The sequence below is a fragment of the Dermacentor variabilis genome, chromosome 6, assembly GCF_050947875.1.
Source record: "Dermacentor variabilis isolate Ectoservices chromosome 6, ASM5094787v1, whole genome shotgun sequence".
NCBI classification, from domain to species: Eukaryota; Metazoa; Arthropoda; class Arachnida; order Ixodida; family Ixodidae; genus Dermacentor; species Dermacentor variabilis.
Genome location: NC_134573.1, coordinates 110,495,563 through 110,567,489, shown reverse-complemented (window position 1 = coordinate 110,567,489; position 71,927 = coordinate 110,495,563). Strand labels below are relative to the sequence as shown.

At 48.4% G+C, this 71,927-nt stretch overlaps 1 protein-coding gene across 4 annotated transcripts; it reads left to right on the top strand.

Annotated features, from left to right (window-relative positions):
• The first annotated feature begins 12,225 nt into the window (after positions 1-12,225).
• On the top strand, positions 12,226-71,275 carry LOC142585015 (uncharacterized). 4 transcript variants are annotated; one of them, XM_075695443.1, is made up of 6 exons: positions 12,226-12,565; positions 28,933-30,244; positions 48,232-48,413; positions 52,360-52,485; positions 61,272-61,566; positions 65,446-71,275. In XM_075695443.1, the coding sequence occupies exons 2-6, from the start codon at positions 28,978-28,980 to the stop codon at positions 65,760-65,762; spliced, it is 2,187 nt and encodes a 728-aa protein (XP_075551558.1). In that variant the 5' UTR covers positions 12,226-12,565; positions 28,933-28,977; the 3' UTR covers positions 65,763-71,275. The 4 variants fall into 4 exon arrangements, with proteins under 4 accessions (XP_075551558.1, XP_075551556.1, XP_075551559.1 ...); XM_075695441.1 differs by having other exon boundaries at positions 12,228-12,565; positions 48,229-48,413; XM_075695444.1 differs by having other exon boundaries at positions 12,230-12,565; positions 48,229-48,401.
• Positions 71,276-71,927: the final 652 nt, after the last annotated feature.

The window sequence follows — 71,927 nt, the reverse complement described above, 5'->3', positions numbered from 1 at the left end:
ACGGATCTCTCCCTCTTTCAGTGTCCCATCTTGCCTTCGTTCACTCCGGACGTCATCTTCGAAAGCGCCGAGTCACGCTCCCTAAAGAGTCGCCGAAAGTAGGGTCTTCTTCACACTCACTGTCTCTTTCTTTGACAGTGGCCACCTGACGAGCGGCCGGTTGCTGTGATGTGAATTCGCTCCGTCATTGTCGGTCCGCGGCGGCCCGTGTTTTGTGAGAGACGGCGAGTAGAAAGGAACAGCGGCGGCGGTGTCACCACTTTCCGAATGTTAGCTTCGCGGGTGGTCTTTGCAGCACTCGCATTTTGACGGCCGTACTGCGCCGGGTGACAGAAGGAGCGCTCGGCCGAGTCGTTCTAAGCTCGCCTGCGCGTGAAAGCCCTTTACGACGCGTGACGAGGAAATGGAGCTTTGGCGGACACCTTTTGCGGTAAGCGAACGTCGCTCTCTTGCATAGTGGTTTTTGCCGGGTATTCGTGTAGAGAGAGAGAGATGCAAATGAGAGCAAGGCAGGGAGGTTAACCAGACTTAAAACGTCCGGTTTGCTACCCTGCACTAGGGGAAGGGAAAGGGGAAGTAAAGACGGAAAGAAATATTCTTTCATCCTATAGGGTATGAAGGGTTGAATCATTTGTTCGTTCTATAGGGTATGAAGAACGCAAGGGGGATGTAAATGCTATAATGTCGCGCAGTTACTTTCCCTGTGTCTTTAATTTGTGTGTTGCGCCTTCATTTTATCGTACGAAACAATGCCCCTCACTGCTATCAGCAGCCCCTACTGATCCAAAAGATGGTAGATAAAGGCCTGGTGAAAAAAAAAAAACGAGCTTATGAACTACCTTATCTATGGAGTTCTCGGGGCTATAGCACCCCTTTGATTTCAGCGCTATCACGACTATACGTTGCAACTGTTGTAGCTGTACTGTGGGGTTGAGGATGCCTTTAGTCACATCGTGGCCACCGATATCGCGCACGCTATTTAGAAAGCCATGGTCGCATAATAGGGATTTATGAATTCCTCGCTGTGGAAGGTACGTTCTGACGATTCGGCCCCTGTTTTGTTTACAGTTAATACGAACCGCCGCAGCCTCCTGTTAAACAACCATACCGTTCCTGCCTTCGTATTCCGTTACTCTCCTTTGGTTTCACGTCAAGTAAAGTCAAGCGTAGTATCAATTCATACTCCATAGTAATGTCCAGCTACCACACAGCATTAGAGGACTATAGGGAATGCAGTACGGGATAGACTCCTCATTGCTGTATAATTGCGCATTGTACACTTTTGGTCGCATCTATTGATACTCGGGGCTCAGTATGTAGAACGTAACGACACAAGGGTAAAATAAAAGGGAGGGGTGGGGGGGCGAGGTGTTTGACGGCGAGTGTCCGCGGTCATCGAGTTAGATGTGTTCATGTTTGCCTGTGCGCGCGTGACACCGTGTTTGGTAATTTAGTTTGCAAATGTTTACAAGCTTGTACGCCCGATAAAACTACTACCCTTACTTCGTATAGCTGTCCAATAATTTGCTATCGCAACGAACTCTTCGCTGCGACATTTTTGTTTTCGATCATAGGGAAACGAAAACAATCGCCAGCCATTTATCGAATTATTCGAGCACTGTGGGACGCAGCACTCTGCGAAACGCTGTAGTCCCAACATGGCTGGCAAGGCATGCGACGGCTACTGATCACGCACGTGTACGGCGGCAGTCGAAGGTGACATGGAAAATGACTGAGAAGTGCCGAGGAAACTGGTTTAGCAGTGGTTTTGTCGGCATCGACCCCTTCAAAGAATCGCCACCTTGCACGGAGCGGCGGAGGTGTGTCGCATTGATGTACCCATTTAGTATAACCAGCGCTCACGTAAAAGGGAAGAAGGGACAAGGACGACAGCGCTGTCTTCAGGTCTCTCCAGTGCCGCCCAAAGCCGTTAAATACTTTCCCGTTAGGTGGGCACTAAGCGGCCCAAGCGGCATATACCAAATCTTTGCCTTTGTGTGGGTGGCAAGCGAAAGAAAGTCGCGATGGTTTGAAGGGGTGGGGATGCAAAGCAAAGCGAGTTGGGTGGAGGGATAAATGGTGGCCCTCCCCAGTCACCGTTTTTTTCGCCCGAGTTGGGAAAGCGGAAGCGCAGTTAAAAGCCGCTCGCTTTGCCGCTGATGCGCCGACGGGTGAAGCGTTTGCTCGCGGAAGGTGACGTGCTGTACCTTCAGCCCCTACCCCGCCCCACACACACGCACACACAACCGAGAACCCGTGGGAAGTCGCACCGGCCTCCAGTGGAGCCGAGACACGCGCGCATCCTCGACTGCGCGTAAAAGCGCGCAGTACAGCGAGACTTATGAGCGTATTGTTGTTGTCTGCAAGCGCAGAAATAGTTGTACGGGCTCATGGCTGACAGTGCTCCTCCTACAGTTCACATCCTACGTTGCCTTAGGTGACGCGGCTAGAGGTACGAGCAAACGCCTGAGACGCGCCGACTCTTGGGGCAGCGCAGCTGCGTTGTAATAATAAAACTAATAATAAAAAGCAAGACCTTTATCACGGTGTCACGAATGTGCAATTATACTGCAGCGTAGCCAACCGGGCTCAATGCCGGTTAGCCTCCCCTGCCTTTCATTTATCCTTCCTCACTACGGACATTTGAACGCATCAGGAGAAATCAATTTCATGTCAAACCTATACGTCGAGACGCAGCGTTCCCGACACCAATTTTTGAGCACGCTTAGGAAGCATTTAGCCTAGGCTATTAAAAAAAAAATTTTTAAAAATGTATGCGCCGTTTTGGCGTCGCAAGGTGTTATTGCCTGCCGCCCTGCTGCTGCCTTCGTTCGGTGTCCTGATGGACAAAACGCTTTCTGGGGTCGGCACAGACTGTGGGGTGTGCCCACCGGACAACGAGGATTAACGGCGGGGGCGTGCCAAGTGCCGGAAGGGATGAGCCCATTTTTGCTTCAGAGTTGGCGCCGGGCCGTTTTTCTGCCGCGCGTGGCAGGGAGCGGGTTCCTTTGTGTGGCTCTCGAGAGGCGTTTCGAGTGTGGGTGTGCACAGAACAGGCCCGCGGCTGGCGCGTGCCGCTCGCGCAGCCTGTGTGTACAGGAGATTGAAAAGGGAAAATAAACATATCGCGAGAGCGGAGATTAGTCAACGCCCTACACCAACACAGCTATTTACGTTGAAAGGGAAAGGAGTACTCGGACGAAAAGATTAGGAACCTCCAGGAACACGAACAGAAAGGGGGGGGGGGGGGGGGTAGAGAATTTTTCTTTGTTTTTTCCCCGACGCAGCGGACGCGTTCTTTTTGTGCTGTGGCTGACCCATGGCCATTGCGTCAACCGCTTCCGTCGATCTAACACCATACTTTAATCCCACAAAGTCGAAACGCCGTGCCACATCGAGAAAAATTATAGCGCCTTGTTCGCCTTTATTTCTGGCCATAAGGAGTGCACCGTTAAATTTTTTAAAATAATATCACGTGGGCGTCGACCGCACGCCGGGCAAAAGCGGTGGCGGTATCCGCGCCCGAAAGCGCGGAGGCGCAGCGTGATTTCAAATTCGAATGTGTTATGCTGCGACGCTCGCGCCACGAGCAGTGACTACAAAGGCTAGTATAGCCTTTGTAGGCTATATATCCGGCTATATGCGGCCTTTGTAGCCGCCTCGCCGCTACAAAGGCCGTTGACACGCCGTGCGGTTGGTTCTCGACAGATATTATTAAAACATTACGTTCGTACGGTCTTATAAAAGTAACATAAGAAAAGAACAATGATGTTTCCTGTGTGCAAATGGCTAGTATAATAATGAATAAATTGGTGATTACCTTGCTGAACTGTCCGCGATTGAATAATGGTATCAGCACGTTAAAAAACCTCACTGTGTGCTTTGCGTTAGGTTTCTCGCGCTGAAACCAGAATTTCGAGACCCCGCGTTGCCCAAACGATTCTCGACTCAAACCTCTTCCCCCATTCTACCGAGTTGAGCACAGAGTCGTCCTTCGACTCTGTGCTCAAGACCGCAGTGCCAAAAACCGCAGTGAGCGTTTCTGCCGGAAGGGAGGGAGGGGGGAGGGGCTGCCACCCTCTTCCGGCACTAATACTGAGTCCACCGTTTACAAGGGTTCGTTGAATACAATCATCATTGTAGAGTTCTTGTATATCCTCCCAAGGGGTCTATATACGGTATGGTCTCACTTGGACTTTATATATACAGTAACTCAATATACTTCCTTGTGTTGAGGTGGAAGGCTGAATAGATGAACGTTATAGAATACGGGGGTAGCAGAAGGGAAATATAGGACTTAGTGGCGTTCTTGCTATCCTCCCCCTGTAGGAATGCAGCTGCTACGAACCTATCGCTCGCGTATACTCAGTAAATACTCTCATATATAGGTACTAATCAAATTCGCAGCGCGGACAGCTAAACATTCAAGAGAAAGGCATAGCTTAATATCCTCCTCTTCTTTTCTACTTCTCGCTTTCTTTTTTTCTTCTTTCGTCATGTGGTTTCACGTGCCAAAACCACAATCATGTGTGCAAATGGCTAGTGAGGCACGCCGTAGTGGCCGACTCCGGATTAATTTTGACCATGTGCACCTGGGTTTTTTTAACGTGGACCTAAATCTGAGTACGCGGGTGTTTTTGCATTTCGCTCTCATCGAAATGAGGCCGCCGTGGTCGGGATTTGATCCCGGGACCTCGTGCTTAGCAGCGCAACATCAAAGCCACTAGTAAGCAACCCCGGTGGGCATCAACAAGTTTTATAATTATGTGCGATGCATTCTGTACACCAGACTCCCAAGCGAATGATGCAATTATGGCGCAGTAATTGGCAGTCGCCGAGCAGTGATATATGAGTCATTAATCTTTGTATGCCATGCATGGGGTTATCGTGGCGCCGTAAGTGGAGTGCAGTTATGGAGTGTAGAGGTGACACGGAAGAGATATGCCACTGAGACGTGGCCTGCGCGACAGTCAAGGGCGAAGTGTGTGTTTGTTTTCTAATTTTTATGATGTTGCGAGCTGCTCCGCGCAACAATTTCATATGCTCCCTCTCTGAGGCCGTCTGAAAACAAGTAATTGCTGTAATTGATTAATTGGACGTGCAGATGCTTGAGGAGTCTGCTCGCGGGTGAAAATGCGCTGTGACTCTAACGCTGAATAACAGTAAGCCTGACCGACTGCCTGCCAGTTCTCATAAACGCGGAACTCAAAATACCGCGGTATTCCTTTTGCGTGCTAACTTATGAATGATATGCTAAATTTTGATGTTCGTGATGCCGTATATTGGCATGTAGACAGGCGTATACACTGCGTGTGCCTGATTATAGTGTAGAGTGCTATCTATCTATCTATCTATCTATCTATCTATCTATCTATCTATCTATCTATCTATCTATCTATCTATCTATCTATCTATCTATCTATCTATCTATCTATCTATCTATCTATCTATCTATCTATCTATCTATCTATCTATCTATCTATCTATCTATCTATCTGCAATTCTGCTTTCTCGCTAAAGTTACCTGTAACAATTGGATTATTCCGAGTGTTTTCTTTCTGCAAATCTCGTATGAACCTTCGGAAATTCAACGCGCGTGTACTTTAGAGGAGGACGAATAGAATAGACGGAAAAACAGGGAGGTTAGACAGTTTTCAGACCGGCTTAGAAATCAAACATAGTGACCCTGCCAGATTGTGGTGCATTCTATACTGTCAGCGAAGTAACCCGCAAATGGATTCCACACGCATTCTCGCACCGCTGTTGCGCGTGCCTCGCACCGCCGTGGTCGATGAACGTTGTCGCCATTAACATTGACAAGGTGTGCGCTTGCGCATAAAACGTCAGTGCTTGCCGCAAGGATCGAGTTGCACAATACCCCTTCGGCAACTCAATGACGGTTTCAATGAGTTCGGTAACGGCCACGATTTCTCTATTAAACCCAAACGGGTGTATCAAACAACGGTGTCGTGCGCTTAGCTTTCACGAGTCACGTACACAGCACCGCCAACTACACGGTGTTGTATAGGTGCGTACATACACTGTATAGAGTAGCTCCACCAAACGGCGACGCAGGTATAGCCATAAATTGTGAAGAGTCATCAGCACGGCCGTTATCTTAGCCTGTTCATTGCTTCCTGGCTCTTATCGAACACGATTAGTTTTTGTATTGTGGATGGAGCGCTTGAAATTTTATTCCTAGCATGGATTGTCACACGTCGGCTAATTCGCATGTCATGACGTAATCTGCATCAGCGCAGGTCATAATTATTATTTGTTTTAGTTTTCGTGGTTTGTCACTCAGAATAATAAATGAAAGTTATAGAAACTTTGTATAGTTCCCGTTGCGCGCTTTGTATAAGGGCTAATATATATACGGCGTAATTCTGTCGTTGTTTATAAAGGTGTGTGTGTTGGCGTAATTTGGTGCAACTGGTGCAACGTTAAGCCACCACTGACGGCCGCTGTATACGGTGATATATGCGTCATCAGTCTATGTACACACACTGTGCCCACTTATCTTGAAGGCAGATAGCGCGGTACGTGTGGCGACGAAGAGGGAAGCGCGCGTTAACGCTTCGTTAAACACGGAAGTGATGCCCGCGCATGAGCCGATTGAAGCACTTGACGGCGAGAGCTTTCCAGGCGAGGAAGCTGCGAATGAAAAATGTTAATAAGCAGAATCGACGAAAGAAGTAGAGAAAGGCAAAAAAAAAACATAAAAGAAGATACAGAGGGAGTTACACCCCCGCATGGCTCAGTTACGAGCACGTTTCGTTTAGTTTCCATACCGCGGCCGCCCGATTCGGATTAGAGTCGAATGGAGCGAAATTGTTCGTGCGCCATTAGGTGCGCGTTCAAGGAACTCTAGCCAAATAAACCTTGTCACTGATCATTCGCTGGAAATGTTCCTGCATGCTGCCGGGTGTGCATATACGTCGCGTATAGACACGAGGACATGTGAGGTTCAGCCAAGCACACGTAGCCACAGCCAAGCACAGTCAAGCACAGCCAAGCATACAGCACGAAAATGTACATATATACCGGGTGCTTTTTAAAAAAAAGAATAACATTGTCACTTCATGGTGAACTTGCGATTGGTAGGCGCTTAATGATGACCTTCCTTGCGGAAGTTAGCATTACAGACAATATACCTTACCGCGCATTTTCATGCGAAGCTTGTATTCCCTCACTCGTGTCGGCGCCAGTGTAGCTTTTCCGTACGAAAAAAAAAATTGCTTGTCGGGCTGCGGATTCGAACCACCGACCTCCGGGCTTGCGAGACAACCACGCTAACCAATTCAGTCACTGTCGCTTTTTTCCTTTCTTCCTGTCGCTTTTTTTTTCTTTCTTTCATGGTTTTTATTACAGTAGCATTCATTCAACCCAAGGTTCACCAGTTGTGCATAGTCAGAGAATGGAGGGCACAAGAAAAGTTACACAGAAAAAGCAGCGTTCATACTGTGGGTGGAAACATTGGTTCCACTTTAGAAGGGTGGTAAGGATAGGCACCTCACCAAAATGAGGTGCCAGTGCAGTTGTATATCGAGTCCATCATAAACTTGTTTGGTGTAATATCATCTGGATGAAATATGTACCCTTGTAGGTACAACCATTTCGGCGTTTCGGTCCATCATTTGCGTTTTTCGCAGACTGTGCATGAGAAAAAAACACATCGAAAGGTGCATTATCATCAGAGTTCGGTAGCAGGTATATATCGCACAGTATGAGCCCTAATTTCAAAGTATCTTTTTTAAAAGTCCGTCGGAGGACATCCCAAAATATGATGGTGTCGGTGGAGCTAATAGAACAATGTTCAGTGGTATCTGGCACAACACAAAGGCGACACTTTACAGAAAAGACGAAGATACTCTTTTTTCTGTAGCCATGTTTTTACAGGTGTGGTTTCACTATGGAGTTCATCATCGGTCCATCATACGCGCCCTTTAAAGCGAAGTTTTATATGCATGAACAAGTTAGACGCAGCACAGGGCGCGAGCCAATCAGAGGCGTCCCCTCCCTCCGGAGGAGAAAAAGGGTGTGATCGCGCGTTCGCTCGCCTCCGCACCGCCGTTTCCCGCCAGTTGGGGACCGGCAGTCAGATGGGGAGTCGCGTTCGGTTCGTTCTGCCGACGAGCAGGCTGCGTTGAAGGAACGGCAGTGGGAGCGGGCCGCGCGTCGTGCATTCGGCAGAAGAACAGGCGGCGTTTGATGAACGCCGCCTGTTCCCCTTTGCACCCCTTTGCACAGCAGTGGAAGGGTGGTCAATTTTTTTTCTTTCAATATTTCCCGTGATTGAAAGGTCCTAAGAAAGTTTGATTTGGCTTCACTTGCTTCGTAAATTGACGTTTAGTACAGCAGGCAATTGTGAAACTATTAAACGATTGGGCGCGTGGAACAAAGCTTTAAGTAAAAGCATGCGATGTGTAATCTTGACAGGAGAGGGAAAGGGTGTTCCTTGGGAAGGAAAAGCTCTCACTAAGGACTAAGCAATGAAAATATATGGCGCTGACAAGCATCTCAAGATTGCATAGTGCGCGCACTAACATGTGAACCGAAAAAAAAAAGCCAGTCTATACAGTCAGCAGTTTCGGACAAAATACAAAGCAGTCACAGTAGGATCTGTGAAATGATGAACTTGAGAAAATATTACAGCAGTATAAGAACGAGTGTTATGGGGTGTTGTGATCCGGTTTAAAGTTCGTGGTTCGGACTCGGGCGTCATACAGAGGGTCGCTTGCCTTCGCCGCCATGGCGCCTGAAACATGGGAGCTGACCTGCGCTATAGCGGGGCGTGGCACTAAGTTGGCTAAGCTACGGCTGACTATATAACCTAGACGAGGGAATATGATGACGGTGTCCCGGTCAATCACAATCGTCGAACTGTTCGCTAAATCCAACCCATGACGTCGTACCGTTCCGCCGTACTCGGCCTCCGATACTGAGCGACCGGGGGCGGTCGCTCAGTATCGGAGGCATGCGACGGAACCACGAGGCGATTGGGAAACTGAAGTCGACGCAGTTCCCACGGAAGTCGTGGACGTTGGCCCCTTGCATCAATTAGTGGGCTCTCCGTGACGGTCAACTTGCAACGAATTGAGAAGCCCGACCTTGACAGTTCTTACCGCTTCCACCTAGCGGCGGTCGCTGTCGCCTCGAACTTGTTGACCCGTTGAACAGTTGGCGCCGTGCTCCGTCATATATATATATATATATATATATATATATATATATATATATATATATATATATATATATATATATATATATAGGCGGGCGCTGGTCAAGTGGTCGCTTTGTGGCAAGCATCCGCGGAATGCTCATTGCCGTTTTGAGACATAAGAGGGGACAGTAGGGGCTTCACACCTTTCGAGGCATGAGTTGTATTTCGTAAAGAGAAAGTACAGGAAGAGGAGTTTTATTAACGGGTACCAAATTAAGCATCTATATTGAAGTTGTGGGTTCGTCTCCTCTGGAGACACGTTATCTTTTCGTGCACTTTCACTTCCCTTTTCTTTATTATTTTCTATATTTCAGTTTCAACCACAGCTAATTTCGCCGATGCTTTCCTTGGCTTCGTTATCTGTTGGGTTTATATGGTCATGATTCCTAAAAAATATATATATATATATATATCGAGCACCTCGGTTTCCCTTCTTGTTTCGTTCATTCATAGCGAGGGTGCCGAATCGGGAAGCCTTGGTTTCATTAGGTAGCATACGGTGGTTCATTACGCACATGCCTGCTCTCCCAAGTTCACGTGTTCCGTAGCACCATCGTGCAAAAAAGGATGTTCCACATCCGGCCACCATGGCTTTGAGTGGCGCTGGCTAACACCCCCAGGGGCTAAGCCTAGTAAATATAAATACCAAAGTTAGTGGACGGATTGATAGCCGTCGCCGTGGCAGAATTTGTGGTGCAACGCACGCCTAATGCTAAGGTTGGTTGCGGGTTAGGCTGCCACCGGCGGCACGTTATCTTTTCGCCCACTTTCTGCATCAAGGCAGCGAGTTGGGCCAGTTGGCTAATATTCAATCTATAATGTTCGTAACAGTGCAACACAAGACACAGACAAAATAAAGGTAAAAACGACAACACAGACCCGTGTTGTCGTTTTTACCTTCCTTTTGTCCGTGTTGCGCTGTTACGAAACCTACAATTGTCTAGCTTTAGTTCCATTCTCCCCCCCGTCTCTATTATTTTCTACGTTTCAATGTCAACCACGGCTAATTTCCCCGATGCTTTATTTGGCTTCATAGTCTGTTGGCGTTATATATATACGTGTTAGCGACTTGGCGATTGGGTTTCTATATGGACAGTGCAGCCTTTATCGCTGCTGCTGGTCCTCTGTAGCGATATTTTTATCTGATAAAGAGATAGAGAGAGCGACAGTAAAGGATCCATATATATATATATATATATATATATATATATATATATATATATATATATATATATATATATATATATATATATATATATATATATCAATGTCTTTCGAATAATTAATAGTCCATTGTTGTCATATGTGTGCTTGATCAACTGAACACATTCAAGCGGTGCAGGTTGCATTCGTGGCGAAGGAATTCCCTATTCGGGCTGTATCGCGGACAGTCGCACTAAATATGCATAATAATTTCTTCATGGCCGCAGTGGTCCCAGGTTGCGGTGTCGGCCATCCCTATGCGAAACGGATAGGCTTTGGTAAAAGCAACGCCCAAGCACAGTCCATACAAAAGCGTGGCGTCTCACGGCGAAGCTTTGATGGGACTCGAAGGCTTAATGTGAGATCAAGGGAGTACAGTCGGGAATTCCTGAAATGTGGCTCATTCCATTGAGACGTGGTGTACTGGCGAGCAAGCAGGCAGAGCTTCCGTGCTGCGTCAGTTCTAGCAAGTGATATTGGTACGTAGTGGCCCTCAGTGTGGGCTGAACGGGCAGCTTGGTCGGCCCGTTTATTGCCGATAATACCGCAGTGACTTGGAAGCCATTGGAAAGATTTCATGGCCTGCATCACTTATATGGTGCATCGTCTCTGCAATCTGAAATACTAGCTGTTCTTGCGGTCCGTGTCGTAAAGGTGACAGTAGAGACTGCAGTGGCACCTTTGAATCGCAGAAGATCGTCCACTTGTGTGGCGGTTCATCACCGATGTAATGAAAGGGCGGTAAGGAGCGCTGCGAGCTCTGCTGCCGTCAGTGTTGTCGCACGAGTCGTCTTAGATTTGATGGTCGTAACTTTCGCTGGTATTATTAAAAGCGCAAATGAGGTATTATGAGCTAACAAGTAATCTCTTCGCATGCACAGGCCTCTTCAGAGAGCGAGAATGATCGCTGTACAGCCTGTCAAGTACAGGCTACCTAAGTGATGTAGCCTGCTCCACTACGTAAGTTCTGACATTTTATTTCCGTACCATGGCAGGGGGAATGGGGGCTGGGGAGAGGATTTATCGTACTTTTGCATCAATCTTATGTTTCTTTAGGCGAAGTTGACGTTGGTGAAATATTCGAAAAGTATTCGGAAAATATTCGCATTTACGAGTGGTGACTATTCGATTCGGAGACCGAATCGAATAGGACGCTGTTCACGATTCGCTACTTGTGAAGGTTGCGAATACTCGCGCACCCCTAGCTATTTCACACTCAACCAGTGTCGGCTGGATTGCTGCCAGTGCCTTCGTGCGAGGAAAGAAGACCCTACGCACGATCGCGTTGCATTTTTGTCGAGCCGTTGAGCGAGTCCAGGACGAATTCGACTCCGGTCCTGGCAACCGCGGCCGGCGGCAGACTGCGCGGTTGCGATCCGCGCGTTGCCGCGGTGGGACGGGCGATCCCGACGCGTCCCAGACCCTCCTCCCTTGACGACTCGTCTTGTTGACGTCCCTCGGAGGCGCCGCACGAGTCGCGCTGGAGCACAAGCGGGGGCTGCAGCGCGCGAAAGCTGATCCAGTGGCGGCGGCAACTTGTTTTCTTCCCAACTCTCTCTCTCTCTCTCGCTGGCTTTCTTTCTTATTTTCCGGATTTTCTCTTTTTATATTTCTGTCTCTCCACGTCGCGGGGCCCCTGCCTGCTTCCGTGGGCGGCGTATTACATCAGGTCCCACGCTGGAGGACCAGGCGCCGCCGCCGCACGATGGGAGGTGTCGGCCCGGGAAGGGACCTCCCCCGAACGGAGCAGAAAGGGCCTGCCTTCCAAACCGCCCGCTCCCGGTTTGCCGAGCCGCGAAAGCGGCGTTCGCGTAATGTACCCCCTCACGTTGCGGTCGCTCGACGCCAGGGGGCGGCCGTTTCGAGAGGGGCCTGCTTCTCCTAGGAAAGAGTTTACCGTGTCGTCTTAGAATGCGATGTCGACTGTCCCTCGCCGACGGCGGCCGTGACTTCTGAGGAACTTGAGGGTGACAGCGACGCGCGAACTTTCGACCGGGGCGCGAATGTTGGAGGCGGTCTCCACGACCAGACGAAAGAAACGTTGTCTGCTGCACGATCGAAAGAAGAGGACAATCCGTCACGTGTCTCTTCTGCGGCCCTTCCGTGCAAGACGTCAGCGTCAGAAATCGGCGAGACGCGGTAAGTCAACCGTTCTGCACCAGGACTTGGGGACGTGCAGGAAAGCCGCAGAAAGAAAGATGCACACGTCGAGTTTTTTTGGAATTGTTTGCTGGTCGGGTTCATCTATGGTACTTTGAGGAACAAATCAGCGCATAAATGGATTCAACACGCGGTGTTGGTGTAATCTGTTTCCTCTGAATAAACGTCACTTCTTAGCACATGCGTTTGTCTTGCCGGCTTCACAGCTTCTTGTGTTAAACTACGCAGGTTTACTCCTCCTAGTGAGAATTTATCAGCTTATTTTCATTCGGGTTAGATGATGCAGTAGTCGTGAAGTGCGCACCCTGATGGTCGATCGGGTTCCGTATTTCAACGACGTGAGGCTGACTTGATACGCACCATCGTTATCAGCGGGGCTCTGCGATTTTTCCTTCTTTATTTTAGTTAGCAGATGCATTCGATTAAGTTGCAACTGCAGAAACGTCGACGTCCGTTTTCATCCCTTACTCGCAAACGCCGATATTAGCCTCCGTTTACTTAATCAGCGGTCTTTTACGTCCACTAGGCATTGCTTTAGATGCAGGGCACTTGACAGGCAGTTCAGTATAGTGGACTATCATATTGTGATTTAGGGATTATTCTCGTTACGGAAAGTTCGCGGAGATCGTGTTCGACATATTCAACAGCTACACTGCAGACCACAGATGCGACGGCGATTTTGACTTCCTTCTGCTCTTTGAATGGTACACGACAATTCCGCAGGGCGTTAAGGTACTGCATTTATTTCGTTATCTCAGAGGGCGAGAGAAGAGATAGGAGCTGTTCTGAACCATGAACAGAAAGCGGACATGCAAGATCGGCGTCGGATGCGGCTTTTCGCTGTCTGAAGTGTGCTTGCGGAGGCGTTATATATATATATATATATATATATATATATATATATATATATATATATACCCATTGCTGACAGCTATGACGAATTATAACAGCCATGGAGGTTACTCACATTGGCGAGGCCTCTCTCCGTACTCTCCAGTAGAAGCGTATGTCGCTGTCTAACTTTGTTCACTATACAGGTGGCGCAGGTAAACGTTCGACATCTTAGCATATATAGATGACCAGAATAAGATACTCACTGGGCAATAGTTTTTGTGGACTATGCACTAACTCACGCTCGATGTCTGCTCACACTCATCGGCGCCCACTCGTACATATATACCCGCCAAAACTCACTCGCATTTATACTCGCTTCAGTTGGACGTGCCGGCACCCAACGCAAGCACGTGTTCACTCTAGCCTGCATTTAGTCACGGCCGTACAATCGCGTCCCACCGCACTCGATCGGCAGTCGCTCACGTTCATATCTGTGCACGCCCACTCAAACTCGCCGTCGCCAAGTTTCATCGATGCTCACATTAACCGGTAAAGTCGCTACCCTTCGTATACGCCACAACGTCGACTCGAACTCGCCTGCACTTATTCCCGTATACATACCCTTCGTCACTCATTCGCACTGGGTATACCCCACGCCTGTGAGGTCAGTGTGGACCAAGTACGATCAAGTGTGCACATGAGTGAGTTGGCTGACCTATATATCTTAGTCGTTCATAATTCTGATCTATATATCTCGGTCGCTTTTAGTTTCCCAGGCAAAGTTTCAATAAAACCCGTCGTCGTCGTTGCCGTCTAGCTTAATGTTGCGTAAGTCTATGGGTTCCACCACGATGAATGTATATATACGAGATGCACCTGCGCCCGTATTCCCAAATTTTACGTTTGAAGTGCTCTTTACCCTTGGCCGGCAGTCTTCGCTAGTATGTATGTCCACCATTACTATTGGCTGGCATTTCTTCTTAGGAACATCTTAAGGACGACGGGCTTGTGCGGCCATCTGTGTATATTAATGCAATTTCTATGAGACCACATCCGTCAGCGAACTCACCACAATTCCTTCTTTCCTTCGCTCCTCTCTCTTCCTGCCATCTTTGTTTTTCCCCTTTCCCATTCCCCCGGTGTAGGGTAGCCAACCGCACGTTATTCTGGTTAACCTCCCTGCCTTCTGCTTTTCTCTTTCCATCCCTCCTTCTTCTTACGAGCAATGTAGCGTCGTGAGAGCTTTTTGTGAATACGGACGCAAAACTTTCCGGAAGAGCCCGCCATAGTTTCCAAGGAGGTGTCAAATTTATTTCTCGTTAACCCGGGCGGTACAGGACCTGTTGCTGTTTTGCTGACGCGCTTTATGCTGACAATGCAGCTACAGCCAGGATGCACCAGGCTACTGCTATAGCGCAACTATATATGCTTGACTTCTCGCTTTCGGACTATCGGCCTTTCGGACTATATGAAAACGATGTCTCACTTTTGCGCGCATTGACTTCAAGTTATAAACGTGGTCCGGAAACACCGAATTATTTTCGCACCACCACTTTCGCATGGAACTTGTATATAGCGCCATGTATCGGTTGCTATGGGGTCAGAAGATGACGCACGTCAACTTTCCCATGATGGCGGCTAGCCAACTTCGTATCAAGCACGATCAGTGTGGTTCGGCAGAACGATCGGCAACAAGAGCCGCGCCTTAGAATTCGCATGCATCGGTAGATATATACGATGGTTCGCGTTTCCTCCCTTCTTCCCACGGAGGCACGTGTTAATTGTCGGCGCAAAGCGTCATTCTCGAGGCGAGTCGCGGCTGCCTTTTGTGTATACGCGTATAATGGATTGGCCCCGCGGGTGGGGGACCGGGCGCGGCAGTCTTATCGGGGATGCGGTCAGCTTTTCTCTGCACCAGCGGCAGTTCGCTTGCGCAGAGGGATCGCACCCCCCAGATAACGTAATGGGCCATGCCTGTCGGGCACCAAATTCATCTTCGATTCGCGACAGGCGGGTGTCAGCGCGTTGCCCGCGCGGACACGTGAGACTGCATCTTCCGAGTGCTTCCTTTCGCAGTCCCCGAAACGGCTCTTAAAAAGGGAGAATGAGAAATACAGGAAGGAAGGAAGGAAGGGTGAGGGGTGTAATACATGGGCGAAATTGATGTTGGACTTAGCTCTGCGGCTGGAGTAGATGTTACCGCCGCAAGCGGCCATGTGGCATAAAACGGGCATCTTCGGTTTCGCCTTATGAAGCACCGCTGTGAGGAGGAGGGATGAAATAACGTTTATAACTCGATCCCTATACGCAACTGACGCTCCACGTCCAGGCTTGTCGGAGGCGCGGGGACGTCCATGCTTAAAATTGCCTTGCGAGCTGCGCCAAGAAGCGACCACTGTATGTACGAGTTTAGAGTCGATCGCCCCAGTTTCCTTGATAGGAACTTAAAACAGTACTATATGGACTCAGAGAGAGAGAGAGAGAGAGAGAGAGAGAGACAAGAAAAGGAAAGGAGATGAAACTTGCGCACATCCAGCAGATAGAAACAATAAGAGAGAGTGCGTGTATGTACCAGTTTCGCGCATGCTTGAAAGTGCACACCAAGTTGGTGTACGGCCACAGAAACCTCTCGATTCTTGGTAAACTGTAGCAACGCACTTGTTGCTTTCTGTGCCTGTTACGCGCACGCGATGGTTCAAGGATTTTCGCTTAAGAAAGCGACCTCGAGTCCAACCGATATAACGATGACCGGTGAGGGTGGTGCTGTACGCTGTAACAGGAACAAATGAACAGCAGGTGCACTCTCAATTGTTTTTTTTTTCGATCTCGCAGAAGCCGCACATAGGTGTGTCATACATTCCAATGCGGAACGAATAATCTTTGGTAAATGCCACTACGATCCAGAGGCGGCACAAACGAGAGGGCATATCGGAGCGGAAACCTTGTGAAAGCAGTGGTAGCTTTAAAGGAGGTTGTGCGTGCATGATAGCTGAACGCCGGAACACAAAATTTTCTTGCAGCATGTGTTCTCTGTTTCTTGCTTATTGTTGTGGTCTGAAAAGTTGGCCACCAAAGCTATAGTACACCAGTACACATGAAAAAAAAAGAAAAAAAAATGATAAAGAACATACCTGAAAAACGACATCTGCATCTTAAACAGTACAATAACTACAAAAGGTTGGAGAATTTTACCGTTAGTTTGAAGATCTGCAGGTACTTTGCAACGATGCTATAGCTTGAAGATTTATCGCACCAATTATGATGTCTCGTCACTGCTAGCAATCTGGGCTAGGAACAATTAATCCTTTATGTAAAATCCCCTTTTTTATACACTATAGGCACAGCCGTCGCAGGACCACCTCGTGTATGATTTGCCGCTCTTTATATATAGAGAGAGCTCGACCGCGGTTCTTTGTATTAGGGATACTCTGTATATTTCCGTCGTAGTGCAAGACAACGCTTCCTATCAGATCATTGGAGCTCACAAGGTACACAGAAAGTTACTGCGACCGCAAACGTTTTCAGAGCACGGAAGTTGCGGAAAAGTCGGCGCTTATCAGCTTACAAGCACGGCGGTATTCATGCAGAAAGGTATGCGCTGATCTTTTCGATCACATGCGCACAGATGCACCGGTTTTCGTTTCGTTTTCTTGAATTTCGTGCGATACGAAAAGTTTAGCCAGCTGGGGATATATAAATAAAGAGAAGCGTTCTGGCAGTAGCCCTGTTACGATTAATGTCATTGATTAACTTTGAGACAGTGTAGCGATACGCTGTATTGCCACCACGAAACCCGGCTTGGGGAAGGAAAACGGGAGTCAAAAGAGAAAGAGACAGAGATGTTGGTGATGAGGAGGAAGATGCACGGTAGCTTCATTGAAGGGCAGTACACACCCAGCGACACATGGGTACCTGCTGAGTCCTGGCACAAGTTCGCAGTGACACAATGAGGTCCTTTGAAGCACGGGCATATACGTGCACTCACACTATAGCCAGGAACCTAATTAAGTTGGTCCGATGGTCGGTTTCGAACAGGGTTCGCTCAGCACAGTAGCGCCATGCTCATTTCATTTCATTTCAGCGTGGGCTATATGTACACCAATGGCCTAAGTTGGCGGTAAAACGGTAACAACACATAAAACAAAGAAACGGTAGGCGCCAGAAAGTGTGCGAAATATCCCGAAAGTGCTGATCGCAACAATATGAATGGAAACGTACACCAAATAAAGGCACGGGGCCTTGTGCGATGCAGACACTGCAGCATTGAATCAGTGCATATTATAGGGTATATAGTCCTCTGGAACATTAGGCTTCACTTTGGCCTCCCTGAGCACATTGTACAAGAAAAGCAATAAAAGGCGGGGATGTTAACCAGGTGGACGTCCGGTTAGCTGCCCTGCCTTTGGGGAGAGTGAATTAAATGGGAGAGAAAAGAGAAAGAAGGGGAGATATGGACAGAACTGTTGCCGACGCTCTCTCTTCGTTTTTCGACAGCGACACGCAAGACCATAGTCCGGGGACCTTTGCTTCCGAAAACTGTCCTAATTGATCTCAGCCGGCTTGACGCGTCCGGAAGAGTGGCGCGAAACGTCGTAACTGGAACAACGGCACGGGTTGTTTTCGGTAGCCTCTTCCGTCTCGCAAGAGTAGCGAGAGTTTGGCGAAAGAACGGCAGGAAAGGAAGCGCGGCAACGCCTCCCATAACAGCGACAGGGTGCGGAGTTTGCGTTTGCGCGGGCAAACAAGAGGCGGCTTTTCTAAATTTAGCATCGGCTTTTCCTTTATCTGTCCCCATGTGTAAACTGGGAAGGACGGGGGATCGAAAACGCTTCTTGCACGCGTGGACATCCCTGATTTTCCGTCCGTTGCCAATGCCGTCAGCTGTACTAAGCGGTGTGTTTGTGCGGGCTATCTTAAACGCTTCTCCTTCGAGCAGATACCTCCGTATCTGCCTGCCGGCATCCTGCGCCGCAGAGCCTCGCGATTCGCGCCGCCGCTGGTTGGCGGTGAGGCAAGGCGCGCATTGAACACGCCGTGTCGCTGATACGAGGAGGTGTTCGATGACCTCTGCTGTCCGGAGGTTGGCGCAGTGAAGTTCACGCTTGCTTAATAGATACTCTTTTGAGAATAGGAGCCCCAAACGTACGTTTTGGGGCCCCACAGAAATGAGCTTTGAAGCCACTGCGCATACGGAGACGCAAACTGCGTTTGGGTTTTACGTCGGGCACACGCTATTTCACTGCTTTAGCGGGAGCCCCAAAAGCTGCCCCAAATGCTTGGCGTCAACCAACATGGGGGCACGCATCGAAGCGACGGCTTTAACCTAGCACCAAACCGGGGACGATTCGTGGTAGCGCGTAAAGTTCGTTTGGACAAGTGTACTCGTTATATGTGATGCGATTGCGTGCCCAAAATAAAAAAAATGATATTTCGTAAAGGCAGGCAACGTATTTAGTTGTATGGTTACCAACATATATGGTTACCAGTTGCACTATGTATACGTATCCGTATCTTCAAGAATGCCTTTTCTTTCACAATAATTTCGCCTGAGTTCATATATAGTTATTTATTTGTGCCTGTGTGTGTTTGTGTGTGTGCGTGTGTGTGTGTGCGCGCGCGCGTGTGTGTGTCATCAGTTTTCGTTCATCTCCTTGTTAATTCTCGTACTCGAAAGCTTCTGAGGTGCGACGTTGCCACCCCCACCCCCTCCTGCCCCATTTCAGTCTGAATAGCCAAGTTCTCATACAGTCGACTTTGATGAAAAACAATACGATTCGTGAGCACACGAGAAAAGAATTTAGATAAAAAGATTCTATATAGATGAGCTCGAAAGATCATGTTGCGCACACGCATCTTTTGTAGGAGAGGGAACGGATTGCTGCATACTTCTATAGAAGTGTGCGGCCCCATAGTCTCCATGAACCAGATTTCAATAGGCCTAAGAAACATTGAAAAGGTGATCTGCAAGCATAGTGACAAGCTTCCAAACCTCCCATATAACCTGCTGTTCCAATTTCTTTTTTTTTTTTTTCGTTCTTCCAAAACATTCGCACTACGAAGCACACTCGCGCCCCCTGTGTAATCCATCAGGAGTTTAACGATGCGCCAATACTGAATAGATTTCGTTCGTCAACTGGGTATGTGCGCTTCAGCGGGTGTAGCGCCGCGCTACAGCAGACGATGCAGCGACTCGCTGTTGCCGCGCGCGTCGCCGCGTGGAAAATCCGGCGGCGTGTGACTCGGCGGCCGGCAGCCGTTCGTGGCTCTTTTTCGTTCCTCCCCGTACATTTCCCGTTCCGCTGGCATCCGGCGAGCGCCGGAGAAGCAGGAACAGACGAGCGCTCGCAAGGCATCCGGCGGAATGCATGCGCCACGTGACCGCCGCGCAGTCTTGCGGTTAGCTGTATGCCGCGCGTTGCGTCGCTCCACTGTCCGTTGCCAAGGGCTTCGAGGCAATCGACGGCTTTGCACTGCCAGATATTGGGTCCCAACGTCGTCACCGCCGCTATGGCGCAGTGGCTACACGGCCGCCGAGGACCATGTCGCGAAGGCCGATATAGGGTCGGAGCGTGAAAATCGTCTTGTGTATATGGTGCGCTAAGGAACCTCGCGTGAGCGAAATAAGGCCCCTCTTCAATACGCGGTTCCCCATATCCAAATGAGGTTCTCTACAGGATGTGGGCTCTGTGGCAACCTATAGGTTTATTTCTTTCGTACGCACTTTGCTGTTCGCTTCACCACGTATTTCAACTTGGCGGCATCTGCACGTTGCCGTTCGCTTCACACAGCGCACGCTTCGTGCGGGACGAGCTCCTAGCATTCTCTGCACTCGTCGGGACAGATAGGGCTCAGCCCGTGCAGGTGCGGATGAGGCCGGTTCGGAACGAGCAGGAAGTGGCACTGGACTGATGTGGACTGTATACGGTAGTTCATGAAATGCACGACGGTTTGAAGGGAAATTGCGTTTCCATCAGGCTTCCGAAATTCAGCGAGGGTTTTCTTTGAGCAATGTCGCTTATATTAGTGCAAACGCATGACTTGGAAACAAATCGAACAAGTTGTAATGGAATTTAGCTGTTTGCACAGTGTCAGAAAGCACACTTATAGAGGCGCTATCGAGACGCCTAATGGTCCAAATCTGGAACGAGCGCTGTTTGCAGTTTCTTCTTAATTTCTTGTGGGCCAACAAGTTGAGAACTCGCAGCGTCGAATGAGAAGACAGCGTATTCTGCTTACACCGCTAAACTAAAGCATGCTATCAAAATGATATGTCGCTTCGCTGCATAACATATTTCATGATGAACTTCAGACATTCCCAGCTAGTTCTTGTTCCTGCTACTGGTACGAACAAAAGTACATTAGCGAGGATATTCCTGCTACCTAAAGCATTGATAACACTAACGCCGGGGCAAAATACTAAACTAACAAGGTCAAATGAAGCTTATAAGCGTATACCACTAATTTAATTAAGCACCTGCCTAAACCAAGTACACTCCGGAATTTGAAATACCAGCAGCGTAACTAAAATATGTACAAAAAAAGCAGTGGTGCACTGCCGGGAATAAGGAAGTCGTCCCGAGTGAAGCGTTTTGACAAATCAGCATAGTATTAGTCGCCTCTTCCCAATGCGTAAGATTATTATCCAAGTCGGTCTAGGATTCGCGCCGTCTACTCCTTTCTGGAAACGATGCAATCATACATGCGGTGCTCTCTTTCCACCGCGATGACCAGCATAAGGGTACACAACAGAAGTAGTTCGACATCCGCCATTTTTCTTTTTCGGGCTTGTGCGCGGCGGCTTGAGGACAATCTGCGAACTGTTCGAGGCATTCAGCGCGTGCCGTGACAGAAGACCGTCTTTCGCTTCAAGTCTGAACCTGGATCGGCTGTTTCTTGAGACAGCCGCTAGGCGGCGAGCAATTAATTGGAGTTGCGATAGGAAAAGACGATTGCAGGTTTGGTGAGAGACGCAGGGAGACCGCAAACAACGGAGGCGTAGAAAAACAAAGTTCCCAATAGTGGTTCTGAAAGTTTGATGCTGGGAATTCTGCGTGTGTTATTTTAAAGAATAGGTAGGACATTAGGCAAAATAATAAGAGCTTGGTGGCGCAACCTATCTCCCCGTTTCAAAGGGGACACCTATAGCATTCATCCGTCCATCCATCGCGAATTAGCGGGCAAACAAAAAACTCCCTTCTAGGTGGCTGCAACCGCCGCATTTTGTGGAAGCGGTAACGACTTCTCAACTTGCTACGAGGTGACAGTCACGGAGAGCATGCTAATTGATACAAGGGGCCAACGTCAATGACTGCTGTGAGAATTGCGTCGACTTCAGGTTCCCTCATGGTTTGGTCATATGCGGGGTCGATTGCGCAACATCAAAGGTGAAGTCCAGCGAGTTAGTTGGGCGAAGCACCGCGAACACTTCGAACCTTTCGATTGGCCGTGACAGAGTAATCTTAATTACCTCGTCTAGTGATATAGGGAAAACGATGACTTAAAACGTGGATCTTTTGGGGCATTGTAGTGTCCCGATGCATGTAGTGAGATCAGACACGTAAAGTGCTCCGACATAGAGTGTACTCCCATATCCACAGACGCTTGCGAGTTGTAAATATGTAAACTAAACCAATCGGTTCCTTCAAGCTTCCCAATCTCATTTCCTTACCAACAAGCCATTCTTGACGATAGAGACGGACCACGGTATGGGTCCTCTTAGCTTAGCGCAACGACCCGATATAGCGCAGGCCAGCTATGTTTCATGCGCTCCGGCGGCTTAGGCAAGCCGACCTTATATTATGTGTGTCCGAATCACGAACACCAGAACCAGATAACAACAGCCACATGGGTGTGCGTCTTTGCTTCTCATTTTGCGCCTCAGCAGCATCGTGTTTGTTCAGTACTCGGAAGGTGGTCACACCCTGATCACTGGTCGCTGGTGGATCGAAGTTTGGACGCTCGTTTGCGCTATATATGCTCCGTGTGTTACCTCGCGAACTTATTTATAAACACGCAGAGTGTCCAGTAGTGTGTGTGTGTGAGAGAGAGAGAGAGATAAACAGGAAAGGCAGGGAGGTCAACCAGATATCGGTTTCCGGTTTGCTACCCTACACTGGGGATGGGAGATAGGCGTTATGAAGAGGAGAGAGGAAAACGTTAAAAATAAACACGCACGCACGGAGGCACACACACACAAGAGGCGTTCCAGTTAAAGTCTTTCGCACAGGCCCGTAGATCGCAAAAAACGCAATAGTGCTTGCACGGCCTTCTGTGACGATAGGTCCTTTCGATGGTGCAAAATTCTTTTTTCTGATGGCGGTTGGTCGTGCAGCTGGTCAAGTTCTTGGCGAAGGCATTCCCTCTGTGCACTGTACTGCGGGCAGGCGCACAAAATATGTTCAATTGATTCTTCGTGGCCGCAGTGGTCACAGGTTGCGGTGTCGGTCATCCCTATGCGGAATGCATAGGCTTTGGTAAAGGCAACGCCCAACCAAAGTCGATATAAAAGCGTGGCGTCTCTACGGCGAAGCTGTGATGGCGCTCGAAGACTTAATGTGCGATCAAGTGAGTACAGTCGCGTATTTCTGTCCAGTGGAAATGCTGCTTGTGCTATGTACTCCAGCGTAGTTCCCGCTCCTCCACCTTCCTTCCCCGTTTGTGGTCAGCGAATGAACAAGTTCTAAACCAGAACCTGCAGGATCATGAGCGCGGTGCGCACACCGATAGATCTCGGAGGCTATGGTTTTACACGCAACCCACGCACTCGCGTCGTTTTAGTGCACGCGCTCGCGCTGCGATGGGTTCGCTATCAGCTGTTCACTGCGGTAGCCTGGAATTCTGCTTCTGGGACTGCGTCAGCACCGCCAACCGGACCTGCAAGATTTGCGCTGAAAGCTGCCAACGCGGTCGCTTGCGGGAGCTTCGAAAACCGTGCCGCGAGCTGCCAAAGCTACTGCTGCTGCTTCTGCATTCAACGGCGACGCTGCTGATAACAGCCTTCGACCCTGCTTGCCCTCCCCTCCGGAGAGGGGCTGCGGCCCTAGGAGTCAGCAAATTTGACACTCTTCGAGAAACATAAGTCACCGGACTGACGCCGCAGGGCTGAGAGCGGAGTGTACAGGGAGAGAGGCGGAAAACAGCGTGCGTGCGCTTGGCCGTGGGTTCGAGACCGTGCTCGCTTGACCCCTGGAGCGACATGCGTAGTACGCTCGAATGACGGCGAGGGAGAGACGAAGCGAACGTTGCGAGATGGCTATAAATTAACCCGTTCGCTTTTGGTGTTCGAGATCCAGCGACTCATCACTGCCATCCATCGCTTCCGGCTTCGATACACAGGCGAAGCCTTCTTTCCATGTTCACAGTCGTTCAATCATGCAGCACTCGCGTTAAGAAACACGACTGGAAATCCAATGAATGCCTAGCGTTGTTGTGGACGGAGTCTCTTCGCGCATATTCGTCCGCATCTCACCGCCGCACGTGGTTGAAAGAAAAAAAATACTTTCGTAGAAGTCTTGTGCGCTATATGCTCGCATCTCTGTGGTATAAATTCCGCAGTGCCTGCGATAGCGTTCAAATGCGGGCAGTTAAAATAAATTGCAATTTCGCCACGCTGCCCTTATTTAGCAGGTGGTACAGTGCTGACGGCTAGGTCTGCGAAGTGGGAAGCGTTGTGCACGTCACAGCTTTAATGTTCCAAGAAACACATCTCGACTATGAGAAATGCAATGGCGGACGCCGGAACAACACACCGCCATGCTCACTGAGTTGTCGCCGAATGGGCAACTTTTCTATTCTCCTTTTGTACTAGAACGGGGTGACAGCGGGCTGAAATCGAACCGCTTACTTCGTGACCGTCAGTATAGAACGCCATATAGCTAAGTAGTCATCGGCTGCGGGGGCACAACGAGTCGCACGAATCCGCTGCTGGCTTCAAATATTTTTAACACTAGTCGCCATGATACTTAACTCGAACACTTCACGAATGCTTTATTTTGCTTATCCGGTGGACGCTGGTGGTTTCTTGTGGGGAGTGCCTTGAATATGTTAGCTGAATGCGTCTTCCTTCAAGACATTCACTGTTCGCTTCTTACAACACGTGGTAAAGTTAAACCGCCCTGGGTGCGTCTTCGTTGTTCGCGTTAAGTCTTATACAGCTACAGCTGTTCATGAATTCGCCATCTGCGCAAGTGCAGCTTCGTTCCGCAGCAAGTAGTAATTCATGACGTAGCCTTTTCTCTTTTCGAAATTGCACGAGCACCACAAAGCTTCTTCAGTCACGTCCGCCATTCTAGAGCATCTGAAAAATTAGAAAAAAAAAACCCTCGGTAATTTTCGTCTCTAGAGCCTTACGTCTGCCTTAAGTTACCGCGCAAAGCATCTTAGTTTGCGAGAAAAAAAGAAAGTACAAATAACGAAATTGAAGCGTGGCGCGCGTCTTGCGACACAAGCGGCTCGCGCTTCTCCATCGAAGGCACGGCTGTCACCGAAGCCGCACAACGCTACTGCTGACTCAAGATCGGTCCCCGAAACATCGCGACGCGGCCAATCACAGCCGTCGCCTCTCTTTACACGAGCCGAGCCACCGGTGGCGACAAGGCCAGCCGGACGCTGACACGCGGTTCAGCGTCTCGCCGACGATGCAGACACGGAGGTCCCGCTGAAAAAAAAAAATCCGCGCGCTGCGCATGCCCGCTCCTTCGGTGCATCGTGCACACACATACACACACACAGACACGCGCGCGCACACACACACACCAAGCCACCGCCCCGCGCTTTTCCCAGCCTCCAGCAGTTCCTCCCAGTGGCCGTGGTTGCTAGCTTGTTAAAAACGCTTCCTCGGCGGCTCGGAGACGTCCGCTATACGCGTCCGCCAGCTTCGCTTTTCCGCGGCCGCTGCTGCCGAAACGAACGGCAACGTCGAGCCGTGGTGGTGGCACTCCCGGAACCCGACGACGACTTCGCGCTGTCGACCCGAGCACGCACATCCGTCGGCTCCTGCTGCACTGTGCCGGCGCCGGAACCGCTCTCGCGGGGGGACCAGCGCTGCCCGAAGCCTTATATGCAAGGTAACCCGGCTTTTTGATTAGCGTCGCCTATCTTGTCTCTTCCCGTGGGTTATCAACGACAGTTCCGCCCGCCCACTGCCTTTGCCGGCAGCGTGCGAACCCTTCGGCGACGCGGGGCCGATATAAGGGGCTCGACGGGTTCGGCCTCTTAACGGCTGCGCCCGTATCAACCTCGGCGAGCGGGCGGTCCTCTCTCGGCGTCGGTATCGGGCGGGACGGCCCGATAAAGAATGCGTGCCGCCGAGTTACGCAGTGACCCGTATTTTTAGCGTCCGATATTTATCGCTTCTCCCGTGGATGTCGATGGCGCGCACCTCGGTCGGGCTCGCGAATGTAGTTTTATCGTAGTTTGTTGGCGTGCTGCTGGCTGCATTAGGCCAGCTTGTACGCGGCCCAGTGCGCTGGAAAAAAATGTAATCGTCTTGGGCCTTCTGTTGTCGAGGGGTATCATACTTGATTGCGTATTCTTGAGGACTGTCTAGGGGAAACATTTTCTTGCGTTGTTCCTCCATAGCCAGTTGCCGTTATACCGGATATATTTCTGTGCAGAAGTGACTGTTCAGCTTCGCGTTGCGCGCTTGGCCTTGCGACGTGTCTATGCCCCTCGCAAATAGTTTTCCCATAGTCACAAATTAAGTACCTATATGCAGCACGAATTTCGAGCTAGTTCTAATGAGAACTTGTGCCCTTCATTTTTGTGGACATTGCTTTACTAGCGCGCATGTTAGATCATGTTCGTCGAAGCATTTGTGATTGAGTTGATTGGTTCGATCGATTCGGTCATATATTTGATTCGACGCAACTTAAGAGTCACCGAATAAACATGCCTGCTCGATCTCCAGACTTGAAGGGACCCGTGAATTGATCAATTTGGCTGAATTTCAGGCAGAACGCCTAAACCATTGAACGTGCAACATCTTGCGCTGGACAGTTCTTTGGAATAGACTGCAGTTTAAAACGAAGCTGTAGCGATGGCGGGTGAATGCATTTCAGTAGAAGGATACGTCGACCTCCCCAAGTTTCTAGGCTCTGGAAAAGTATTGAAGGACTCTGGTTCTAGGTTGCGTGGGGGCTGGGATCGTGGCAAATGAAAGATGTGTAGAGCGGTAGGGACGTTGGCACCAATCCGCATGTTGGCTGGCTTTGGTTCTAGCCAGTTACGAGAAGCTTCAAGCTACTATAACTTATTTTAGCCAAAGCGATTAAGAACTTTCTTACTGATGGAAGTATTTTCTCTCACTACTATAGCGTGGCTTTCGAAAAGGCTTCCCCCAATGAACCACGAAATTAACGACGGCCGTCATTCACAGCATTGCAATTTTTCTTGACAGTAACAGATATGAAACGCTGGATAAGATGAGGACGAAAGAGGAGTACACAACATGAGCGCCATGCAACCTTCAACAAATGGTTTATTTGAAACCGCGGCCATACCTACATACATTGACGACGCCCGTATACGTAGAACGAATACAATGATCAGAAATATGCCATTTGTCCTACTTCTTTTTCTTTTTTTGACGTGCACACACTATCAAAGCGCGCACTGTACGCATACATAAATTATAGTTCTCTCAGAAAAAAAAAGAAAGGGACGAAGTGCTTTGTGTGTCGATCAGGCCATGTCTTTTGAAAAAGAAAAGAAAGACGAAAAAAAAAAATGTTCAAACCCACACGTGCTATAGCGCAATGGTAGACACCCATCGCGTCCTTTACTTATATGGTTACAACGGTTCAGTAATCTCATTTAGGCAACGGCTCATGTGTCTTTTTGTTTGTATCACGCTGTTTGTTTTTTGTTTTGTTGCTACTTCTTAGATTCGCCCTTCATAGTTTTTGTATTACCGTTTCTTTTGTATAACTTTGTATAACCTACGGTTCTTTTGTGACCACTCCCATTTACAATGCATTTGCGTTTGAGGGTATTTGGAATAAATAAATAAAATACCGCTTGCCATAGGAATGAGGTGTCTGGTAAACAAATGCTCCCTGCGGATCACCAGGCGTGTTCTATGTCGTTTTTTTGCAGGAGTGTGTTTTGTCCTCTAGTAGATAGCTGACCTTACAAATTGGTTTCGCCTTGCATGGGACCGAAAAAAAAAAAACGTTAACGTGGGCGCGTTCCGCCAAAAATAATGTAGTTCAGGATTAAGAAGTAGCGTTCGGATTAACAAGTCAACAATTCGAGCCAGTGCTGATCATCGGTAAAGAAAAACTTTTTGCACAAAATCTCGCATAACTTGAAAAGGCTGGCAGCTTGATAAGGGACCTCTAGAAACCTTTTTTTGCGAGAAAAATCACCGGCATGCGGGCAAAAATTGTTCAGTCCTTCTTTTTTTTTTTCGCTTCGGAGCAATGTATATGCATAGGAGATGCCGCCAGACAAGACCCGTGGAAGGAGAAATTTAGCGCCGGGACGGCGGCAGCGAAGCCTCGTTAACGTAACTATACTAATTTGCGAGTTGCGCAGAGCTTGCGCTCGCGTGCACGTGTCTATCGTATCCCTTGCTCGTCATTTTCGTATTATTTCATGTCTCCCGACCCAGTATGGTGTAGCCGACTCAATGCTCTAGGGATTGCCTCTGCATTCTCTAGCTCGTTTCTATTTATTTTGAGCGTGAACGAGGTATTGCTAATCGTTGGAAGGACAAAGGGCAAGTAAGAGTATGGCAAGAGTGCTTCAGCCTGTAGGTGTAGTGCAAGCTCGGTAGACAATAATGCTGAGAACGCTGCTGGAATAATGACCCTGAGCAGTTTGCGCGAATTGGATGTAGGGGGACGTGAAGTTACAGCGGCTGCAAACAGACTTATTGGGAGTGTTTCAGGTTGACGGCATAGTGCTCTTTACCGTTACCGCTATAGTACGGTTGCCGCGCACGTACCCGGTAGAGCTTAGCTAGAGCTTACCAAACTGGCGCATGGCCGAAACGGTATATGTTGTACGGCTAGAAGTGCGCGCCTACTGAAACGCTGCTTCAGGCAAGGAAAAAAAAAAAAACTTTTTAGTGTGCGAAAAGCGCTCTAACGTTGTCTATTTCTGGGTTTACCGTTTCTGTAAAAATACAACTTCCAATCGAGCATTGTATTTGCACGCGATGCTCGAACGAAATTATGCGTCGGTTTTTCTGAAAATGGAGGCAGACATTGGAGTCGGAGATGTTCTGACCTTGCCCATCCAGGAATGGAGGAAACGGGCGAGGCTGCTTTAACCCCTTGGGTTGATAAGAGCTACTGGCTTATCTCTTCGCAGCAGGCTCCGAAACGCTTCAGCCTTCCTAAACGACATTAACTGCGGCTATCTCCGCAAAGAACCTCCCGCTCGCTGTCATCCTAACTCTGTTCTAGTATTTTCAAGGGTGCGGACCAAAGACGGGCCTAACTAGAATCACCGCAGCGGATCCGTTCCCGTTTCTTATCCCCCCCCCCCCCCCACTCTTGTACATGCAGAGCCCAGCCTTCGAGGAACCGATCCATAACCAGGCCGGCCTGTAGATGCGCAAGCTAGTGTCTTCCTCTCCGCAAGACTCCGAAGGCATGGCTGACAAGACCGGCAATCAACAGCAGCGGGAGACTTCCCCAGTGATAATGCAGTCATGGATAAAGGAAGAGCGCCTCGATGAGGAAGCCGCGGGCGGGTCTCCCGTCAGTTCCAACCAGCAAGGCACCCCTACCCACGCGCAGAATGACTATGCCTCGGGATCCCCGCCGCAGCCGCCGCAGCGGCAAGGCGAGTACTCCCCAGTCTTGGGCACGTCTCCGGACGCGGGAAGCGGCAGCGGCGGCTCGTCGCCTCAGGCGCCCAACATCAAGCGCGAAGTCATCGAGCCCGACCAGCAGCAGCACAGCCCGAGCATGGCGGCTCCACGGAGCGTGGCTCAACCGTCGCCGCCCGTGTTCTACCCTGGCAAGTACGGCGGCGGCTTCGACGATGGTGGCTACTACCCGCCGGCCACGTCCCTGGCAAACTTGCACATTGTTGACGGTTCGGCGACGACCGTGCTCCGGTACCAGCCGTCCGCTTCCAGCGCGACCATGCAGGTCTCGCCGTCGCCGTACTACTCGCTTCCGGTGGCCTCAACGATGTCCAGTTCTTCGGGGAACAGTTCGCGCGACGGCGCCCTTCTTGAAGAACAGAACGCCACCTATTCTCACCTGACCCCGGCCAGCACCGATCCCCTGGGCTACCCGCCCAGCAGCCCGTACAGCATGCAGTCGAAGGGCTACCAGCAGTACTCGCCCCCCGACTCCAACTCGTCTCCTAGCCCCGTCTTGATGTCGCCGTCGAACAATACCATGTGGACGGCTTCGCCGCAGCCGTTGCACCATCACGACGACTTCGTTACGTCGTCCAAGCAGGTCAACAACGGGTTGGGCGCCTCTTCCTGCCGGATCCAACACTCGGCCCATCTCCAAAACCACCATAACCACCAGCAGCAGCATCAACAGCAGCAGCAGCACCAGCAACAGCAGCAGCACCAGCAACAACAGCAGCAACACCAACAGCACCAACAGCAGCAACAGCAGCAGCAGCACCAACAGCTGCACCAGTCCCAGATGAGTCCTCCGAGGACACCGCAGAGTGGAACGGGTCAGCAGATGGGCAACACCTACTCGCACTTCCTCCAGGGAGTGGAACACCATGTGGCACAGCACTCGGCCATGGTATGGAACCACGCCCTAGATGCCGGTCACGGGGTCATGGCTGCCTTCCCTGCCTACTCACCTCCCAATGACAAAAGGGGCCTCATCGGCGAGTACCGTGAGTGCACGTTAATTTTCTTCCCGCTATACCATGACGTCGATGCCGACCAGGTAATCTGAATAGTTTATTGGGCTAGTTTATTGGGCTAGAGAGGAATATATATATCCTCTCTCCGAAGCATGGCTAAATACAGAGCAGTAAACAAAAAAGAAAGGTTCAGTTAAGTAATAAAGTAAAAAGCAAAAATTCGCACTGACTGTGGAGGCATGTATCGTTTTTATTCTATTGACGTGATTTCATAGGAGAGGTTTGTGTTCTTGGCAATAAAAAAATGTTATCACAAGATGGGTCGAAAGTCGGGGTTTTCTTGCAATCTCAATTATCATTGAAAGCTATGTGCATCTTCGTCGGACCTATCAGGGTGACTCGTGCTGTAGAACAGGCGTCTCAAGTGATAGGGGTGATTTACTTGCTTCGATAGCAACTCTACGAGGTTTGGATGACATTTAGATTCAGCTTCGACTATTGCTCAGTTCGAATGAGCCTAATAATTTAGAGGACGATAACGTCTGATCACCCCTTGGGCTGCGAGTGTGAGCATGGTAGGACACTTGGGGAAACGGTAAACCAGGACGCATTAGTTAGTCATTAACGTGAAACTGTCGTTTGGCGAACCAAGAAAGAGTTTTGCGGATTAGGTCGGAATTAAGGGAGTAAGTTCAATTCTCCCTCTGAAAACCCTGCGGCGATCTCATTGTGGCGCGTGGGCTTACGGATCCTTTCGCAAACATGCGTTGTCCTTTCGCAGAACATATTTGTGTGTTCAAGTGTCGATCATCTGTCTAACAGCCACCAAGTAACTGTTTTTTCTCAGATGCTTTCACAAAATGTGATTTAACAGCGAACTGATTAGAATACATTTAAATGGGCGCGCCAAGTATTTAACCTTTTTTCTGTCTTTTTACCATGCAAACACTTCTGCCTCAGTAAGGCCTATGCTTGGCATATCAGGAGTGTTGTGTTGTACGGAAAGAGGGGGAATCGGGCAGGTTGGAATGCACAACATTAAAGGCCGTAACAACACTCCACAAGACCAGCATTATGTGTTAGAAGGAACACCACACGGCGCTTTCAATCGAAGGTTACTGAAGGAAAAACGGAACATGATATAAAAAACAATGTATCACATGGTCTCAACCACCTTAGTGCGCAAATAATTAAATTAAATCATGGGTTTTACGTGCCAAAACCACTTTCTGATTAAGCGGCACGCCGTAGTGGAGGACTCCGGAAATTTCGACCACCTGGGGTTCCTTAACGTGCACCTAAATCTAAGTACACGGGTGTTTTCGCCCCCATCGAAATGCGCCCGCCGTGGCCGGGATTCGATCCCGTGACCTTCTGCTCAGCAGCATAACACCATAGCCACTGAGCAACCACGGCGGGTACGCAAATAACTGCTAGTAAAGAAAGTCAAGTTAACAATGCAGTTCCTCAACAATGTAGTTCAGCTTGATGTACGACGACTTCTTTTAACGTACAATGTACAGGGATTCGAATGCTAACAGCGGAGAGCGTATGTTCTTGCGCTGCCCTGCGAAAAGCAAGAGGCGCCAAGGATGTCTGTGACCGGCCATCTCCGGTGTGTCAGACACACCGCTTGTGGCTCATTGCAGTCGGTCGCACTACATCTCCGCGGCCTTTCCTAAGCGCTGGGACGCAAAAAAAAAAAAAGAAAAAAGAATCCACGTGCTTCGTTGTTCGCATTTGAATCCTCATGCATAGTACCTTTGAAGGTACGCTAAATAGCGGTAATAAAATACGGGCGTTTTGAAGAAAAGTACGGCAGAACAGAGCAAAACACAACACACCACCAATCTGTCATCGTTTTCTGCAGTGTTTATACCGTTACAAGCCATGTTACACCAACTTGCCCACTATTTAGCACGCTTCTGCAGCGCTCGAGTGTTGGTTCATCACCATTCATTATTCGTTTAACGTGAAAGCGTTGACTGACAGTGCAGAAAAGCAGGACCTGATTTGCCCCCTTTTTTTTCGAAATTCGCGCCTAATCCTCGTTGCCCCTTTGTCAGTGCGACGTTGCGTATTTCAATGTATCTGTTCGTTTTAACAAAATTTATTGCTGAGCTAGTTCGTTCATGACTTGAGGATAAAAATGTACGGCGTTAAACAGCCGAGGATGAAGCGAGACACAAACGACATAGACGAATATGTCGTTTGTGTACGCCGTTTCTGTGTCACTTAGTCATCGTCGGCTTAGCGCCGTACCTTTTGTCCCTATATCTCTTCGTAGTTCGGCCGTTTGATGCATAGTAGTAGTAAGTGATTTTGGAATGAGAAAAGTGCAGTACCGTAACTGTCTCTCGCTTAGGAGGTCACCTCACCAGTACTGCACGGGGGAAGGGTAATGGGAATAAAAGAGTGTTGAGAAATAAAAGTCCGAGCACATTAGAGGTTACTGAAATTTCAAGCTGTCGCGTACTGCAGCCCTTCCTTATGCTTGTTAATGCTTTTTATGCTTGTTAATGTTGTAGCGTCGTGTGTCGTAAAAAAAAAAAGGTTTCATAAGAGAGCCCGAAAGGATCTACGGCTCTAAAAGAGTATAGCGTCCTCGCCACGCCTCGTGTGCTGGTTGTAAATGTTTTGGGTTTGTGCAGAGCACGGCATTTGCTCAAAGTGGCATCATATGCTTCACGTCACCAAACATGGTGACACCCATTATACAGGATGTTTCACGTAACTTGAACCAATTATTAAAAGAAAAAAGTGGTAGCCGCAGCTGGATGAAACAAACAGCGTGTGGTTTGCCGCCACGTTGCGCTGCTTAAGAATATTTTTTTAAATATTACACTTAACTAAGATCTATTCTGCAAAATTTTTAATATTCACTTTAGGGCCAAGTGCCTTTCGTTGCGTTGTAGAGTGAGTTCAGAAATGACCGCTGCATTTTTTATTTTTTGTGCCACATGCTGCGTGGAAATTTTTTCGGCGTCAAAAGAAAGCCCGCGAAATATGAAATGAAACCACGTGACTGCCCGCGTGCGCTATCATATTGCAGCGCTCTCTACGGTGCGTCGAGCCTACCGCTTATCAGGGACGACGGCGCTACCTTTCCGTGAGCCACCGCCAAAGATGCGGACGCACTGTGAAGCCGGTGCCTAGATCCGGAACCGCTGACTTCGCCACGGTCCGCACGTACGGTTCCATCGCACGAAACGCGGTTGAGAGCGCTGCAATACAATAGAGCGTGGTCGCAGTCACGTGGTTGTTTCATATTTCGTGGGCTTTCTCTAAACGCCGAAAAAAATCACCGTGCAGCACGTATGTGGCCACAAAAAAAAAAAAAAATGGGATTGGTCGTTTCTGAATCCCGTCTACGACGCGTCGAAACGCACTTGGCCCTAAAGTGAATATTAGAAATTTTGCGCAATTCATCTTAGTTATTGAACTTATTAAACGCAATACAAAAAAGTACTCTAAGGAGTGCCACATGACAGCAACCCATAAGTCGTTGGTTTCATTCAGCTGCGGCTAGTCACTTTCTAAAAATTTTTGGTCCAAGTTACGTGAAACACCCTGTATACTTATTATCATTGAAAGGCATAAAAGGAGACTTATTATAGATCTCCTGTATTAGATTTAGGACAGTTCTTTCTTATCTGCTTAATTACTCGAAGCGCTTGACATTACTTGCACAAGTCGCAGTGAAATGTTGTGTAATTAATAAGTTTACTAATTCGCAATTCGTTCTAACGCACATTTCGAAATTGCGAAATTCAAGCAGAGCGGTGTATATTGAATATTGTATTGAATATTGAATATTGTAGTAATATTGAATTTTTAGAAATCATGTGTTTAGCGTCGGCGTCGAGAAATATGTTTTCGAATTCTGCGGTGGTATGCACCGACGTTCCAGTTAGAACTTACCAGTATTCTGGTAAAATACTGTTCTGATAAATCGTCAACTGGTAGAACAGCGCAGTTCACAGATTTCGGGGGCACATCCCTCGAAAATAGCGTTAAGCATGTGATTTTATCAAATATATGGACACCCACCTTCGTCGGCGTCGCCGTGATGTTTCGCATAAAGTCCAAGGGCGATAACATCTTCGCCGCGCGCCGTATGCTGTATGTGCGATTGAAAACGTGCGAGGGTGAGCCGTTGATGGTGACTCAACCTTGCGCGTGCAAGGGAGGAAAGCGGGTAGCAAGCGCACCATCTTCCGTCGTGCGCAAGGCACTGGGGGGAGGGTAGGGAGAGGGGGTGGGGCGTTTTACTTTGGCGGCGGCTATGTATGGCGCGGCCGCGTGAGCCCTATCTTGAAAGCGATCTCTAATGGGGACAGAGTGCGCCGACTACTGATAGCTCCCTGTGCGCTTTGTTCACGCCGCTTAGTTCGCAGCACGAAGGTCAATTCGCTCGCTGCTGCTGCCGCGCTTCCACACTCGAGCGTTTTGACAGCGTGTGCGCGCGATCATCGGGTGAGATGTGTTCATGTTGACTTGTACGCGCGTGACACCATGCTAGTTAATTTAGTTAGCAAGTGAATGTTTACAAATTTATACGCCCTATAGAACTATGCTTACTTCGTATAGCTGTCTACTAATTTGCTATCGTAATCGATTCTTCGCCTTTCGGGCGAAACTGGGACTCCCCCCCCCCCCCTTTAAACGTATGCAAGTTCATTACCGCTCGTCTTCAGTTCCGTCACTGAGATTAGCGTCAAAGTAAATAATTACCAAGTTAATTAGTGTAACTTTGCCAGCCAGCTTGTTACGTCACACTCTAGTTCTCGTTCCGATACATGACCACGTGGCTCTTGGGGAAATCCAGCCGATGCGTGAGAATTCCCCGCCGTAGTGGCTCAGCTGGCTATGGCGCTGCGCCGCTGAGCTCGACGTGGTGAGTTCGATACCAGGGCGCGACGGCCGCGTTTTGATGAGAGTGTTTTCCACCGCAGCTGTAGTGGTGGCGGTGGAATCGTAGAGCCTGCGACTCGTATGTGAGAGGCACGTACTAGGTTTGAATCTCGATGCCGCTGCAAACCCATAGGTTCCCGGTGTCACAATCCCGGTGGCGCCGGGACTGTATCATTATCATAAAGAAAAAAATCTTCTCATATTCAATATTGTAACTGTTATCTGCTCAGTCAACGTGAGTTACCAATCTCGAATTGCAATGACCGCAGTTCCGGCGACTCTTCAAGGAGTGCGCTACGCCATTGTGTGCACTGCGCTCAGATGTGTTTCGAAACAGAAACGGTGCATGGAGCGCGCGTTTGCGTGAATTCTGATATATATAGCGAGCGAGCGGTGCGTGCTCCGGCCGTCGGGCGCCTAATCTGGGTCGTTCGCGACGGTGTTTATTGCACTGGGCCGATGTATCTGCAGACAGTCGATAAGGCACGATACGGGGGCTTGCAGGCTAGCTCGCGGGCGCGCTGATAAGGCGCACGTATACGCCCGAAGCCTTGGCGCGCTCGCGCGCGAGCAGAGACTCGCATCCGTTCCTTACGAGAAGGCACGCCGCGCCGCAACGCCCGTCAACCGCAGTAGCAGCGGCAGCAGCGGTGGCACAGGGATCCATGTTTCATCTCAAGCAACGGTTGGTGCAGCGAGGAGGTACGGCCGAATGACGGGCTCTCTTTCTCGCGTTTTATTGTGATTTCGTTTTTCTTCCTTCGTTTCCCGGAGTCGCGTGTCGCAATCGGCATGGCGACCCGTGGGGGGTGCGTTATCTTTGCAGTGCAGCGTTCCTTTTCGTGCTGTGTGTGTGCCGTTCGAGTCGCGCAAAGCGCGCGTGCCAGTGGAAGCGACAATGCTAGGAGAGTCGTTGTATGCAGAGCAAGCTTTGCGAAATTCTGCGAGCGTTTCGTTTACGAAACAGTTCCACTTATTGTGCGGCGCATGCCTCGGGTTCTCGTGGGCTCGTCCCAATTAGCTTCCCACTGTGGAGTACTCGCGGCCGGCATTCGCAGCAAAAGAAATATCTGAGGGCTGACTGCAAGCGACCACCGCCGCGATGATCGTATCGTTATCGTGTCGATTGTTATCGTGAGCGGCGGGCGCCATAGTGCTAGCCAATGAGAGAACGTCGTCACGCAAGAGTTTTCGAGATTGCGCTTCCCGGTTCGTTGCGGCCCGTTATTGTTACTATTTAAGCTATATAGAGTATACCGTTATAATGCGCTAAACGTTTGACACCTCGACGCGATATCGCTTACAATCGCACTTTGGCAAAGAAGTCGTGAGATAGCGTGCCCGATATGAACTGGATTGCGGTATTAATGCCACCTGTTCTCCCAATTTACTAGAAATCGAGTTGTCGGTGTCTGTAAGTGTACCGCCTAGTAAGTTGCTGTTTTCCCAGTGCAGCACGCGAAAGAGCAAAAGGAAACCATGGTATATGGGGACAACCATAATAATTAAAGGTGAGAAAACGTTGACATCTCAAGAAAATTCGGCTTTAATTTCAGTACCCGCATTTGGAAGTCACCGGAAGTACTGATTACACAAAAGAATGTCAATGCTTTAAGACCGACACGTGAATCTTTCTTGCCTGAAAAAATGCCGCCGCTTTTCTTTTTTTTTTTCGATAGCCTAGTTGCTATAACGTTTAGGCAAACTGGGATATCTTTCTTTCTTTCTGTGAAGCTTCGCTCGTAATCGATATCCGTTCCGCGCAGTGACCGATATTTGCCCCAAGCTTGTCGGAGGCAAATCAGGAGGAATGAGTTCAGTTCGCTTAACGGAAATTCTACGCTTGTCTCCCGCGCATATAACGGGCTTCGTACACGTATCTCCTTCTCTGTCTAACCCTCAAGAAGGCAGCGCCCAGAGATACACAGTTGTTATTCCAAAGCTCTCTGCGCTTCGTTATCTCGTAACCGATATGGCAACGGTCTTGAAAGCGCTGCCCACAGGATGGCCGTCGCGAGTCGCGGTCGTCTAGTGCGATCGAACTGCGATAAGGACTCGAGGGACACGGTGCATTTTTCTCTTATTTCGTCGCAGTACAAGGCGATAAAGGTGCGTGTCGATCTTGCATCTCGACCAATGCTGCTTGAGTGGAGGGTGGAACAGATCCGGATTCATCTGATCACTGGGGTTAGGAAGTGCGGACGGAGGGGATGTCCTGGGGATAAATTACGTAGACCATGGCCGCTAGGTAGCCGATGATTATTGACCATGCACGGGAGTTTTAAGACTTGCAAGCTTCATCTTCCAGGTAGTCGCCGAAGGAAACGACGCCGATTATTCTATAATGTCATGTCCACATCTCTTATAGTCCGTCGGCTGTTATATTCTTTAGCTTTGTCGGGCGCCGTATGTCCTTCTGAGACCAGGAAGCAGCTACGTCGTCATAATCTCATTGCAAGTCAGTTCTTTTTTACTGACTTGTATGTTACGAACGCAAAAAAAAAAAACATTTTTTTACGTATCCCGTTTATAAATGACAAAAAATAAAACCTCCCGGCATGCACAACGACAAAGTGACGATCTCGTCGTGTTCGATATGGTGAAAATCGCTTTTGTTCGCATAAACAGATGGATGGAAATGCAACATCGTGCGTGCGGTGCACGTTGCCTTTTTTATGCTGCACAGCCTGTATCATCGCGATAGCGTTAAGGGCCACGTGTCGCATAAAATCCGGCGTCGGCGTCGGCGGAGTTGACCGTGAGCGAAAATTGCCGTATATAGTTAGGTATATGTATAAGCCACGCCTTGCTATGTGGCATGCGGAATATGCGGATTATATTTCCACACCATTTTATCACTAATGTTGCTCATACGTTGTCTTACATTCTTGACAAAGTTATTCTTCTGAATGTTGAGAATGACTGCTCGCAAACAAATGACATGAAACAAAACAACGACAGCGCGTGCCTTTTATGGTAAATCACCTAAGACTTAAATGTTAAAAGTGCCAAACAAGAACAGAAACGTAAAAATGATGCAATTTTTTTTTGGCGCGGCTGTGCGCTACCCCGGCGATCGGCCCACGCAAAAGGCCATGTTAGTAGACAGTAGACAGTTTTAGTTACACGTACGTAGAGGCTTCACGTACGCAAACGTGAAAAGCCTACGTACCTTACGTGCACGCCATCTGAAACGCTTTTAGCTACACGTACGCGACGCACACCAAGAGGGACCCCGTAGCTCCATCTATCGGGAAATGTGAACACGGCGGTAGCCAATGCAATCCTATGGCCGTGTCTCGATGCGAGCCGTCTGCGCGCGCGCGGCCCGCTATCGCTTGTTCGTGATCTCGCGCAACTCCCGCGCGAAGCTGCCTACGTGTGCAAGAAACGCACGCAAAGAATTTAATCTCACGTACGTCCGTGAGACGCGCGGGCGCCCACTACGTTCTACGCATGCGCACTGCTCACACGTAGAAGCTCTACGTACGCAAAGCCTCTACGTACGTGTAACTAAAACTGTCTAGTTTTAGTTACACGTACGTAGAGGCTTTGCGTACGTAGAGTTTCTACGTGTGAGCAGTGCACATGCGTACAACGTAGCGGGCGCGCGCGCGTCTCACGGACGTACAGTACGTGAGATTCAATTCTTTGCGTGCGTTTCTTGCGCACGTAGACAGCTTCGCGCGGGAGTTCCGCCAGCGGGCCGCGCGCGCGCAGACGGCTCGCATCGAAACACGGCGACAGGATTGAATTGGTTACCGCCGTATTCACATTTCCCGATAGATGGAGCTAAGGGGTCCCTCTTCCCGTGCGTCGCGTACGTGTAGCTAAAAGCGTTTCAGATGGCGTGCACGTAAGGTACGTAGGCTTTTCACGTTTGCGTACGTGAAGCCTCTACGTACGTGTAACTAAAACTGTCTAGTATACCAGACAGCTCGCCCTCGTGCATAGTGTTCCCCACCAGTGCTTCCCGGTAAACATTACGGTTACATAAGCTGCAGTTACCGGGAAGCGTGAGAAGCAGTCAGGGATCTTTGAGTGATATCGCGTATTCACTCTTAAAGGTGAAGTTTAAGCGTCCTTCCAAGTTATTTACATGTGATTTCCTGGTATTCTAAAACACACTTTCTGTGCCGATTCTGTGCCTGTGCCGATTCAGCGTCAATTGTCTCGAAAGCTGGCTACAGGAATGTTGCTAAACCACTTAAATACACATCCGCAGGCATCTTCCTTCATATTTGGTACGAGTGTTTCACGTAATTGCTGCCGAATTAACATTGAAAAGGATTGAAAGGAATGCGCAGTGTAATGTACGAGGAGTCTCAAGAAAATAGACACGTTTTTTGTACACCGCTATTTCTGGCAACACGATCTAAATGTCGAAAATACTTGGAATAGGCAGCAAATAATTAGGGTGTACCACGCAAGGTGGAGGGAGAATCGTTCACGGAGAGATATGCACTGGTGGACGCAAATTTTCGTCCGGAACTGATCGCTTAGCTTGTAATATTGCCACTAAGGAAATCGGCGATCCGCTGTGAGAAGCCGCACCCTTGCTATGTGCGTCGCTACGTGCCAATCCCTAATGAATACCCGCCGTGGTTGCTTAGTGGCTTTGGTGTTGGGCTGCTAAGCACGACGTCGCGGGATCAAATCCCGGCCGCGGAGGCCACATTCTGACGGGGCTAAATGCAAAAAAACACCCGTGTGCTTAGAGGAGAACCCCAGGTGGCCAGAATTAATCCGAAGTCCCCCGTTACGGCGTCATAATAAGGTCGTGGTTTTGGCACGTAAAACCCAATAATTGAATTTTTCTTTAGATCCCCAGCGAAAGGTGATCTTAAGTGCCAGTCTCGAATCAAAGCGAAGGGGTTCGCCGCACCCGTCTTGTTGCGTCAGATATCAGCCGCGGGAAGCGCGTTCTCACTGTTCACCGTTACTTGCTACGCGTACATTCGGGCACATCCACATTATTTGTGACTCTTTGAGAATGTGAAGTTCTTTAACGAAATGACCTGTCAAAGTCCGAAGGAAGTGGCACGTAGAAGTTTGCTTTCTCCACGTATTCCTTCCGTTTAAGGATAACCGGACTGATGACATTATGGTTCTTCTTTTCACGCGCTCCGCTCCCTCCGATCCCCCTAATCAAGTTGTCACAAAAGAAGTTCGGCTGCCGTACGCGTTGGCGGCACATGAGCGGTTTCGAAGAACCAATTCTGGCGGGGTTGAAAGGGACATCACGAAGCCTTCTTCTCGCCATTTTAGCCTTCTACGGCTGCAGAAATAATATTAATGGAGACTCTTAGATTACTTTAGGGGGAAGCGAGCGTTGGTACCCTCCAGCGCTTGGGGCCACGGCACTGCGCATGCGCAGACTCCTACGTAGGTGTCTGCGCATGCGCAGGACCATAGGCCCAAGCGCTAGAGCGCCCCAACGCTTACGGTCCTCTAATCTAAAGCTCTCTAACAGTGGCCGAAGTAGCACTTGACCGTAAAGGCTGTTTCTAACGCGCTGTACGAAAAGCAATGAATTGGGGCGGCCCGCTTTGATAGAAAGATAGCAAAACAGAAAGGCTCATTTCGATCAACTCGATTAACGAGAGAGATACATATATAACGCTGCTCAAGCACACGGCCTATAGAGGCAAGCGCCGGACGCTACGCATGTCTGGATTTGCTCAATGCGCCTCCAAGACCGTGCGACGTGCCCCACGGCATGCAGTGCTTTCGCACTCATTCGCGCCCCAACACGAGCTGCCCCGTATGCGACCCTCTGTTTCACGATCGAGTACCGGCGAATGTACCGCGCACACGACAGTGCGCGAAGCGCTGGCGAGCGCTACCGGGGTCCATGCTCCTTCGCGGCTCCCCTTCGGTCGGCGCTGACGTGACATATTTATTTCGCCGCGTGACACCAGTCCCCACGCGTGCGGTTCAGCCGCCGACTCCGTCCGGCGGCAGCGTTCAACTTGCGAATTGGTAACGAGACACTGGCTGTTGAAGAAGCGCCCTGCATGGGGTCTCCCTTTCGCCGTCCCGCGACTTGTGCATAGCGGTCGGAGGTGGGGGTGGGGAGGGGGGGTGGCACTCTTTGATTCATTCGCGGCCCCGACGCGGGCCGTTTCATGGGCCCCGAAATTTGGTCGTGCCGTCTTGATCACTGGCTTGACACGTTGCGTGTGTGCGCGTGCCTTTACGATTGCTGTTTGCTTTCGTGGTCGCGGAGACGGCGACCGGCGCCTTGCATGGTGCCTGGCAGAAGTGTTCGTTTCAAAGGGATCTTGCGGCGCTGCCGCAGGGCGTGAGAGTTGGCCCCCCCTGCGCTCGTGTGTGTAGAGGCGGCGTCGTTTCGCAGGGCTCGGCGATCTGCGCGCATCGTGTCGGGGCTATGGTTCCGGCCTGTGACGTGTCGCCAGTTGGCATTTTGGCTAAATGGCGCTGGTTCCCATCACGAGGTTCGTTATACCGCGCGCCAACCCGTACGCATGCGCAAATATCGATAATACAGTGGGTGTGGAGATTCGAACCAGCAGAAGGGGCCTAAGGGGCCTAATACCAGTGTCACACGTTACACATTTGGAACGCCTTCCAGTCGACGGCCTTCGAAACGCCACAACTCTATCAACTCAAAGGAGTTGTCGCGCTGCTACACGGTACTTTTGAAAGGCCGTTGAGTGGTTCAGGCATTTCTCGCAAAATTGTGTGGCGCTGCGGATCTTTATTTTCGTTTTCATGTCACAAAAAGTGAAACAACATTAAAACAACTTTAAAGCACTATAATTTCGTTTATGTTTGTTTATACATTAAATAAAATTGTTTATTCATTGCCATACATATATGTTCAGTTTTTAAGTTGAGTAGCTAAACTGCTGCAACGTTTGCGCCGCTCGATGCGGCTGCGATGTGCTGTGTTGCAGTGGTGTGTCTTTACATGTTTCAAACTTCAAAAGTGCGCTGTGACTGCACTCTTGCTCTGCCGCTATGGGTGACAGAGAGAGAGAGGCTCAAGGTGACAAGGCTGCTATGATATTCTACATACAGTATTTTTGGAGCATTTCGGTTTGATTTGTTCTTTCAAACCATGAGTACGAGCACACTGTGAATGAGAGGGCATGTTAGCGCTGTTTCCGCTTCCGTTGCTAAAAGGCCATCGAGATTTCGACGGAGTTGTAGGGTGCTCCATTGACTCGATAGACTATTGACTCGGTGACCTTCGAAACCGCCCGCGTAGCAGCTCGAACTTGACCTTTGAGTCAACTGACTATCGGTTGGAAGGCCTTCCGAACGCCTGTGTGACACGGGCATAAAACTGAGGAAGTACGGCGATTAGTGTGGGAACGTGGCACATTGCAACCGCCCTCATTGCATGACGTGGGCGTATACCAGGGCGTGTATCTTAAGGAGCCTGTAGCGTTAATCGCATCTTTCCTACCATCTTATATATTTCTATTCCACTCCCATATTATGCTATCAGCACAGGACAATGCAAGCGCTACAATAATGCGATACTTCAGTCCATTTATATGTTATCTAGCGAGTTTACTTTGCAATTAGCTCAAAAAAGAAATGCTAGGCCGAGAACAAGGCGCTGTGTTGCAGTGGCTTAGCTGGTTTTTTCCCCCCCGTCAGATATGAAATGTTCCAAAATGAAGCATAGGCGCGCCAGCTTTCCCTGCAGGCCAGTGCCAACTTGCACATATCTCACCTGTACATTTTAGCAAAAGCAGCGCTGGTACATTCGCGAAGACTTCTGCTATTTGTGCCCCCAGTTGACAAAGAGTCCGCTTCGCTACGATTGTGTCAACTTCTTCCTTCGCCGTGGCCCACAAAATGGAATTGCGCAACGTCAAATGAGCGTGTTGACACTTCTTACTGAGAGGCCGCCTGAATGCGCTCATTTGAGGAAAGTGGACAGGCAATTCCGAGAATCTGTCGTAAAACCAAAAAAACAAACGGCCTCGGTAACTGCCGTTGTATGCTAGTTGTCTGCACGACAGGAAAAGTCCTCACCACGAGTGCTTTCTAAACAGAAGTGTCTTTTAATTGGATAAGTTGATTATTATTACGCAGGTGAAGGAAATAAAGGGAGATCTGGCTGGCCTTGATGTGTGATGTTTCGAGAACGCACGGCGGCTGGTAAACTCGGTTTCGTAGACCTGGCCATCTTACAGCCGCAGACTGAGAACGAGCGCTCCAAAGAAAACTTACAGAAATTTACCGGGGAGAGAAGGGGGAGGGGCGAGTTATTCGCAGCTTTGTTTCGTGGAGTGATGTGCTGTCTCAGAAGACGACTACGATAAAAATCTCAGTGCCCTTCCAATCTGCGAAGAAGGTTGACCAGCGAAGCTGTGCATGTGGGCCACTTGATGGTGAACTGCACCTCCGCCGCGGGTCGGCCCGGCATTGCACTATCTTCGCTTAACGCCTGCTTCACCTCCACCGTGGGTCGGCCAGGTATTGCACTATATTCGGGATCGGCCTAGGTATGGGGCGTTTTTTTTTTTTGCTTACGACGACACGAAAATTTCCTTGGATGGTAGAGGTATACAACTTCGCTGTAAAAGGCACCCACTATTGGCACACACACATGGGCGCAAGCCCGCGTCAAGCGGCGAACGCTAGCCAGTGCTTGTTCCCAACGCCCGAGTTACTGCCTGCTGATATGGTCCTTATTCCTTGTTTTTAATAAATCGTCGGCAGCCACAAAAGTCTGTGCAGACCACGGAGAATGCGTGCGCAGATCTAGTAAAACGCTAGCTTTTATGGCTATAAATCGCGTCATTTTTTCTTCTTTCTCATCACCCTGCAGAAGACAAATACCACTAAAAAGCAGTCATTTGGGTTAGAGAAGCAAGAAATAAATTGAACAGTACGTAGTAAAAAGTTAACTTTCACGTAGTTACAATTGCACTTCGCCGGATCTGTCGAAAGTTAAGCGCGTCCTAACAGACTGAGCCTTGCAAAAAAAATAAAAAAAAGAAAGCTTTTTAAACTTTTGTTATTAACCGGTCTGAAATGCATAGAACTACTCCAAGCCTCTGCTTTGCTCGGCCCTTCCCGACTCCCGCATCGTTTAATGCAGGCTCGCATTGCTCCGGAAAGCTTTTCGCGTACTTCCGTTTTCTGACGCGTACACTTGGATATGAAACTCCTGCGCCGTCAGAATCGCGCCTAGCAATGTTTCAAGCTCGCGTTCGTGCGCCTTCGATGTCTTTTTCGAGCGCAAGAATTACGCGGTCGTCGTCCTCGTGATGGAAAACAGCCGGAACCGGCCGAAGAGCGGGAAAGGAAACCGACAAAATAACAATAACAGTAAAAAGAAAGCAAGACGCGCAGAGAGGGCTAACGACGTGTCTGACGATTCACATAAATATTATGCGTTCCCTATACGGAGGCACGAAGGCTGTCCAACGCGTGCAAAGCGCGCGCGAACTTGAAACCGCGAAACAGGCGGGCGCATGGTCGTAAAAAGAATGGCGAACTGCAGACCACTGCCGGTCGGGGCCTGCGCGGTAGCGTAAATGACAGGCTGCAGTGCGTGCAACGCCGAGGCGGCATCCTCCTCCGGACAAGCTCGCGTCTTCGAGCTTTTAGCTTCTTGCAGGCCCACTATAAAGATGCACGTCGTGATGTCTCTTTCGCTAAGCAGAACGCAGTCGGAAGAACGACGGATGACGCCGCTTGCTAGCACCAGAAATGCTTTATAAAAAGCACTCAAATAAATAGCTCTCTACCACAATGAAACTCAAATTTGCGTTGATCAGTTAAGATATGCTGTGGTAGTTAAGTACGCTCCCGCACTAGCATGCTGAACCCTCTCACTGTGGAAGGAGGTTTCGTTTAACGATGACCGAATGTAAGAGAAATGCTCGTACCGACGCCGCCGTGAAGTTGCCGCAACTACTCACCTTGATATCATTAATTTTTATGGCATCTAAACGGGTCTAGTTGGTTGTTCATCGGTAAATAGAGATTACATTGCTTTCCGAGGGAACCAATGACCCAATTTAGGAAGCTCCAAGAATTTTGTGCCCCGCCAAAGCAGGCAGAATACGCATATGTCCTTTGATATTAGTGACGTTGCACTGACGTATAGGCCCTGATGTTCGGCTGTGAAATTCTAGAAAGGGAAACTACGGGCCTCGTTTACTGCTCTAGTAATCAGCTGTCTTTTTTTCACACTCCCGAACTCTCGCGCTATATACAGTACATATGGTCTGGGTAATAGAAGGGTGATAGAGCGTTGTTTCCTCTTTAATAGAAGCGAAAATCTTATGACAGGCGTTCTATACTCAGAAATTGCAAATCTGGGTTCAGGATAATATTTTGAGCCTGTTACTCACCTGTGTGCTTTTTTTTTTGTCGCACTTGGTCAGTGGTCCCAAAGGCTTTGCGTCTCTGTTGCGAGCACCATCGACCTGTGGGCAGCGGTGGATGATTAGGAATGATTAGAACCAGGCGAAACAAACTTATTTCGTTGTACCGGCCCTATTGTCCGTAAAACCTTCTCGCAAGCTCGGGGTTAACAAGCGTACTTATGACTCAATCGCGTATCATAAGCTCCAATTACGGAGCGGTATAGCTAACAAAAAAGCGATTCTCCGAAAAAATGACTTCCCTTCGTTTTCGTGTTCGCGTTGCCAAAATGACATAAATATTCGGTTACACACCTTCGCTCGCGAGCCGAAGAATAATGTGGCAGCGACCTCGTTTCTTGCAACGAGGTCGCTAGTGCGACCCCGGACACGCGCATTTTCCATCTTGCCGGCTCACCCAGCGTCGTGAGAGTGCGAGCCTCGTCATGGCAGAGCGGCGACCGAACTCTTCGATCACTGCCTACTACACCACGTGGATCATCGCAATGTGTCACAGGAACGTGTTTTTTTGTTTCGTTTTCGGCGCTTAGCTTCGGGTGACGTGGATCGCAGTGGAATACAGCGCACGGCGCGAGGTGCAGCAACATTAGCTCCAGGAGGCATGCATTGCAACAGGCTGGTCGTTAGTGTGTACACTGTACGGACGCACTGCTCTGACAATTCTGCAGTGGGCAGAATCCTGGGGATTTTTTTTTTTTTGGAGACGTGGGCCTGTCCTGAAGTTCAGGAAGTTGTTCTCGAACATAGGTCCAGCGTTTGGCCCCTTGTGACGCTTCAGCAGATGTGTGTGTATGATTGTGCGGATCCTAGGCACTGTGGGAATCGACGTAAGCGAAGCCTTTTGTGCTGTTTGCTTTGATTGACGATAATTGGCGGTGATGTTGACGGGCGAATGTATCATTTATTCAGCGTTTAGGGCAATACGGTACGAGACTGGTGAGTTGACGGTAAATGCTACCTTGCGTGCATCACTGCTCTGTCTCAGCAGTACACAGAATGCACATAGAGCATGTTTGCTTCAGGCGTTGTTGTGCGCTATTGTTCAAAAACCTCCGATAATGTTACTATTGTCATTGCCTCACACTGCACATCGCATCGGGGAGAAGGGTTAAACTTTACTTGGAACTATGGGACTGTGCATGCCAAAACCACAATCACGTTATGACGCACGCCGGAGTGGCAGACTACGGATTAATTTTGACGTCCTGGGGTTGTTTAACGAAAATCTAAATCTAAGTACACGAGCATTTTTGTATTTAGCCCCCGTCGAAGCGTGACTGAAGCGGTCGGCATCGAACCCGCGACCTCGAGCGATGCCGCAAAGCCACCATCAGAACCACCAACAGAAGTGTTGGTGGTTCAAGCCACCAACAGAAGTGTCGGAAGTGCCACGCCCACACGCTACGGTGCTTCAATGATGTTTTGAGTCTGCACGCCGTGCGTCATTTGCCTGCTTGGCAATCTTGCACGGTGTTTAAATTTTTTGTCAGAAATAGCAGAAACGTACCGTACCGTACCTTGAACATAAATTTATCTAGTTTGTCCTCAACTGCCGGGGGTGCCCGCCCCTTTGTCCACGCATCGAGGCACCCAAGTAGTAGCGTTGCCTGACCTTCTCACGATGCCCTTTTCCCTCTCCCGCCCTCCCCCCTTGTGTGCGAGTGGCGAACGAAGACGGCGATGAGTGTATGGACTGCGTCGGTTCTACCGGTTCTCTGCCTCCTGTCCTGCCTTACTTCTACCATTCTGTATAGTTCCCCTATGGACGAGAAGAACGGGGGTTAACCGAGGGGCCCGATTTTTATTAGTAATATGCTGGCTTCTTTACATACCCCTGTGGATGGTTGCACGTTAGTAGAAAGGTAAGCGCTGCAGTTTCTGCAATGCTTTTTCAGGAGGTCACGATTAATTACAGCCATCGAGAGGCTATTGTGGTGATGCAAGGTACAAGCGAGTTTCTCCTGTACCGTATCCTCTCTGCACTCGCCGTGGTTGCTTAGTGGCTATGGTGTTGGGCTGCTAAGCGCGAAGTCGCGGGATCGAATCTCGGCCAACGCGGCCTTATTTCTATGGGCGCGAAAGTCGAAAACACCAGTGTACTTAAATTTAGGTGCACGCTAAGGAAACCGAGGCGGTCCGAGGCGCGCCTGATAATCAGATCATGGTTTTGGCACGTAAAACCACCATAGCTTCATTCATATACTCGCTCCTCCATGTATGCATATGCTCTGAACACTCCCCCCTCTCTCTCTCTCTCTCTCTCTCTCTCTCTCTCTCTCTCACACACACACACACACACACACACACACACACACACACACACACACACACACACACACACACACACACACACACACACACACACACACACACACACACACACACACACACTCCTCCCAACGCGGCTTATAAGGAAACTTTCAGCAGCAGCAGCGAAAAAGTCGAAGGCAGAAGCAAAGAAAGTTTCGCCTTAAAGGAAATGCTTGCTATAGTATGTCCCGACCAGATTGAGAAATGAAAACGCGGTTTCAGCTTGAGCTCAATTTGAGTTTGAGCCTTTGACACGGAAAGGGAAATCCGATACTCGCGCGCGTTGCGCGCTGCGGCGGTTCTTGGCAGAGTTTTGGTTGCACAGCCGATCCGGCGAGCTCGTTTGTGAAATTGATGGATGAGCGTCGTTCCCACTTTTTTTTTTCTCTCTTTCTCTCTCTGCGGTTTCAGCAGCGGACATGGATTACTACGGGGGCGAGGGTCGCGAGTGCGTCAACTGCGGCGCCATCTCGACTCCGCTGTGGCGCCGTGACGGCACGGGCCACTACCTCTGCAACGCGTGCGGACTCTACAACAAGATGAACGGCGCCAACAGGCCGGTCGCCAAGACGCCCCGAAGAGTGGTGAGCAGACTGGTGAGCAGGGCTGGCTCGCACTCTCTCTCTACTCTGTGCTCCGCGCATTTTTTTTAGTAATAGTAATAATAATAATAAACCATTTATTTACCGTGCCCAGGAACAGCAGTAAGCACGGCTACTAAGACACAGGCTAAGGCAGTTGTTGTTTTTTTGCTATTTTTATGGCGTTTGATGAAGTAGGACATCTCGGGTTTATAAAGTCTTCAACATATCGAATAAAGCTTTCAGTAGCTAGTAGCGCCGTTTTTTGTCTTTTGTTTTGCGTTAGCTTGTGTCCCAGTAGTTCGAACTCTGAATTTAGCCATCCTTCCATACCAACTCGCCCATTTTTCAGTTCTGAACAAAAATAAGGTTTCAATGGTGGCGCACACATACATTAAAAAAAAATGTCTGCTGGGAAGTATAAGTTCAAAAAATATATATGCAGATTCCACGCACTGTGGGAATCGATGTAAGCTTTCTGTGCTGTTCGTTTTGATTGGCGATAATTAGTGGCGATGTTGACGGCAAATGTTTGATTTCTTCAACGTTGCCTTGTGCACCACTCTTGTTCGCCTGCGTAGTACGCAGAACACACAGGGAGACGTGTTTGCTTCAGGCGTTGTTGTGCGCCATACTTCATGACCTCTGAGAGGGTTGATCATATTTATTGCCTCACGTGGCACATCACATTGTGACAGAAATATTAAACTTTAATTGAATTATGGGACTGCATGTGCCAAAACCACAGTCGGATTGTGAGGCACGCCCTAGTGGCGAACTGTGGATTAACGTTGACACCGTCGTATTCTTTAGCGTGTCCAGAACCCTGAGTGTAGGAGCATTTTTCTTTAATTTTCGCCCCTGTCTAAATACGACTGCCACGGTCAAGATCAAACCTGCGACGTCATTGCCATAGCCGCAACCATACCGCGGCTGGCACAGAAATGTTGATTTGACGCGTAACCGCTTCCGTAGTGTCGCCTACACCCTGCGGTGCGCTTAACTGCCGCTCTGCTTCTGTACGCCCTGCGTAAGTTGTCCGCTTGACAAATTTGCATCGTGTTTATTTTTCGGAAACAGCATAAACGTACCGTACCTTACCTTGAACTTAAATTTGACCCGTTTGTCAGCAACCGCTGTCGTGTCCTCACGTCACCTATTACCTATTTCCCTATACCCCCTCCCGCTTGTATAAGAACTGCGAGCGAAGAGTGGCAAGGCTGTTGTGCATTTGTTTTGCAACTGCGTCGGTTCAAGCCGTTTTTTGCTTTCTCGCCCCCCCTCCTGTCTACCATTCTATCTAGCCTCCCTCTGGACTTGCACGTTAGTAGAAACGTAAGCGCTGCAATTTCTGCAATGCTTTTGCCGTTGGACACCGATGATTGATTTCAGCTGTCAAAGAGGCTAATGTGGCGACGCTCAGGAAGCTCCAGAGTTGTATTGTGCGCATTCGACGTGGTACAAAGGTCCAAACTAGTTTCTCGCGTCGCCTTTCGTCTCTACAGCGCTCCTGTCATGTGTACACACGCCCTGAACCATCCCCCGACGCGGTATGCCAGACAACAGCAGCGGCGGGAAAGTCGAAGGAAGAGGCAAAGAAAGCTTCGCTTTAAGAAACAATGAATACAAAGAACATTCAATAAAAATGATCAATGAATAAGAAGTTAATGATGTTAAGGGCGCACATAAAAGAACCACAGGTGTTCCAAGATTAATCCGAAGTCTCTTACTACGGTGGGCCTCAAAATATCGTGTTTTTGGACATGCAAAACCACCAAAAATATAACCAAACCTATAGCATGTTGTCTACTAAGGATACTAAGCTTACTAAGGACTTCATCTACCGGCATCCTTTTTGGCATCGCTGGTGTACACCGAAGCCTGCGAGGGGTGTACACGAAGCCTGCGAACACAGATTATAATATCAAATTAGGCCCCAAAGACGAGGTCCAAACGGCGGCTGTTCCTCGTTGTGCCGCCACCATGTTCATCACTTGGAAACTCCGTCGTCCCGCGAACGTCTCCCGCACTGGCGATATGGGCGATTCTTCTTTACTGTGTAGCCAGGTGCTTCCTGCGCATGCGCGTTTGTCGACGCGTTTGCATCGTGGACCGGTTGCGGAAGCCGCGAGCTGACAGCGCTCGACGAAGGCGATGACGCTGCGGCTGTCCAAACACTTCGCGGCGCGGCTGCGTGTGTAACCGAAACCGATCGCGCCCCGCACAACAGTTTGTCTTTGTCCCGACCGCGCTGCGCCCACCCGGCGTGAGTGATGACGTTGGCTTTCGCCGACGCGAGGCTTGTGTTGCGCTGATCCGTTATTATCTTGTCTCGCGCCGCACCATCCGTTATGGGCAGGCTCTCGCTCTGTTTCTTGTCGAGGGTCGATTTGTCGAAGTTATTCTTGCCATTAGGGCGAACGCCTCGTTAAGTGCGTGCTTCCTGTCTAATCGTGGCGCGCTGATAGGCGCAATAAAGTTGTGGCATTAGACAAGCCCAGAAAGGCGTTTCTTACCCGCGATCGTTTGTGCACCGGCGAAATTTGTTAACGCTCCGCTTCGGCGTAGTAGATTTCTAGGTCTTACTGCACGTGACAAGGGGGGACGTGGCTCTGAATCAAATGATGTAATTGTTATATATATATAGCCGCATAAATCCAAAAATATCGATTCCTCCAATTAGATTTCAAATTTGAACCACAGATAGTTTCCCCGATGCTTTCATTGGATTCATTTCCTGTCAGCGGACCTGTGTCGAGTGAGATCCTTAACAACACTTTGCAAAGTGGTGGATGCGGTGTAAATCACGGATGCGGGACCTCAAAGAGCTGTGAGGTAATGCTAATGCATTTCACTCGCATTTACCACCAAGTCGTGACTTAATGTTTTTATTTACAATGTTACGTCAACGTGATGCCGCATTAACAAACGAGTTAAAACGTTAGTGCTTGGTGCGCCAGCGACACCGAACTGATCTAATCGCCATACATTCTTCCTAACGAAGTGGAAATATACTAGTTGCAAAGATTGATGCGGCGATCAAGGCAGTGAATGCTGCATTGTTTCAACTAAAGTATCTATTCAGAGTATCTATTCTATTCTGTTCTATTCTATTCTATTCTATTCTATTCAAAGTATCTATTCAACTAAACTATTAAGAGAAACTTGGAGGATATTTTTGTTGTATAAGTCTATACAGACTGGTCGTATGCAGCTTGTAGAGATGCGACTTTTTTGTCTGCAAAAATATTTTGACTTCCTGTTGACAACGCACACAGTCCAAATAGACCAAACTGTATTACTGACTTTTATCTGTGTGCAGTGTATATAGTCTACAAGAAGGCAATGCGCTCACTAAAAACTGTATAGGAAGTCTACATAATAATTCGTCTACTTGCTGCTTTCGTGCTTACGAATTTCGCACTCTTATCGCCACGTTAATTTTAGTTCACCTCTGCCAAAAGATTTCAGTGGCAGGTGATGACCGACCCGGTGTAAGTCTGTAGGTGCAACGAAGTTGAATCAATATTTGTTTGTTTCTTTCGTGTCGCGATTTACGAGAAAGGTGTAGTATAGTCACCTGACTAACATGACTCCCAATACGAAAAGAGGTACTGTGAACGATTAGGGCCTATAAGAGAACTAGATCTACGAAAAAAAAATAAATAAGAAGGTGGCGCCTTTATGTTTATGACGATGCAACAGGACACGCACACACAACAAAAAATGCAGACTTTGAAAACGAGCTGCCAGGAAAAAGGAACTCTGGTCTGTTTATTCGTATGCACTAGAAAGAAAAAAAAAAGAAAGCAAGAGTCTGGACACTTGACTGCCCCTGCTGCATCAAGTCGGCAATGCCCCGCTAAATTTGGGACTGTTGGCAACCTTAATTGCAATGCTCGCTGCCCGTATTGACAGCAGTGTTGCTCACTCTCATTTCCTTTCCTCTTGCGCGTTGCAGTCCGCTGCGCGGCGACTGGGTCTGACCTGCTCCAACTGCAGCACAAGCACGACGTCGCTGTGGAGGAGGAACAACGCCGGCGAGCCTGTGTGCAACGCCTGTGGCCTCTACTTCCGCCTACATGGGGTACGTACACTAATGACTTGATACTGAAGGAAATATGAAGGTTGGGGAGGAGGGGGGCGTAGATGGGAGAGTTCCAGCTTTACCGTAAACGAATTACCGCTGAAGAAACGCAGGTTACCGGATCCGTAAACGAGGCTAATGGAGAGTTCTAGTGTGCCTGGTATTACGGTATGCGCAATGGGCGTTTGCGTAGTGCCGACGTACTGGCCGCTGGTAGCGACAAATTGTGACGCCTCGTCTAACCAAGTCTAATAGACCAGATATTAAAAAAAGAACCAACATTTAGTAAGGCAATGGGCTCCTGATTGCGTCGTCGCCGAAAATTTACACCAGGAGTGAAGTAGAAGTACACTTGAATGTTTTATTTTTTTTCACCGAGCACTGACTGAGTGCCGAAAACATGATAGCGAGGTCTAGCCCATGTAGCTAAAATGAGTAATGGAGCACCGGCCACGGCCTCACTATGATAAATACTGTCCTTTATTTAATGAAATAGTGACCAGACGCTCATCAGACAACCCTAGGTACTTAAAGAAACACTACATAGATGTATTAAGGTTACCAAGATTACTGTGCTGGTAGATTGCAGTTCTAGAATACAGGATGGGGGGGCCTGCTTACCTTGGGCACAGGGGCAAGAAGGAAAGGCAGCGATGACACTTTTTGATTCGTGCTCAAGCATTCTGTGACATCACTGGGTGTGGCAGCGTCTTGTAGGAATTAACGTAAGACTATACAAACCATATTCCATTTCTGAACAAAAAGATTAAGCGACCTTTTCTTGACAGGGACAACTCAAACAAGCGAGCGTACCAGTATGTATATGTCGGTTATACCATCGCATGATCGTTGCAAGAAATACCAAGAAGTTTTAGAGAGCCGATTTAACAGTCAAAAATTGAGTCGGCGTTTCTCATTGTTGTGCCTTTATCTATAGCCGACGTTCGCGTCCCGTTCGAAGTTTGTGGCGGCTTTATATACGACTTAGTGTGTATGTGTGTTAGTATTTGTGTGTGTGTGTGTGTGTGTGATAAGTTCAGTGCACATGAGATCGGCCACAATGTCTGATTCTTTATCTTTTCAATCTATAAAGCTGCTTCTATGTTAAACGCGTCCTCCGAACAAGTATAGTCATACGTTTCTTTTTATAGTGTCGCTGTTATTCAGCAAGGTGGGCGACGAGCTTGGTAAAGACTCTCGCGCTACGGTCCAGCCGTTCTCACTGCATCGCGCGTAGAAGTCGTAGCCTTCTGAATTGCGCAGAGCGTCCGCAGGGTATACTTACACGCCTGAGCTAAATCAAAAGAAAAAAAAATTAAAGGAAAAGGGTGAGGTCGAGCATGAAAAGCGATCTTGCACATTCAGTTTCGCCAGACCGGGTGTGCGCGCATTTGACGCGAGCAGCGAGTCTCTGACTGACGTTATCAGGCCGGGCGAGCTGCCTCGAACCTTGGGGTCTCCTCTCGGTTTTGAAGCGACCAGAAGCCGAGTCATCCAAGCAACAGGGGACGCCAGTCCGTGCTGTGTACAACCGACCCAACCCCCTCCCCCTTGGGAGACTCGGTGCTTTCTGCGATAACCCGGAGCGTCAAGATTTTGATCATAACCGCATGCTCCTGAGTAAGGCCGCCGCGTCTAGGATGTCTGCGACGCCAACGTGTCGCCGGGCAGCTCTGTGTCGTTTTCTTCTTTTGGCAGCGAGCTGGGAACCGACTACGTGGTTCTTAAGCAAGCCTCGTGCGCGCAGCTGAAGCCACAACCTTCGTGCATTGAAGTAGCCAAAATTGTATTCAGCCAATGCTGATGAACGCGGCATTAACGATGTCATTCGGGCAGGCATTCTTCGCGCGCTGCGTTCCAACTTTAGTTAGCAACTCACAATCACACTAGACCGAATACTTCTGGGCATGTAGTAGAATAAGTAACGGAAATACCAGCTGCGACACGTGCTTGACCTTTGGACCAATGCTGCATGTGCGACGCCCGCAACGAAAGTACGTTTAACCTTCCTCGGAGACAGAATGGTCTCATTGAGATGCTTTAGTTCGTTGAGTTTTGTGGTGTGTTCCTTGTAGGTCGAGGAGTGCACTGTACGTATCATTTCATTTTTTTGTCATGCCCGTCTGGCAACCTATTCAAGGTTCATTAAAGAAATTATCTCTCTCTCTCATTCTACCGTGTAGCATAGTACCATTGAAATGTAGTTTCGAAGCTGAATGCTTTGTATTCTCGCGTGACGGCTTTTATTTAAGTTTCACATTGTAATACGTTGCACCAAAATACACTCAAGGGTAGGAAGAACAAATTGCCTGGAGGATCGGTGCCTCAGGGCACATGTCGTTCTGCTGCTGAGCATGAGAACGCGGGTTCGGCTCCCGGACGCGTAGTCCGCATTCCGGTGGCGGCGAAATGCAAAATCGCGTCACGTGGTTGAGACTATAGAGCACATTTTGAAGTAACCCAGGCCGTCGAAATTGACGCCCCCTCCACTCCCCCTATTAAGGCATCTCTTATAGCTACGGTGTTTCTTGCGACAATTGAATAATATAACCCTGTGAGAGTGCCGTAAGATTCCACGCGCAAGCGATGGAGGCGAAATGCGAAAACACCCGTGTGCTTAGATTTAGGTGCACGTTAAAGAACCCCAGGTGGTCAAAATTTCCGGAGTCCTCCACTACGGCGTGCCTCATAATCAGAAAGTGGTTTTGGCACGTAAAACCCCAAATATTATTATTATTCCACGCGCAAGCGTAGAACCTGTTGATGGTTACCTCGCTAAAGGTAAACCGGTGTGTTAACTATTTTAAGGCGTAATCATAAGCCAGTATGTTCTTATTTTCCCGGCTTTCCCCCGACATTTCGTTGTCTAATGCATACACAGAATCATCAGAATGCATCGCGCCATTCTGTGCATGCAACTAAATGTCGGGGAAAAGTCGGCAACGAAACTTTTGAGCGTTTTAAATTTCATCAAATAAATCAAATCAAAATCGGAGCAAGCGCAGAGGTAAGAAGAAGAGAGGAAAAGGCAGAAAGCTTGGTCAGTGTATCAGCTGGCTACTTTGTGCTGGGGAAAGGAATAACAGAAAGGCGCAGAGCAAGACAGGTGGACCAAGCAGCATCAACAACGGGGCAGAAGAGGACAACAACAATGATTGCCCTGACAACGTGTATATATATATGCGCTCAGGATATCTCAAGCGGTAGCGGGACAGCCGAAGAAGTATTGCAGGCGGAGGTGACCGTGGCATTGTAACTTACATTCCGCGCTAACATCACTCTAAGAAAACGGGTTCTAGAAACCTGGCCCTGAAATGTAGTCCTGTAGGACTGTATTCGGCGTTCTAGACTATGTGCTGTTTGCATGTGCCCATGTTGACATAGAGAAGTGCAGTTAGCCTTACTCACGACACTAATCCATAGAAGTGACTCGGGGACGCGAGAGGCCAGCATGCTAAACTTGGAATTGTCGTTATTGAGCACTAGATATGACATATACTATCTGCTATTTGCAAGGAGCAGTGGACACCACGCGATTACAGCACTTCGAGTTGCGTTTCTCCTGCCCTGTTTCATATCGTACTATTTTAGAAAGCGCAGCCCGAGCTATCTCAACATAAGATTGTCCAGAAGTAGATTGCCCAAAACCCGGCTTCCTCCCTGCAGCGGCTCATCCTTGGTTAATCCTCCTCAAGGAATGCTTTTGGTTTGAGAAACAGTCGTGTGATGCCTCTTCGGAAGATCGCGTTGCACATAAGGTGTAAGGGCAGTGAATGGCGTGGAGCATAAGTGAGGTGCTTTCCCTCATAACAGCACATGATTTGTACGTAAGGGTGGCGCTCTTGCAGGTAGTTTCAGCATAGCATCTTCGCTGTGCTGGTACTGTTACCACCACATCCAGGTGTCGGATCGGCGCACGCAAACGCAGGCTCGGCACTGGCTACTTGTCGTAACCGTAATATTAGAGCGGTATATATCACGTGTTTTCGACGAAGGTAAATGGGAGAGGAAGTACAGGCAGGCTAACGATACGCAAGTCCAGTTTGCTACCCTGCACTAACAGAAAGGGACACGAGGACGAATAGATGAGAAAGAATAGGAGAGATGGAGCTCTCGTTGAGCGCAATTCAAAATACGCAAAAGCCTGTGAATGGCAAAGTCGCAGTGAGGTACTCGAGCAATGCTTTTCTTTCTTCCCGCGCCGGCGACGCTCATGGCCACAGTACAACTATCCTCGTTTCCGAAAACGGCCTGTTTCTCCTTATCGCCCCGTTTTTGGACGCTTTTTTTTTGTTCTTAACGGTCTTGAGTTTGGCCGGTTTAATGCCCTCGGGAAGGTTCACGATAACGTCCTGAGCAACTCACGGGGTATGTAAAAGAAGCCGTACTTGAAATGAGGTAAGGATTGATATCGACTTTCTGCCGTTCTTTAACGCGCCCCTGAAGCATGGCGAACGAGCCTTCATGAGGCTGCCGCGGCGTCGTGTGCAGCAGAACGCCGTTTAGCCACTGAGCCGCTGACGTGGCAGTATGTAAGTGGCGATAGTATTGCACCAGGAGGGGATTTACCTGGCGAGCCCAGTCGGCAATTCTTTCGCTCTTAGGTGCAGGTGCTTCAGCAAACGTCTTATCATTCCGGTATCTCGGAGGTATACAATCAGCACGCATATAACTCTTTTTTTTTTCTCCCGGATTACTCCGGGTCTTTCATGGAACACTGAGTCTTCAAAGCTCCCGAGTGGAAGAGCCTCTCTTAAGCCGCGAAACAAATGCATTTCCTTCCTTTTCGAACTTTGAGCAGCAGCCGGGTGGTAGCCTTACGCGAAAACTCAAGAAGATCTCAGTTCACGCATCCTCTCCCAGGCCCCTTCTACATATATACGCGGTGCAGTAGCCTGGCTTTCGGCGTTCAGCTAAATCCTCGTCGGGTCGTATATACGGGCTGCGCTCGTGAAGGCCCTTAATAGGGCAGATAAGGGCGGTCCCCCCTATCTCGACCGGGGGCGTGCGATGCTATTTTATATCGCGCTCCCCTGGCCGCCACCGTCGCCGTCTATCAGCCGGTCTCGGTTTTCGCGGCGCCTCTGACCGGCTCCCGCGTCCACGCGTCGTGTTTACGGCGCGCGCGTCGAGCTCGGGTTTTGTGACGCACCGACAGACGCTTGCACAGCGTCATTCTTCGTATTCTTTTCTGTTGTTTTTCGTGGAAAGCAACCAACTTTTGTTTTGCGTCGAGGTTCGGATGTTCTTTTTTTGTATATTTTTTCTTGCCGCATTGAGCTCAAGGGTTACAACGAAGCGAGACTGGTGACCATTTCACGTGTGCGCGCATTTCGAGCACCGCGTCTTCATCACATAGGTGCTAGTGTTTGTATTACACTAGCGTTGGAACAGACGGAGGCAGCAAAAAATGAAAGTAGCACCACGTTTTCCCTACATCGCTGCTAGTGTTTGCATTGGACAAGCGTAGCACCGGACCTGATTTTCCTTTCCCCGGGGAGGTATTTTGTGAGAGCCCACCTATAGCGGACATGCCCATTTCATCTGCTGTTGAAGTTCTGATTGGCTGCGCTGGGCAGGCACATCCGCGGCAGCGAGCCGAAATCGCCAATAAGCACTTAAGCAGCAGACGAAATGGATACGTCCACTACAGGGGCACTCTTGCTGTGTAACTCCCGTGGTCACTAAAGGTTAACGCGTTGCGCCAGCTCGGGTATTTTGTTTCTTTACAGGGCCACTAAAAACAATAATTCAGATTTTTTATGTGCTAATACTTTTATCTTATAACGAGACATAAATTTCCGCATTAAGTTTGACTACTAGGGGTTCTATGACGTGCTCCGAGAGCAGGTTACACGCTGATGCGGCAACGATCCAGCCTGTCAGCTCGCGCTCATGGGCGCAATGACATGGCTACTGAGCTGCTGCCGGTGGTAGGATGCGCTTTGGTATCGAGGCTATGTACGTTACGCTCGTGGGAGCACGCCTGCATTACGAAACCAGGCCAAACGATCTTGGTAAAACTTGAAGACAGCTGACGTGTAGCGACAAACTGCCCCGAGAGAGCTGCGCGTTGTATACAGGCGAAGCAATCGCCAAGCCTCGATCGACTACCAAGTTAAATCCGCCTGGTCCAACATTACCACCACCACGCAGGCGGTGCCCCGTGGCCTGTGGTCTCAGAAGCGTGCCACTCCGCTCGTCTGGTAGCAGATAAGTTCAGACCTCCGACACTTTCTATGCGTCATGTACCCGCTGTGCACGGAACGGGGGTTTAAAGCCCTCCTATAGCCAGGACAGCGAGACCTTTGGTCGAGGCGCTCGAACGTACCGGCGCTGAACAAACAGCCGAAAGGCAAATCAGCGATGGAGAGAGAGGGAGAGAGAGGGAGAGAGAGAGAGAGGAATAGAAAAGAGTTCCCCAAAACAAAAGTTAAAGCAAATGGCCGCGAAGGATCGTGTTTGAACGCGGGGGATCGCTTTTCCCAAGAAGCGGCAGCGGTGAAGAAATAACGAGACGTTAGGAGGGCAAGGAAAAAAAAAGGAGGAAAACAGGAATGAAGTGTAGAGGGCAGAGGAAGAGGTTGGTTGCGAGACGCAACGTAATCCGCTTCAGTTTCAGAACGTCCTCCGCGTCGAGCTGGACGGGCTGAGAGAGGTCAAGCGTGGCGCCCCGCCGCCGTGCGTGCCCGTCGCGTGACCAGCTATAGTGCGCCGTGGTTGCCAGCTGAAACTTAAAGAAAAAATGGAGAGCGAAAGAGAGGAAACAACTTCGCGACGTCTTTCGTCAGCTGCTCGCGAGGCGTAAACATATTTTCGGAGACACTCGAGCAGCAGCTTGAGCTGCAGCAACGGAATGGCGCGTGCGGTGACGCCGGCGAAGGATGAAGACGAGCTGCCGAGGTCCAGTTCTCCCGGTCGGTGCCGGTGACGGTGCCTTTTTTTTTTTCGAAAGGCTTTAGCTTTGCGGAGGCTGGTCGGATTCGCTACACGCAAGAGGCAACGGGATGTACAGCCTGTCGACTTTTAGTTGAAATAATACATTTTTTAAAGGGATGCTTCAGCTGATTATGAAGTTGTATGAATGAAGTACGTTTCTGCAACACACACGCACACTACGAAATGGCATTTTATGCTGCGAGTGGAAACTTGCCCCGCCAGACAAAACTGAAAGAAAGGCTGCGTTGCTGCGTGCGCGAAGATGTCCGCACTACAAGATAGGGGTCGACGTTTATTTACCCAAGTACTTGTTTATTTACATATTTATTTATTTATTACAGTCTTTAATTTTTCATAACCGCTTGTGTCTCTTTGAAGTCAGCGACGTCACACTGACGTACTGGTGCTGATCGAGGTCCTGGCGCGAAATTCAAGATAGGGCAGTTTGACCTGTTGCTCAACGAATCGCAATCATGAACAGTAAACGGTGCTAAACAACAGGACGAAGAGAGGGACACATACCACAGTGCCAACAACCAAGTGTCATTATTCTTTCAGTCATCACATATATAGTCTACTGCTATCTCAAAGCACAAAAGTAATAGAAAATTTAGAATACGATGGGGCAATAAATTGCAATCGATGAGATAGGAAGGCTATATCCTTCGCAAGGAGAGAAATGGAGGGAAGGCTGACACATACTTCGCCGCTATTATGAATGTGAAAGGCTTCGGAATTAAGACGTGCGTGGTCATCGCGGTATTTTGACAAATAGGTTGCATCTTTAAAAGACGGCTTGCAGCCGCATTCATTGCATGCACTGCAGTGATAATTGTCAATCTCTAGTTTGCTTTTGAAATTTGTTTGAGAGTTCGTGCATGCGGTCATTGATGCACCGCCTCTTTTGACCGATATAGAAACGCTTGCATGAAAGAGGAATCTTATAAACAACACAGTCACAACAGACTTGGAGCTCTCGTTCTCAAGCATCCATGTATGTTGGGGTTATGCTCCCTGGTATAATAAGAGCCTTCTTCCTTTTTCCTCCGCCCACTCAAAGATACTTAAGCGCGGTGTCGCAAGATCTTGCATGAAGATGGCCCTCATCAGGTCTTGTGACCACCAAGTAGAGGCAAGCTTCGAATTGCAAGTAGCCAGGCTGAAGCTGGCAGGTTTCGCGTTAGCGCTTTTAACTAGCTTCGCTGGAAGCCTCGCAACAAGCCCTAAAATAAAGCAATCGGCAGCTGCTCAATCTGAGAATCACTCACAGAAAATGGTTGTAGTTGTCAACCACAACCATTTGTGCCAACCATATGCCAACCACAACCATATGTGCACCAGGTTGCGCATAATCCCAAGAATGGTCGTTAGGTTATTGTTCACTGCCAGAAATAAGTTAGGTATCCTGTTCCACCAAGTCAATCGGGTGACCGAGAACAACAACAAAAATTGTAAAAAGCAGCACAGGCAGAGGTTTGTTGTTGACTGTTGTGTCTACGTGGTTTATAAGATTCCTCTTTCATGCAATCGTTTCTATAGCGGTAAACGGGGCGGTGCATCAATGACTGCATGCGCGAACACTCAAACAAGGTAGATAGATAGATAGATAGATAGATAGATAGATAGATAGATAGATAGATAGATAGATAGATAGATAGCTGTATAGATGGTTCAGAAAACCAATTACGAACTAATCAGTTATCGCGCTTACTTTTATTTTCCGTGCGAACGTACCTGTGATGGCCGGAAAACAATGGAAAAATGTTTTAATTCTCTTTGGTGTGACACGGCGTTTAGGTTTAGCGGGATGAACAACTTTTTTCGTTGCCCCTGTCGCCCGTCCACAGGTGAACCGGCCGCTGGCCATGAAGAAGGACAGCATACAGACCAGGAAACGCAAGCCCAAGAGCGCAGCGGCTGGCAGTGCGAGCGGTGGCGCGATCGTGAAGGTTGAGGCAGCCGCAGCCGCCGCTGCCGCTGCGGCGGCCATTGCCGCGCACGGTAGCGTCCTGCTGTCGACGGGCACGGCCGACCAGACACCGCAGCAGCCACAGCAAGCGCACCAGGACCAGGACGGTCAGCAGCAGCAGCAGCAGCAGTCTCAGCTGCTGGGCTCCGCGCGCATACCCGAACCTGCCATGGGTGAGTACCACTACGGCAGCGAAGGACTTTACTCAGAATAGGGGGTGCTGTCCAGGACGCACCCCCAGCGACGGCTCCCGCGAAGTAACGAACGCAAATCTCGAATGCTATGCCTTTGTATATTGTAAACTCCGGAAGCGATTGTAGGAGTCGGAAACACGTCATGGTCGACGTGTTTTGGGCATTGCGTAACTGATTGGGCAGCTTTAACCAAAGTGAACTTACTAGAGGTGGGCCAATAGCAAAGTTTTTTTTTTATGCGAAGCATACTAGCCGCACAACCACTCTCTTCCTTGCTGCGCCGCGCGCGGCCGCGTAGCTACCATATGACGTCATAACAGCTGCAAAAGCGGAGGCTCAACGCGTGCGCTCGCTTGCGGCCGCGTAGCTACATAGCCGGGTCCCAGCTCGTGCGCTCGCCTGCATGAGTTGTTTCTTCGTCTAGCCGAACCAAATATAGCCAAGCAACAGCAGTTCACCAGGCTAAACAGTGGTTCAACAACTAAAATAAAGGCTAGTATGCTTCGCATCCTGGGCTTAACCTTAGCTAAGCCACAGCCATTTTTTTTACCGCGAAGCTGTTTATGGCTAGGTTCTGGCGCATATATAGTCTCCGTGGGCATATATCAAATATACTTCATACGTGGGCCGATCCCGAAGATAGTGCAATACCGGGCCGATCCCCAGTGGAGGTGAAGCATGCGTTAAGCACTCGCCATACGTGGACCGATCCCGAAGATAAGTTCAATGCCAGACCAGAACGTACTTGGGAAGGTGAAACAGGTATTAAGCAATACCCATACGTTGGTCGATTCCAAAAACTGTGCAATACCGGGGCGACCCACGGCGGAGGTGCAGCGCCAGTAAAGGGACCACAATCGCAGCTTTGCTGGTTATCCTTCTTCACAGAGTGGAAGGGCACTGCATTTTTTTCAATACAAATAGTAAACACTCAGTATTGAATTGAAGATCGAAGAGTTAAATGTAGGTGCACATATTTAGTACATGAATGTTTATTTCCATATATTTAGGTACCATGCTTGTCCTGACTAGAGAATGAAAGACAGGTGACTGGAAAACCAGAAGTAGTTAGTATCAGTTTTGAACACAAGATTAGTAATTCTAATTAAAAAAGAAACTGCAGGAATAGCCTCTCAACAACTTTAAAGCGTAGCCGCAAACAAGGTTTCCTTGAATTAATGGCTGCTATATGTCTAGATTTCAAAAAAAGAAAAGAACGCTAAACAAATGGTTACTGAAGAAAGTTGCGGAGAAGGAAAGAAAAATGCTGCCGAAAAATCTGAGCCGTAGACACATATATAAAACAGCCCGTTGCATAGAAAACATCTCTGGTTGTAGAGAAGATAAAACTGCTACATGATTAGACACTCATAAATAATAAATGGAAGATTACAAAAAAAGCGCAGGTTGTCATCCACGCTAAAAAAGCTTGAATTTTGTTTCTGCATTGCTTCGGAATTTTTTGTCTGTTTTCATTTCCGATAATTTATGATACTTTGTTTAGAAAACGGAGACCAGTAACTGGACCTTAACAGTTCCTTTATGCGAAATATTTTGTTAGTAGATAGTCACAAATACCCAGCAGTTCATTTTCGAATACGAATACAAACAGTTAGGTTGGAATATTCGATTCGTATTCCAAACTTCGAATATTCACCCATCTCTACAGAAACCTTTTCAACGGTAGCACCTTGGTTTTGTCATCTCACTCTAAAACAAACGACTAAATTGGTGCAGATGGATTGTTTGATGGATGATGTTTGATGGATGATGGTTATAGTTTCATAATTAAAAGAGGAAATGGAGGTGAAAGTTCCAGTTGATGAAATTTTTTAAAATCCCAGCACCAGCGGGCTCCCACGTGATGTTCTTCAATAGGATATCTTCATACTTCGGCATCTGTAGCCCAATAGACAGTTCCTGAAACTTGGCAAATTATCTTTGGTCCTTTCGGAATACGAGGTATTCAGTACCTAACGATAAAGAAAAAGTCAACTATAGGCGCGAGCAGATGCTGTCATAATCGTATGTTCGAGGTGTGCTGGCGCGGCAACTTCAAGATGGCGTCGGCCACCCATGCTTACCCATGCTTAACCCAACGAGAAAAGCCGGCCGTGCCATAAGACAATCGCTTTCAAGATAGCGCCCGCAGCAAAGAGCGAGTCCACCTTTGTGCGGCCTCTCACTTCAACGCGATCTACGCGGCGAGAACACAGAGCACACGAAGCTGTCAGCACTTGTCCCACTGAGCCCCCATCGCAGATCGCTTTCAAGATACGGCCGCGGTTCCATATGCAGCCACCGCCGGAGTGCGGTTGATTACGGTTCATAATGGTTCGACGGGGAAAGATAAGGCGATAAAGAGCGATAACGACTTATAAGGATCGGAACGTCATCAGCGCACCTGGCGCCGCCGCCACCTGCAGTAGTTTGCTTGCGCCATCAGTTCACGTTGCGCCGCCGTTGGCAGCAGTTCATGTGGCCGCAGTGCTGTAGGTTGTACTAGTCGGACCAAGTTTCATATCATTGATAGTGACACCGGGCTGCGTGGAGATGAGCAAGTTACCACAATGCTTACGCATACTTAGACAACTTCCAGAGGAGTTTCTGCGTAAATTTTGTTTTGTTTTGTCATCTTTTATCGCTTATCCCACCTCATCTTACGCAAAGAGTGGGTTTGTAGTATTGTAGAAGCATCATTTACTAATGCAGCTAAAATCATTTTTCCCTTTAGTGTCTATTTTTCTATTTGGTGGCTAAGACGTTCTGCTGCTGAACACGTGATCACGAGTTCAGTTTGCTGGTCATGGCGTGTTACTTTAGAAACGGGAGGTCTGCATAACAGCTCGTTTACCAAGTTTTTCGGCGTCGTGAAAGAACCCCTGGTGGTCAAGATTATTCTGAAGCCCTCCACAGCGGCATATATCTCGCAGTCTCGCTGATTACTTGGGACCTTGGAACCACATCAGATTGAACCAGTTAATGCAGTCTTATATAGCCCCATGTCACGCAAAATTTTGGAAAGTTTCCTCTATAAAGAAAGAATTAAAATAGGACTGTTGACATTTAAATATCAAAAACGTACTCAATTCGGATCTCAAATGGCCCAAGTTCGCAAATACATTGTGCAGACTTATCTTCTCAGTGACCATAACGGAGAGCTTTAGCACACAACTGCCTGATAAAATAAATTATTCATCACATAGAACGTATTCAAGCATTTGTAGTCTTGCCAAGTGCTTGCCTCGTTTATACTTTTCTCTACTGCTTGTGACAAATGTGTAGGTTGGCTTCTGACCGAGATACTGTTTTTGTCATGCCTGTTAGGGAACCAGTGTTTATCATGTGTAGAATATTTTGTGAGTCTCGTTATGTGCTGATTTGTGGGTAATATAGAAGCTCATTATAACAGGTCTAAGCACTTTCATTCGTTGTCATTTAGAATACAACAACCGGCACATATTTGCAGTGGTGTGGGCAATGCTTAGCTCTCTACCCTTTTTCACGAAGGCATGACTTCATAGCGCGAACTGAGGAGGCTCTCAATATTCTGGGTTCGCACAAGTTGCTGCTATTGTACAGTCACGTTTTTTCCTCGAAGCGATACAGCAGAGGACATTTTGAAGCACGAACACTGTTGGTCCCATTGTGCATTTGAGTCGATGAGAATCATTTGTGTGTGGATTGATTTGTTCTGAGAACACAAGTCTTCTGTGAAGCATTGGTACCATATTGAATTTGTATACCGAACTTCCTAGACAGTCTGTGCCCGTATGGCCACTCTCTGCATGCAAATCTGAAGTTTGTGCATAATGTTGGTCTATCCACTTCGATTGAGTCCCTCTCTTACCTTTGCAGCTGATATGAACAGTCTGATGAGCAAGAATACTTCACTGCCACACATCAGCCTCAGCCTACCCTTCAACTTCAGCACAGCTGGGCTGACGACTATGGCGCCCACTAGTCAAGCCGGTAGCGCTGGCATTGCTTCCGTCAGCCGCGTGCCCGCAGTCATGACGCTGTCCTCACTGATGGCCTACAGTGCCGCCGGAGGAGTTCTGCGGCAACAGACCAACGGCCACTATGTCTCGTCGTCACTGCCAGCCCTGGATCCCATTGCCGCAGCCCAGTCGGCAGAGCAGAGGGCGTCGAACTTAATGAGCCTTTCGTTATGAAGCGGGACTCACGTGAATTGACTGAAGTTGCTCGGCTGAAAGTTGCTTAGGGTACATGCGCACCAAACATAAACGAAATGTGGTTCCTGCGGTGCAAGCGCCTTGTGGCACGAGCTAGTGGAATGCGACGGACTCTTTGTGGGCATGCGCGGCTGTAAAAGTGCCTCCATTGTGCATGATCGCGAAGTGCACCCTGTTCCCATCGATGCGGCATGGTGTTGTCCTAAGTGTTGCTATATTTACGCTGCAGAAACGTGTTTCATTTACTTTTGATGTGCATAGTGCATCGAGCAGTGGACGCTCTGTAACTTCCTTGCGCAGTGCACCCGCTATGGTCAATGGCAGGCAATATGTGTTTACTGTGCCTGTGCAGCGATGTTGCCGAGGACTTTGTGCTGTGAAGTTTTTGCCCAGTGATTCTTTGCTACTCACACCCAGTCACCTATCATATCCATTTCATTCGTAGACACCACGACGGCATTTGCGTTGTGGTGCATTGCATCTGATGTGCCAAAAAAGTCCCTGCTTGCTTGTATTTTGGCATCATGACCATCGCATCCGGAAAGCTGCTCACATTGAAAGGGATATGTTCCAGTGACTCATCTTCAAGGGTCTGCCGAAGCAATAGATATCACTGAACGTTTTCTCGGCGTTTTTTCTCTCATTAAGAGGAGTTGCCGCACAAGGCTGAACCATTCCTATTTGGGAATGTGTGTAGTGAGGAAGCACTGGGCTCATTCTTGCAGTGCTTACTTTTCTGCATAGATTTACTTAATAACAATTCCTTGTCTACAGACACCTTTATCTGATATGTGGTGCATTGAACTTAGTTTGGACAATTTGCAGCATTAAAGGGCCATAATTTCGTCGATGGCTCATCAATGAGAATTCAAGTTTTGTGTGTTGCTGGAATTGAGCCATAAATAGGGATTTGACACTACATTCTAATGATAAGTGACCATAAACTGCAATTGTAGTCATAACATTATGAGCATATTGAGAATGCCATTGTAGGAAACTATGAAGCCTCACTGTATTACATAGTTTAGCAAAACTTTCCACATATGAGCTACCATACTGTAAAGAGCAAACTTGCTATGAGAATTATGTTACTTGGACTAGCTTGAGGGATGTACAGTGATTTCAAGCTCAGCAAAAAGCCTGACCCTCTATATGCACTTGTGGTCAGTAGGTTTTAATGAATTCTATGTATGAAATAACACCTTCATCACTGTAGTCATGGCAAAAACGGTTCAACAAAGGGAATTCACCTGGCCACAGGGTATTACACAAGGCACTTACCTATTAGTGCCTTTCTTTTAGCTGCATTGATGCTGCTGTTGGTTCTTTTCTGTTATACAGAGCTGCTGCATTAACAGTGCACCGAATCACAACAATGCTGCTTGCTTTTGCCATTTTTTGTGTTCGATATCCTTGCCATGGCCTTGTAAGTAGTTTTCACACGTGCCTTACATAGTACCTTAATCTCTCGTTCAAAGTGCCAATCAAAACCATTCGTCATAGAATGGCCACGAGGAGTGCTTGTATAAGCTCCCTCTCTCTACATGCAGGCTTTGCTGTACAGTTGACTATGAAAGCCTGTCATCAGTGTTGTCCGAACTAGTTTCTGGACGTTTGGTGTGTAATACTTTATTTGCATTGATAAGTTTACTTTTCGTTACCTGATGAGTTGATTAAGAAACTGATAATTTCAGGACAACAAAGAGCCTCTTAGTTTTTCTGCCTTTGAAAGTAAAACTGCATTTTCCTGTACTGCGCAATATTTCGAGACCTTTTACTGTGCTGATTAAGCCTTGTAGCTCGCAAAATGCAGGAAGCTGAGTGCATAAGGCTCTTTGAGGGTACTGCTGTTTGGCTGGTATTGGCCAGTGAAAAGGGACGCATATGCAGTAATTTTTTGTGATGTTACATACAGCGAACAGTGTGCCTTGACTTCTCTTCAGTGTGAATATATTAATTCATAGTTCCTTACCAAGCTCAACTAGCGTGGAGTTTGTTCCTGAAGAGTTAATATGAATGTTGTTTACATTAACATAGTTAAGAACAAGCAGTGCCAAAACAGCCTCAAGTTGTTTCGTTTGTGTATTGTTACAACAACTTAGAAATTCAGATTGGAAGTAGATTTCTCTTGCTTAAGCTGCTTCAGAAATGCTTGCAGCAGACACGTTTAAAATACTGCGCTTGAGCAGGCAAGGCACTCGGAAGCTTCTGCAATAGTTAACACACGCAAGAAGAGAGATATTGACATGCTCCAATTTCATATGCCTCTGTAAAGTAGAAGTTGCATCGTAATGTACCACAGCAATATGCAAAACATGTTTTGAGATACATGCTATTGCCTTGTGCTAGGAGCATTTCATGCCGAATTGTATGTGACTGGGACAGTAACACCAGAAGCATCACCATTGTCATCAGTGCAATCAAATTGCAATACTCGAAAACCACCTTTGTGGATAGTCTGACGGTGTATATGGAGATTGCTCAATTTACATAGGGCTCATTTCAGGTGTCGTTGAACCGAAATATGCGGTTGGACATTTTATGATGCCCCTTTGTGCCTGGTCTGCTAATAGCTTTCGGGCTGTTCATTTACGTGTACAGTGGACATATCTATTATATGCAAAATGCTGCGCCATTCAAGCTGAAGTTGCAAGCATAGCGAGTAGCACTAACCAGGAGAGACACAGACAGGACAGATGCATCTTTCCAGTTTGTCTATCTGATCTCGTTGCTTGCACTTGTTGCCATGGTGAAGTAAAACTAGTATAACTCGGCCACAAACTCCCGTAAAGTTAGCTTTCTTGTTAAACCGCACTGTGATTAATGTTGTGATGCGGTTGGAAGTGACCCTTTTTTATTATTGCGTTTTGTTTGTTCATGTGTTGGCGACTGGCCTAAGTACAATGTGGTTTCATTTTACGGTAACTAAGTGAACCCGTGTCGGAGTACACGTACCAATAGAGTCAGAACAGAGTAGTGCTGCGCTATTCCCAAGACCAATCGAAATCAAACATGCCGTAGTTTGTGGATCTAACGGCTCAAAACAGTCGTGAAGCATGCGCGAGAAAATGTGAACAGCATAAGGGATCGAGGTTAGGCTAATTGGTGTTGCATAACAGGCTGCAATACGTTCAACAAAGGGTTCGCTGCGGTAAGGTAACGTCGGTAGTCGTTGATCAGTGTTGTCCGAACTAGTTTCTGGACGTTTGGTGTGTAATACTTTATTTGCATTGATAAGTTTGCTTTTCGTTACCTGATGAGTTGACTAAGAAACTGATAATTTCAGGACAACAAAGAGCCTCTTAGTTTTTCTGCCTTTGAAAGTAAAACTGCATTTTCCTGTACTGTGCAATATTTCGAGACCTTTTACTGTGCTGATTAAGCCTTGTAGCTCGCAAAATGCAGGAAGCTGAGTGCATAAGGCTCTTTGAGGGTACTGCTGTTTGGCTGGTATTGGCCAGTGAAAAGGGACGCATATGCAGTAATATTTTGTGATGTTACATACAGCGAACAGTGTGCCTTGATGCTTTAATGAAGCTTGATGCCTAATGATGCTTGAAGCCTTAATGTTTTCCTGTCGGTTGAACGCTTTCGAACTGTTAACGTCTGGACGGGGAAACAGCGCGTAAGACGACGACAATGAAAGATCAACAAATGCGCTGACTAACAACGTTGTCTTTATTGCAACTAGGCTATATATATATATAACCAAGACAGCTCCCACGCATGCGTCGAGCATATCGTCAAGAATAAAAAAAATCGTTGACGAATAGTTTTATGTAAAAAACGTGAATCGTCGATTAAAAAAAAGTCGTTTTTCCTCAGCAACGGTCTACAGTGTACTTTAGACGGTCCACAATAAATCTCATTCTCAGAATGTGCACTGTAGACCGTTCCTGAGGGAAAACGAGTTTTCTTTTTAAATCGATGATTCACCTTTTTACATAGAACTATTTATCAGTTTTTTTATCCTTGACGATATGATCGGCGCATGAGGGGGGTTGTCCCAGTTATATATATGTATTGCCTTGTTGCAATAAAGACAGCGTTGTTAGTCAACGCATGTGTTGTTGATCTTTCATTGTTCTCGTCTTACGCGCCGTTTCCCCGTCCAGATATGAACAGTTCGAAAGTGTTAAACGGATAAGAAAACATTAATGCTTGTGTCAACAATGAACGGTGTTGTTTACCAGCGACGAACCCCTTTGTTGAACGTATTGCAGCCTGGTATTGAGCCCGTCAATGATATTTGTTCGTTGGTTTGAACAAGTTGCTTTACGGTCAACGGGAGAAGGACATACGCTTTGCTAGGCCATGTAAGAAGCCGCAATACTGAACGATCAAAGCTTGCCTGCTACACCGATAGGGCATATTACTATGTTAAGCTCCCCGTTTATTGTAAATACAGGCTCAGCGTAAAAAAAAAAAAAAATCTTGACAACGCGACTCTTGTCGAATAAAGGAGTTGCTCGTGCGTTGCCCGCTCCATATCGTTTTTTTTTTTCTCGACCCACTGAGCACTTGTTGCTAGGAGGCAAGACGTACAGCAAGTTTGCGACCCGTTGGTCGTGGGGATTCGTGCTTACTCTTATCTCAGTTGCAATCTTAACGGCACGGACACGCATCTCCGGGGCTTTCTTTTTTTTATGGTTTCAGACCGCGACGCGCATCTATTCACGCTGGGCTTTCACTTGTAAACCTCGCTCTTTCCACGGGCCCATTTCCTCAGTTTATTGAGAGAGCACGCGGGCGCTCGTTTCGCATTCACAAGGAGCCAGTCTTATCTGCGACGTTGCATTGCCGCAATTACGGGCCTCCCACTTACGGCGCAAGCGTTGTGCATGTGCGACGAATTGTTTTTTAGAGCAAGTGTCCCCCCATCCTCCCTTGTTACAGAATGAATAAAATAAAACGCGGAGGGGGGAACCTGGGCGTATTGCAATACTAGTACCTGTCTCGAGAGTGTGGAATAGTTTGTTTTGCCAGATTGGTTTCATCGCTGTACTTACGTTTATTTTTTGACCCATTGGTTCTACTCTTGTGTGTGATTTTCTACATTTCTTTTTTCATGTCGTATTTGAGGGACTCATTTTATGTACATTTTCTGCTTTTGTATTGCGTTTATATGTGATTTGGCTAGCTTGCCATCCCGTGCTAAAAAAAAGATCTCGCTATGTCTTGGTATCGTGTAGTCGGTGTCGTTTAGATTAAGGTTTCCTTCGGTGCCCCATGAAGGAACAACAAGGGTGTGATGCGCATTGCTGTTTTATTTCTTTCTTCTTGCGTACGAGCTGTTTGTTTTTAACGTTCAGGTTTATTGAGTGAACAATTTTGGATTTAGTGAGGGTGCATTCTTTTTTTCGTTGCTCAAAAGAAACGGGTAATAGGTCTCGCAGCATCGTTTATACTAAAGATTATGTGTGTGCATGTTCATTAATCCCTTTCTGTGTGGTTTCTGTTTTTGTTTGGATTCATTAAAATTTGGTCAGGAAGATTGCTCTCGTGTTTTCTGCCTGCTCAAGGTGAAATGAATGTGAACTGTTACATTGTCACGACGAGTCGTCGTCAGCGTCAAGGTTTGACGTAACACAGTGAAGGCTTTTTCTGGAGCGAAACTTCAGTAAATTCAAGCGCACATTCAGAAGAAGCTTCTTATGAAAAAAAAAAAAATTCGGCAGGGACGCTTACGACTGCTTATGTGAGGGAATGCGAAAGCACTATAGTAGCTTTGGTGATTTCTTTTTTTTTATGCGGGTTCCATTGCGCGCAAGCTCTCGTCTGCGTTTTAACTGCGCCGATAGGTAAGGTCAAATGACAACGCGCCAAGCGTCTCAACGCGCTCGCTTGCCCGCGAGGAGTTCGCAACTCGAAGGACCACTCAGCAGCATTCGATTGTACATTAATGCTCTTTATTTTATAAACTCATTTCATCCATTCCTGACGTGGCGCCGCCTCGTACCCATTAGCTGCACAAACACGTGCCCAACGATACTAGGGCACACGTTTAGCCAGCCAGATGGCTGCGACGTCACGTGCGCGATGACGCACGCACCAGGCACATATTTAGTCAACAAGAACCGTGGAGAACATATTGGCACTGACGATCGACACCGTTTTCTCGCAGGCGACGCATAAAAATACCCA

What these genes read in the sequence shown, in the direction of transcription:
- LOC142585015 (XM_075695441.1), top strand. Translation starts at nt 28,978, where the DNA reads ATGCGCAAGCTAGTGTCTTCCTCTCCGCAAGACTCCGAAGGCATGGCT. An exon ending in GAAGAGTGGTGAGCAGACTG is followed by an intron (nt 48,414 to 52,359) that starts GTGAGCAGGGCT and finishes TGCGCGTTGCAG; the next exon opens with TCCGCTGCGCGGCGACTGGG. An exon ending in CATACCCGAACCTGCCATGG is followed by an intron (nt 61,567 to 65,445) that starts GTGAGTACCACT and finishes TTACCTTTGCAG; the next exon opens with CTGATATGAACAGTCTGATG.